Source organism: Camelus dromedarius, chromosome 19, assembly GCF_036321535.1.
Source record: "Camelus dromedarius isolate mCamDro1 chromosome 19, mCamDro1.pat, whole genome shotgun sequence".
Classification (NCBI taxonomy): domain Eukaryota; kingdom Metazoa; phylum Chordata; class Mammalia; order Artiodactyla; family Camelidae; genus Camelus; species Camelus dromedarius.
In genome coordinates this window covers 33,327,906-33,399,994 of record NC_087454.1, presented here as the reverse complement: position 1 = coordinate 33,399,994, position 72,089 = coordinate 33,327,906, and the positions used below count along the sequence as shown (strand labels likewise).

General features: G+C 42.4%; 1 protein-coding gene across 1 annotated transcript; it reads right to left on the bottom strand.

Annotated features, from left to right (window-relative positions):
- Positions 1–12,025: 12,025 nt before the first annotated feature.
- Positions 12,026–61,947, bottom strand: TFAP2D (transcription factor AP-2 delta). Its single transcript, XM_064476091.1, has 8 exons — positions 61,397–61,947; positions 59,859–60,356; positions 56,302–56,362; positions 47,057–47,222; positions 46,792–46,910; positions 35,524–35,665; positions 30,214–30,327; positions 12,026–12,418 (listed from the first exon to the last, which is right to left on the bottom strand). Exons 1-8 carry the CDS (start codon positions 61,433–61,435, stop codon positions 12,199–12,201), a joined length of 1,359 nt encoding a protein of 452 aa, XP_064332161.1. The 5' UTR covers positions 61,436–61,947; the 3' UTR covers positions 12,026–12,198.
- Positions 61,948–72,089: the final 10,142 nt, after the last annotated feature.

The following is a 72,089-nucleotide window of genomic DNA, read 5'->3' as shown; positions in this document are numbered from 1 at the left end:
ATTATTTCTGTAAGTTTTATTTCTAAGTTTAAGAATTTAATAATCAGTTAGAAAGGTTTCTTTAATCATTTGTTTGTATTCCAGTCTGAATACAGTTCTCATATTTTCCAAGATTTTTTTATTTAACAAACTTTTTGAATCAATTGATCAGTATTTACTGAGTAATGACTTGAGGCCAGGCTAGATCCTAAGGAACAAAGCAAAATGTGCTCAATGCTTTGTTCGTGCTGACAATCCAACTTTGAGTTGGACACGCATGTCTGTTCCCTGCCCAAGGATGGGAATAACATTGCTGAGCCAGTTTTCCAGCCCAGACACGACCCCAGTGAGTCACGATGCTTCATTCGGACGTAGAAGTGAGTGTCACCAGTTCCTGGCCAGGGAGGATACAGCAGGTTCCTCAACCAGGATCGATTAAATTTTTAAGCCATTATATTTCACATCAACCTTCTGGAAACTTTCAGTGAAATCTATGGTGCAAATGAATTGTGAGATTAAATATAACAACCATATTTTAAGAAAATAGACACACAAACGCAACACAGTTTATCTGTCACACTCACTGTGCGCTTGTAATGTTGGGCTGAAAACTTTGAAGGTGGGGTGATCTAAGGCACAAAGCCATGCAACGATTTGTTAAGTGTTGTATGAAGCGCTTTCGTGGACTTCATATACGTGAACAGAGACACGTAACAAAGAATTACGATGTTGTGATTACGTCTTCTTTATCCACCCTTTTATTCTTCGTTTATTTCTTTGACAACAATTTTCCAGTTTCTCGCCTAGATCTTTCCCCTCTCCTGAGCAGCTTCAGTTTATCAGTTATCCGTACAATTGGTTAGAATCATCTCCTTTCACACTGCGCAGTTGTCAAATGGCTGTCGTTCTAAAACTGTTACCCTAGTTTTATTTTGCAGGTTTATATAAGTTTGACTTAGTGCTGAAAATAGATCTAATATAGTTTGAGAACAAAAATACTCAGTCTTGTCTCTGAATAATAGTAGTCTCTCTAACCATCTATCATCTGTCTATCCATCCATCCATCCATTCATCTAACGTCTCTCTGCTTCTGTGTCCATCATCTGTGTTAGATGATACATTAGCTGGCAGGTGGTAACTAGCTGTGGAGGGAATCACTGAGCGCCCCCATCTCTGCTCCAAAAGTCCGGTTGATGGTGATAACTCCATCCGCCAGCAGAGGGCAGTAGAATACGCTCTCTTGCTTATCAAGGCCTCGGGAGCGCCCGCTGATACTTTGAAAGGGAGTGTATACTTTTGAAGAGAGAATCATGTGAAAAAAAAGACTTGGAGGGAAAGTGAGGGTTACATTAATTCCTGTTACAAGAATGAAAAACAGTTATTATTTTTTTTGAAATGTTTGCACGACTTCATTAGCCAGGCACACCTCCAATATTGCAAAATTTATTGACTCTAACAAGATTTTTACAAGCTGAGCCTCTCTGTCAAAAGACAAAGTAGCCTCGTTTAGTGGCAGTGTTTGCTAGACCTGCTGCTTTGACCCTCGGTTATTAGAGCAGGCACAGAAGAGAGGTAGCTCAAAGACTGTTATAAGTAGCATTAAACTTCATAAAATTAAGCTCTCTTCCTCCCAGCCAGAAAATAGCTTTCTAGTTCCCAGACACGAGGATTGTGTGAAGCCAACTCTGCCTTTTATTTTTCATTGTAACTTTGTTCTTCTTCAGGGAATGGTAATTGGTGCGTGACTCAGAAGCATTCATCACCACACAACCCGGTACTTTCCCTGTGTCTTTTGCTAATGAGCTTCTATGTTTAAATAATATTTCATCCCCTTTTGTAGTTCCTTGTGAAATGGAGTATAGGGGATATAAACATAAAAATAACCCCCGTGGTTACTAGTTTATTTAGTAAGGTAAATCTATGCCTTATAGCCGTTAAAATATTTAGTCATATGATAAACTTGTGCCCTGTAATTATGCACTTACTTACTAGTTATTCAAGAAATATTTAAAAGGTAACTTAAACGTGTTTGGGGGCAGACATCCTTGTCCAGAGCCCCACCACTATATATGATTTTATCCCCAAACTTGTGGGTTCATGACACTCTGGTAAGTGTGTGAGGATTCGCAGGAAGTTCCTTCAGCCCTCATCCTTTGAGATCACTTCCTGTCTGATCACATTTTCATCCCGTGTCACTCTCACGGACGCACCTCTACGAGCCACAAACATCCACACCCACTAATCTCTTCGGCCACTGTGGTCATCACTGTCGGTACCAGTTTTTGATTAGGAAGACAAAACACAGGGAGTAAGAAACTGCAAATGTCCCCCAGATCATTACTCCGAGGCGTCCTGGTGCTGGAGACACTCAGCTGCTCCTTAGCCATGATGAAGGGGAAGCTAGAATTTAGGCATTCTTTTTTTTTTTTTTTAACTTTTTTTTTTTTTTTTTTTTTTGGTGGGCAGCAGATAGGTTTACTTATTTATTTTTAGAGGAGGTACTGGGGATTGAACCCAGGACCCTGTGCTTGCTAAGCATGCACTCTGCCACCTGAGCTGTACCCTCCCCTTGTACATTCTTTATGAGGGTTACCTCACTCTGCCAGCGCTTCTAAGTGATTTTCAATCATCTAAATAATCTTTTAATTATTACACTTCTTCAATAAATATTTTTGTTGAATGAATAAATAGATGAATGAATTTAATTAGTCTCCATTCTGACAATGACCGTGAGAGGATTTATAGAAAAAATTTCTGGATTCAAAAAAGTGTTTGCTATTAAATATGATTTTTTACTGACCATTTGAATTTTAGCTTGACCAATCTGTAAAGAAATCTGGAATTTCAAAAATTACCATCATGTGTTCTAGGAATACTACATCCCTATAGTAGTTAAATACATGCTTTCACGGGTAGCCAGGCAGTGGCTTTTTCCTCTGTGTTCCAAGGAAGTCACAGGCCATCTCCTCCAAAACCCTTTCAACAAAACCATTATAACAGTCTTCTGTCTCACAGTCATTATAATAGCTTTATAACCTCTAGGATAAAAGACTATACTTTTCAGGGGAACTCTGTCATTCATTAAGAAAACAAAACTTATCCACTATAAAATGGAAGTTAACTAATTAGAGAAAACATTTAAAGAAGCCAGAAAGGAAAGGCAGCTTTTCCATACCCTCTCCATTACCCCAAGAAAAAAGGAAATGTCTCAACTGCTAGTAAGTAGGCTGTAAGTAGATAATTAGGATAATTAGGAACAATAAGCATTCATACACACTTCAGCGCCGTTTGACGATACAACAATTTGTACCAAGAATGCTTTGCTGTCGATGAGACAATAAGTTGGCAGTTTTATTTCCCGTTACTCTTTTATTTTAAATGTTGGTTTTAGCAGTGTGCTTGCAGGGTCTACACATTGGAGGCTGAATGTGATATTGACTTTCTGTGTTCATGCATGAAATATTTCGCACTTACCACTTTTGGTTCTGGCACTGTGGATCTGAAAACACTTCTGGGCTCCCAGCAATTTATGATTGTCCCTTTCCTTAGAGAGGACCTTACTTTTTTTTTTTTTTTTTTTTTTTTTTTGCTGCAGACCTTGGATGAGTCCTTGAATTACACGTTCATTCATTTGTCCACCATTCACATCCTACCGACCATAAACCAGGTAAGCACTGGGCTAGTAGCTGGGAGTACAAAGGTAGACAAGATACACGGATTCCCTCTTCAAAACCTAATGACATTTTATACTAACAATTCCAATATTTGCGATAATATTAACAGCTAACATCATTTGGGCCCTTCCTGTGTCTCAGGCACTGTTACTGTTTTACATGGAAAAATTCATTTAATCCTGATAACAATCTAATGACGTAAATGCTAAAACCTCCTTTTACAATTTTGGAAACTGGGGATTGTCTGTCTGATAGGAAAGATCATTAAGCAAATGTATGTTAAAAAGTCTTTAATCAGTGACGTAACAGGGATAAATGATGACATGGGGGCACACAGGAGACAAAAGCAACCTGGTTCAGGGAATCTGAGAAGCCCTCGTGGTAGGATGAATTTTAAAAAATAAACTCCCAGGATTTCCCACCCTAACCTCTGGAACTCTGATGTCACATGCATCAGTGTATTACCTTGGTGATCAAGGAATTTTACAGAAGTGATTAATGTCACTAAGCAGTTGACTTTGAGTTAATCAAAAGAGAGGTCACCTGGGTGGGTACCATCTAACCACATGAGCCCTTTAAAAGCAGAGATTTTTCTCCAGCTGGTAGCAAAGGAGACAGTTAGAGAGAAACTTGTGATTTGATGCACTGACACTGGCTTTGAACGTGGAGGGGGCTGTGTGGTAAAGACCTGAGAGCAGATTCTGGGAGCTCTTAGTGACCCCTGGCTGACCCTCAAAGAAATGGGGACCTTAGTTCTATAACCACAAGGAAATGAACTTAGCCAGCCACCTGCCTGAGCTTGGAGGTGGATTCCTCCCTAGAGGGTCCAGACAAGGGCCCAGCCTGGCTGATTTCTTAAGTTCAGCCTTACGGGAGTCTCAGCGGAGAATCCAGTTTTGCCGGGCTGGACTTACGATCTATAGAAATGTGCACAAATAAATGGATGTTGACTTAAGCCACTAAGTTTGTGGCAATATGTTACATAGCGATAGCAAACTCATAGAGCTGCACCACAGCAGTGACTCCTGAGCTGATACCTGAAAGAGAAACAGGAGCTGGCTTGGTGAAGGAGGTTGGGTAGAACGTAATGTCTCAGGCTAATAGGAGTAATAAGCAAAGTCTTAGATCGCGGACAGTTTCAGGAATTCAAAGAAGCTGGGCCATGTGTCCAGCTGGAGTTATGTGGCTGGACCATGGAGTGGGAGTGTGGCTGGGGGGGGGGGAGGGACTGTGACAGGGGAAACAGAGATACGTGAGAGATAAAGCTGGAGGAGGCTGGAGAAGAGAACAAAGGCCAGGTCAGAAGGACACTGTAAGTCCTCTAGAAGAGTCTGACTTTATGGTAAGGACAACAGTCAACCATGAAGTTTTATTGGGGATGTGCAAATCAGATTTACTTTTTTAGAATGATTCTCTGCAGTGTGGAGAACGGAATAAGGAAGAGTGGGACCAGAGGCTGGAAAACCAGTTAAGAGATGGATTTGGACTTAATCAGTATTAGGTTAGGCTAGGCTAACAAACAGACCCTCCTGCCCTCTCCCCCACCCCCAGGTTCAGTGGTTTACCTCGTAGACGCTTGGGCTGGAGTAATGCGAGCTTCTCTTCCATGCGGCCATTCAGGGATCCAGGTACTTTCTATGTTGTGTTTCTGGCATCTCGAAGACAGTGGTTCTTAACCAGGAGACATTTGGGAATGTCTGGAGACAATTTTTGTTGTCGCAATTAGGAGAGATGCTACTGGCATCCAGTACATAAAAGCCAAGAATCTATCTGCTCAACATCCTACAACACACAGGACAGCCCCTCGGAAAGGCCAAATTGTCAATAGTGCCAAGGTTGAGAATTCTTGCCCTCTGGCCTCATAGTCACCTCATGCAGCTGGTAGGAAAGGACATCACAAGAAGGAAACTGCAGGGCTGGTTTGTCTTTGTAAAACTTAGAAGTGGCAAATATCATTTCTGTTCCTCCACTGGAGAGAATTTAATCACATAGCTACAAACAGCAAGAAATGCTGAGAACTTTAATCTAGGTCAGAGGTCAGCAAATGACAAGAACGCGTGCACCCATCCAGCCCAATACCTATTTTTTTTTTTTGGTAAATAAAGATTTATTGGAGTAGCCGTGGCCATTTGTTTACATATTGTCTATGGTACTTCCCTGCTACAAAGACAGCTGAGTCATTGCAACAGAGATTGCATGGCCTGTATCACCTAAAATATTTGCTATCTGGCCCCTGACAGAGAAAGTTTGCCAACCCCTGGAACAGGTATACACCCAGGACACAGGTACAATGGACTTTATTTGATGGCCACTGGTCTTTGCCACAAGAAAACACATTAAATGATAATTAAAATGATAGAAGATGACACTGCCCACGGAGAGTGTGTCTGGTGAGAAGATAAAAGATCCTAAGATTTCTGCACACAGTTAGCTTTTATTGACTGCAAGAACGCCATGACTGAACTTGCAAGAAAGACTAAACATAAACTTAAATGCCATCTTAGTGCTGTTTCTCCAAATAGCTTTTAACACGAAAGAAATAATTAAGGAAATACAACGGGAAAGAAAGAATAGCTTTGAAGACTTCCATTAGACTTTAACTGGGAAAAACTCATGGGTCCATTTAAAAAATTTTTTTCTGCCTTCTGTGGCCTTTCGTGGGGAGTGGGTTATTGAGCTCTTCCACGTTTTCTTAAGTGTGTTGGTCTTTTGAATCCTCTGCCGTGCAGATGGGAAGCAGCTGAAATACAGTTTTTAAAGGTAGTAGGTATGAACGCCTCCGTGTCAATTTGGATGTACGAGCAATGCCCCTTTGTTTTCTGTAACGTGACGTAATTTTTATATTTGAGCCTTCATTTTAAATGTGGAGAAATTTGATCGTAGTCCATTCAGGGCCCTCTTGGTTTGCATCTGTGTTCCGGAATTGGGCGGGGAGGGCTTTTGTATAACCAAGTTGTTTGGGGGAACACGTGGCCTGGATCACCATCTGTGGATGCTGGTATCTGCAAAGATGCCCACCCTTCTGCATTGTGTGATGCTGGAGCCGGAAGTCTGCAAGCTATTTTCCTCAAAGCCCTCAGCCAGCAAGCTTCTAATTAGGTTCTGACAATGGGAGAGACTGGTGGGAATTCGAACGAAGTGGAAGGGGAGAGATGTTCGATATATTTCCAATTCCTGTCCCCATCTCTTAAGCAGAAGAGGGCGGTTATGGCTTCAGCCTCCAGCTTCTTTGCAATCCCAGCTTTAGCCATGCTGTACCCCCTCAGCGGTACCATCAGCATTAATTTCAGATATTCAAGCAACAACCACGAGGAGGAGGATGCCCTCCTCCCAGCTCCCAGATTCAGGTAACCTCACCCCTTTCCTGTTGTTCTCCCATCTATAAAGGGTGCTCACTAGTTTTTCAGATTAGCAATATTTGGGTAGTTCAGATTCAGTAATGCCTCATTTTTTTTTGCTCTTTCAAACTTTCTAATGCTTGTTCAACCTGTTTCCTTTATTAAATCCTCTCTCTCTTTGAAATCCCTGGAGAAGTTTCTGTTCTTCGGACTGGACTCCAAGTGGTACACCTGACTTCCTATCTGGTCTTTGATTGACACTTGTTGCAACTTTCTCCTGTGTGTACGTGGGTTCACCCTGCGAACACCCTGCATGCTTGCCAGCTAGTGGGCTGCTCCTGGGTGCACCTGAATCCTCCATTGTGGATGCGTCCCTCTGGCTTGCAGGAATAACTGCTTGTTTATTTCTCACTGGCATTCACATCCCCCTGGTCCCTCCAGGCCATGTTAGAGAGACTGCCTGGGAGAAGCCTCGTAAGGCTGAGAACCACCTGCCTCGTCACACCCACAGGGGCGGCGCCTCTGCTTCTGCATATGCTGGACGTTCTTCCTCCCTGGGCCCTTCTCTGGGGTGAGGACCTAGTTGCTTCTGTCCCCACCTGCACCCCCAGGACATGGCCCGCTTCATGCAGAGAGGCAATGATGGCTACGCTTTCTTCTTTTATCCTCTCCTCCTTTCCCCAGCCTGGGGACTGTTGTTTGGGCTCCACTGTGTGTGAGCCTGGCTGTGTCTTGGTGTGTCTCTGTGTGTTTCTGTGTGTGTGTGTCTGCGTGTGTCTTTGTGTATGTATCTGTGTGTGTCTGTGTCTGTGGGGAAGAAGGAAAAAGGTCCTGACTGATACACTTTTAAATCTGAAGTCCTTCTTAGGGTCTAGGATTTTGAAACTGAAAACTTGTGTAAAAGTTCAACTCCTTTGTTGCCTGCGTTCCCTTGGGTCACCTTCCGCCCCGAGGTGGTACAAAATCTTAGGTGCCCAGAAATGGAGGTGGCGGGGTGGTGTAGGAATAACCAGAAATGCAAAGGGCATCGGTGAGTTTTCAAAATCACATCCAGCCCCGATGTCTTTAATTCACCCAGAACCATAAAGTCCCTTTGCTCCTGGGCTCCACCTTTTCCTTCCCTCCATCCTACAACCCCTTTCGGTGACTTCCCCCCACCCCTCCCCTCCTCTGTAATTCCGTGGACCCAGGTCTCCTTCGTGGTGGGGTAACTTGTGCACACTTCCATCGGGGCATTTACCATAGTCTAATAGCTGGGATCCTCACAGGAAACTTCAAGAAACTCACAAGGAAAACACTTCATTCCACTCTGCATCTTCAATCTCCAAGACAGAGCCTGACATATAGAAAGGAGTCAATAAACTAAGGAGAAACTGATATCTAGATTAAAAACATATGGTTTGTCCCAACTCTAAGCATTAGTGACAATGGCTAACAACTCACAGAGCACTAACCATGCCCCTGTTCTGCTCTGGGCAGTTTAGATACATTAATTCTTTGATTCTGACAGTAATTCTGTGAGTAGGTATCTATTACTATCCTTATTTTACAGATGAAGGAAGTGGAGACACAGAGAGGTTCAGCAACTTGTCCAAGGTCACACAGTAGCAAGTGACAGAGCCATGATTTGAACCAAGGTAATTTGCATTCAAAGTCTATGCTTTTGCAGGGAGACAGCATATTCATAGTGTAAAGGATGCTGATACATTAAAAAAGTTGCACTGGTCTAAAATGCCCCCAAAGAAGCCCGAAAGGGAGAAAATATCGGGTAATGGAATTACACTGTTTTACTCATTTTGACAAGGATAATTTATTGACACATTTACTTTAAAAGCTCAAAAGGTCCAATTCTTATCACTGTCACACTAGGGTCAGGATGCTCATAGGTGCTCAAGGGTCACGTTCTGTCTTAGACATTGAAGAGAATATGTCCTCAAAGAAGGGAAAGGGAAAAGGAACTGCAAAGCCAGGAAGAATGTCACCGATTTTTAAAGCACCTGAAAAGAAGGGTGCAGAAGGATAGACTAGACATCTTTTCAGGACTCTGATCTTCCCAGAGAAGAAAATATAGACTAATTCAGAGTTTTCATTTATTTTTTGAGAACCACCAAACTTAAGTCAAAGGGTAATTCTAGTGAAATAGCCATGAAAGTGGCATTTACATGGGTTATGGAAACAGCCTTAAAACAAACATTTCTTTTTATAGGCATTTGACTCAATCTTTCATAAGTTTAAGTACAAAAACTTTACATTAATTGTCATTATTAATTTTGAGTAAGTAGGAGAGGTTTGGACACACTTTCTGGGCCAGTCATAACCTGGAAAGCTCTGTTATTGTTTTATTACTTATTATACCACTGAAAGTCACGTAGATCTTGGGGAGCTACACTCCTTTACTATAAACTTGATATTGATAATGATTATAACTTTACTCTTGTTGAAATTCTGATACCTACCTAGTTTTTTTTATTGTTTTATATTAAATGCATCTACTTGTAACTAATGCGATGGAGTGGAAATATTGCCTTATTCAAATAAAAAGTGTTTTCTATAAACTACCATAGAAGAAGCCAGCCAGAATGAAGCAATGAGCATCGAAAGAAAAAAAAAAAAAAAGAAAATCAAAAGTAAAAGGTCCTTTGGCCCATTTTGGACAAAGAACACACACACATTCATTTATTCATTTATTTAAAAAGTGTTGAGTACCTATTATATACAAGGCAAAATTCGGCAGGTTAACAATGTCTATTAAATATGATAATAAATTATTACTCTAAACATGACCAGTCCATTCATTCATTTATGTCCCAATGGCTGGTTAAGTTAAGTGATGGGTGTGGTCCATTTAAGGCTCTGAAGACACCCGAAATCCTGGTAAATAATATGCACTGTAGTTGGAGTTATACTTCTGTTTCCAAAGCTAGTAAATAATAACACCCCATTGAGGTGATAAGAACCCCAACTAGTCATAACTAAGGGTGGAGAAGGAAGCTGGAGAATAAGCCAGATGTAATTTTAACCTGTAGGGGTGAACATTTGACATGGTAATATAACTACATTAAGTGCCTAGCAGATATGCATATCCAAATGCCATAGTAAGTACATATGCATTATTAATAATAAAAAGGAATAAAAGTCAGTGTGGAAATTTCATTAAGGAAATATTAGTAGCCAACATTATCTGTATATAGCTTTCTTACTACTTATTAAACTGAAATATTCATCACTTTTGTTTCACGTGTATATTTTACAATACGGGAATTTTCGTGTAAAATGGAGTACAATTTATTTGGCGATGAAATTTGGAACTGCAGCAGAATCTCAGCTTTATTCTATTTTATTTCCAAAAAACATTTAAAGCCATGAATAATGGTAAATTTTTAAAAATGGAACTAGATAAACACATGAAATCACAATTATTAATATTATTATCACAATTATTTTAAACTCTTCTACTGTGTAACTAGAAAACCCCTTTCTTATAGAATTCCTTACTAGTGTCTTTTGTTAATTGAATTCAGTCTAGAAAATTTAGATACTCACTAGGTATGCTCAAATCTTTTCTGTACAAGATTGAAGATAAAAGTCAAATGGTTTTAAGAATTATGGTTCGGTAAAAATATTTTTTGTGTGTGATCTCCACATGAAAACTCTTGAGCGATTTCCTCTCAATTAAAAAAATAATATCTTCCGTGGGGTTATTATGTAGCAGAGATTTTTTTGAAAGGAGTTGATGTATGTTAATAAGAAGAGAATATTTTCACGCTAATCAGTGTCAGGAGTCCACATATTAAAATGATTTCTTTTTCATGGATGATGATCTTTATTTACCTAGATGTTTGAAAATTGTTAACAGTAGAAAGGTTAGTACTATGTGGTACCAACCAAGGGTCTTGATACATTCAGGTTTTAATGGACAGAACTGTCATTCAGTTAGCCCCTGGCCTCAGCAGCCAGGAACCTCTTGTTTTCAGTGTCTTAACTAAACGACAGTAAAGCTCTAAGAACAAGCTATGAAAAAAGGAAGCATCTTAAAAGCCAAAGTCTTCTCTGATCATTCTGGTTTTGTTTCCTTTATTGAACACAGACCTGAATGCTTCTGTGCCTCTGAAGGTTTAGAACACAGCCATCGGGCAGGTACAAGAGTCACAAAGGTAGATGAAGAACGGCTGTCGCTTTAACCACACAATCGTTGGCCACCAACACCTCGAGAGACCTCCGCGAGTTCCCTGGGCTCCTCCTCTGTCTCTGAGGGGCAGAGCTTCCTGGGACGATGGCTGTTCCTATCCCCACACGTTTCCAGGCAAGACAATATCACTGCTTTCCATCAGGAGCCCAAGAGTGACAAAGGTACCCTGTCCCATATCCTGCCTGCCCTGACCCACTATGTAAGTCTGCTTCCTTGAACTGTTGGGTTGGGGACTGGAGGAGACTGGTGAGAAGAGGTCATCTCTCATCTCTTCAATATTCTGCTGAGTCTCTTCTTAAAAAAAAAAAAATGGACTCAGGGTGGGGTGGGAAGACTTGTACATAAAGGGGACAGAGTCATCTGGAATTTTTAAAGACCGCCAAGGCATTGGTAGTTAAGCGGGCTAGCAGTGACCAAAATTTTAAAACTGCTGTCAACTCACAGGACAAAGATTCATGACTGCCCTTTTCAGTTCCCAGAGCGTTTATTGACGGGTTGATTGCCAGTTTGGTCTATTTAATGGAAAGAGGCACTCTTGTTCTCAGGAATTAAGTCGAGAAGGACCGGGGCTATGAGCACTGGTGGTGGGTCCCTGTTTGGTCATGCTTTCTGATCCCTACCTACAGAGCTGGATAAGAAAGTGCATCAGTTAGATGTGAAAAAAGCATGTGCTGCCTCTTCAGAGTCCGGAAGTGCTTAAAAACGGTGATGTATATAATTCGGAACAATAAATTACGTGCACAAAAGGAGTTTTATCATAACATAAAATTAAAAAGTGACAATTTCATCACACGGTTACACTGCTGTTTTCCTGGGGGGGGTTGTCTTTTTTTTTTTTTTTTTTTTGGTTTTGTCCTTTTTTGTTTTCATTTTTCATTTCCATTTTTGTTTTTTTATGGAGGGTTAGTGGGGGAGGATAGAGATTTGGTCCACTGAAGATTAATCACCCTCAATGACATATATATTAGCAAAAATATCAGCAGCAAGACTCTCTGGAAATAGATTCTGTTTGATGTAGCTAGTCTGTCTTTTCCGTTTTGCCCTCTTTCACGGCAGCCTCTGAAGTTTTCCGCAGGGGGGCTTTCTCCGAGGTGCCATGTCCTTGGCCAGAATCCGCCGCTCCACCGTTTTTGTGAGTCGTGTGTTTTTCCAAGTAGTTCAGCATTTCACTGAGGACTGTTTGGAAAGTGCTTAGAGCTGCACATATTGCCGGGGTCCCAAAGCCATGAGTGATCAAACTGGAAATGAGAAACGGTAGGAAAAAGCGATGAGCAGTTTGCAGTATGATACGGGACAACACCGCCCCCAACCCCCATTTCATCCAGAATCTTCCATGAAACAGGCATTTGCTGTGTCCCTCGACAGTGCCAAGCATTGCAGAAGGCAGCTGCAAGTCAATGGACTGCTCTGAACCGTAAGAAATTCAGGGCCCCTCTGGAAGAAGACTTGGTAGGTAGACTTGGAAGAAGACGTCACTGGTAGACTTGACAGGCACTAATGATTAGTGAGCCTGAGTGTTTTACACATGACTTAACTCTGAGTTGCTGCCCCTCAAGAAAGCCAGAAAATATAACTTTCTATGGGTGAGAATCATCTCATTTTTAAGAACAGCACATACGCTTGTACAGGCATAGATCACACAGGAAGAGATCAAAACTGGCCGAGTGTGCCTCATGGTTACCTGCTCCTCTAACTTCAATCTTCTCTTCTTCAGAGTCTGGAGACTGACCTGGGCACAGGGACATCCCACTGGAGACTACAGTCCCAAGCTTCCCTTGCAGCTAAGTTGGGATGTGGGACTAACCCTTCCACAACAGACCACAAGAGGAATGATGCGTGCCGCTCCCACCTGCTTAAAAGGAAAGGGATCCCTTCTCTTTCCCCTCAAAATAGCTCTGCAGTTGCGCAGATGAGGGCAGGGGCCTTGGTGGTGGGGACAGAACAGGACGGCAGGAACCTACTCACCTCCAGTCTCCCAAGTGAGAGAAAAATCAAATTCTACCCAATGGAAGCCACTCTTTTCTGGGTTTCAGCAGCTAACTAATTCACTAATAATCATAACTCCTGAGCCAGTGTAGGGAGTGCTGTGGCCACCTCAGCATAGGCGAGCCTCCCAAACATAACACATAGCATCTCTAGTTGAACAAATGACTAAGCGTAGATCCAACTCTTCCTGTGAACTGAACCCACCCTGGTTGTTCATTTGTGTCAACTGTTTCGGAAGTGACACTCCCAGGTTGCTCCCCATCACTCCTATTTTGCAAAATATGGAAAAGTATACTTGACATATATCCTGCATACATTACTATATCTATCTATCCATCCATCCATCCATCCATCTTGTCTATCTATCTGTCCATCTACCTATCTATCCATCCATCCATCCATCCATCCTGTATATCTATCTATCTATCTATCTATCTATCTATCTATCTATAAAGAACATGGCATATAAATTGTATATTCAATAAATGATGCAATCAACTGCTTACAAGCCCTAGGTTGTCACAGTTGTTGTGACACTAGCAGTTTTAAAATCAGACAGTACCATTCACAGTATGTTAACTCGCTAGTTATCCCTCTTAGGGCATGTTATCTTCAGGGGCAAAAATTACAAGTTTTTTAAAAAATTCAAACAAGGGATTTAGGCTCTAAGGCAGCCTACTGATAAGCCTCTGTGGTGATAATGATAAAATCCAGCACATGGAATTGTTGTTTCTCTTAATACATGCACAGGACTCAGGATGATCAGGCTTTTAGGAAGTGTTCCAGTAAGCGGCAGACATCGTTGGCTGTGGGCTGCTCACGGTGAGAGTAAAATCTTGCACGTGTCCATTATACTCTGTGGGTTGCCACCACCTTTCACCCAAACATTTTACAAACCCTTCCCCATGCTTAAGTCATAATCAACATACATTAAAAAGAGAAAAAAAAAAGACTTCAGTCTACAGTCATTTAGAAAACAAGAATGGTCAGTGCCTGGGCAGCTAAGGACACCAAAACTCGTAATATAAGGCATCTTTGTAGTTCAAGCTTATGCACATCTCGCATTGCTGAGCAGGAAAACTGACTTCGATTCCGTTTCTACGATGATATAACTAGCAGGGAATCAAATGTTTTAGGATCTACCAGGAAGACAGGACACCAATGGAACTGACTGCAGTGGGCGATGAAAGCATCATGGCAGCACCCACGAAAAGAACTAAATGAAGCCATCGATTAATGTCCAAATGCTTGGCTCTGGGCACAAACTGCCTCTTTTCTCATGCTTGCTTCCTGTTCAGGGCTCCTTGCACCATTAGGTGAATTTTATTTTCCTCTATAATGCCATGTCCTCTCCGTTAGGACTCCCCTTTTTGCCTGGGTTGAATATACAGAATTTAGTTTCACTAGGGTAGATATTAAAGTTAAGAGTCAATATTTGAGTTCTGACCCTATGCCAGTCTCAGCTCTAAGTGCTTTATTCTGTATCCCCTTGTATAATCCTGGCAACAACACAATGAAAGAAATATTACTTCTTCCATTTTACAGATGAAGGAACTGATACCCAGAAAAGGTAAGTCATTTGTCTGAGAGATCTGATATTCTGAACCACCTCCATGGCTCATGTTCCTCTCAGGCTGTGGGCATGTTTTACGCGTTCACCTTGAGAAATCACATTCTGTGGGCAGTTATAACTCAGCTTCTCCAACTTAACTTTGTTCTGGGGGCAGACTTGTAGGCCTGGGAGATAATTTCCCTATTTAAGACAAGAGCTCTAAAAGGTTGAGACCAAAGTAGACGGGTCTACGTAAATGCTTTACTTCTCCAGGTTGACAGGAGTAGTTCCCTAATGGAAGAGTCTCAGGCTGGCATACCCTCTCGGCTGGCGGCCTTCCTTGCTTCTAAAATAGGTATCTGGTCTTTAGTAGGAGGATTGTGAACCAGGTGTACAGAGTCTCACACCGGCTTCAACCTTAGGCATTTCTGTGATTTGCAGGAAGTTATTCAGCCTTGTAAACAGTCTGACTAGAACAGCTGCAAGGCTCTTTCCAGCTCTAAGCTTCAATTCACTGGTTTAATGCTTATGGTGCACTTTTTAAAACCAAGGACGTGGACAGAAGGTTATGAAAGTTGAAAAACCACTTAGCTCAACAGAGAAGTCAAAAAATGTGACATACACAACCTAAGAAAACTAATGACTTGGAGTGTTATCTGTCTTTCTTTTTTTTCCCCATTAAGTGCAGGCACTGGGGATTGAACCCAGGACCTCATGCACGCCAGGCACACACTCTACCTCTGAGCTGTACACCCCACCCCCACCTCCACCTTGAAGTGTTATCTTTCAACATAAATAACATCATGCAAATGTTGTTAATTTCCTTGATTTAACATTATCTGCATCTCAAAAAATATGCACGGTACACCACGGAAGCTGATGCTAAATGCAAGGTATAGCGTCTGTTCTAGCAGCTTTCAGTGAGGTTTATGAACCCAAGTAATTAAAGTCATCTAATATTGTATGAGCATAACACAGAAGAAAGTGTGAAATCACAGGCGGATTAAAAGAATTTCTGGGAACATGTTTTCCTGTTAGTCCCATCCATTCCAGAAAAATAGGTGTATATCTCATTCACAGCAATATACAAAAGGAGAAAAGGGACAATGTAGAGTTTACAAAGACATCAGAGAAAACCAGAAAAATGAAGCTGGCTTTCAGTCCTAGACAGAAAATAAATTAAAGCAATCTGTCAGGTAACACACTAGAGTCAAATCTCCAAAATCTTTGATAAGGGTGATCTTTTTTTGCCCTCAGAAAATATTTTTTAGCCACAGGTTTCACTTTAAGTTCTCTTTGCATACATTTCCATCAGGTTAATATCAGAGAGCATTTCACAAGCAAATATTACCTGGGCTAAGTAGCAGTCATGATGGTTTGAAGAAGGCTGTCAAAATAGAGAAGTAAGTCCTTCTAAGTTCAATTTATCTAAAAGTTTGTCCTCAAGCAGACAAGTGAGAGGGGGCAACGAGCATCGTGCTAGGTGTATCCTCCTCCTGCCACATGTACAACATTTTGCTGAACAGTAGCAGACAATACGAATGTTGAATCATATTTCTTAATGTATTGGCACGTTCCAGCTCACCTTCCTTCACCTTTTGTAACCAAATGTTCTATCACTTTATTTTTGAAAGATTTACCTTTTCAACCCTCCAACCAATGATGGTCATTCCTATTGTATACTTTTGTGTGTCCTCCCTCTTCTTTTTTTCAGCCAATCTAAAGTCCAATCACCCTTCAGAGCTCCTTGGATGATACTGAGAAAAAGGTGTTAGCTTCCTGGTCCCTTGATTACAATATTGAAAAGTCTGTGCTCCTGCCAAAGGGTAGAAACTTGCCCCAGTGACGATGGAGCTTAAATAGAATTCTGAGGAGAAAGGAGCAACATCCCCCCCCCCAACAAAAAATGTAAACCTCAAGCCCAGACAAGACAGGGGGCAGGATCTCAGGCATCAAAGTGGGAGCCAAACGAAGCCATGTGACTTAGCGCATAAGTGACCATCAGAGTGCACTAGATTTTACGGTAAGTGGCAAAGAAGATGTTCTAGGTCTCCCCGACAGTTTGTGGCTTGAGCTCTTAGCATAAATTGGTCATCAAAAGTTAGGGTGTAATCTTAAAAAAGAAATACAAAGGGTTGTTAAAACCAAACCAAACCACAAGCCCACAGAATCAGCAACTAAAATAAGCAGGACTGAGATGGGGCACGAATATTGTCAACCTACAGCCTACCTGACCTTGTCTGCTGCCAGCACCTGGGCGCCGGGTGCCTCCGGGAGGCAGCAGCCCTGGTGGAGAAGACTCCCATGTATGCAATAATTGAGCGAACAAAGGCTAAAGGGTCTGAGTTTCACCTGGGAGCCTCCGATGCCAGGCCTGTAGGATGTAAAGTTACGTTCCAAGAATAAAGAAGAGGAACAATACAGAGGTAGGCTTGGGGGAGACAGTGCTACGTTAGCAAAGTGAAAGATTAAATGGTAATTAAGATACTTTGCTTTATTTTCAAAGAGTTTAATCTTTAAAACTGACAATGGTATTAATGGAATTGCAACTTTTTTTTTAAGCTGTTACTTCAACAACTTGTTCAGTTTTTCTATTTGTTCCTACGGTAGTTTCAGTAGTTTTTTGTCTTCTTTTTTTTTTTTTTTGGCGGGAGGAGGTAATTAGGTTTACCTATTTATTTTTAGAGGAAGTGCCGGGGATCGAACCCAGGACCTCAGGCATGCTAGGCAAGCGCTCTACCACTGAGCTATACCCTCCCCCCACAACATTTTTTTAAGTATAGGAAACTCCTATTTCAGGAGAAAGAAAACACAAGAAACTGCTTCTGAGACTCTGGAGTTGTTAGGTAATTGTTGAAAAATCATGGGAAGTGGTAGAGGAAGTAATGAAATGGAACAGAGTAAATAACTTAATCATCAAAGCAGGGGGAAAAGGGACATTAAGGTTGTTGAATTACATTTAACTAATCCTTTAACAAATTTCTTGTAATGGCTTATTTTAAAAAATCAGGTATATCGAGTTTGAATTTCCAGATGGTAATACTAATCCTTTTTAAGCATACAGCTCGTTGAATTTTGACAAACCCATGCGGTTGTATAATGACCACCGCCACCCAAAACATTTTCCCCGAACCCTTTCCCAGCCCCAGGTATTGGGAATCAGTGCTCTAACTTCTATCTCTATAGTTCTTACTTTTTCCCCAAATGTCCTATAAACTGAATTGTAAACTCTATAAACTTTTATGACTGGCTCTTTTCATCTTGCATAATTTTGAGATGCATCCATGGTGTTTATCGGTAGATTATTTCTCTTTACAGTTAATAAAGGATTCCACTGAATGGATTAACTGCAACTTGTTCATGTCGTGGGTTATTACAAATCTAAACTGCTAATCAAAAAAACAGAAGTGATCACGGAAGTGGTGTGTGGGTTCAGTAATCAAAACTGAGTGAACAAAGGCTGAAGCTTCCTGAGTTTGCAGGGGAGTGTTGCAGGACCTTCGCATAATCCCATTCTGGCCCCACCTCTTAACTGACAGGGTGATTGACAGTGTCGTGGATTTGTAACTTAGTGGCTGGCATTAAAACTGAGAGGGAAATTCCTGCATCGGAGAGCAGAACCAAAGTTCTGAAATACCTTAACATGGTCAAAAGCTTAGCTGGTGGGCTAGACCAACGATGTGAAATTTAAGGGAGATTAAGGAAAACATACCCACTTGCAGTATCTTGAGAGAGGAAGAGAGAGCTGACTCAAGAGCAGTTCTTAGGGAGAAAGCTCACCGAATCAGTAAATCTAAGCTAAAAAGCGAGGGTCAAGATGTGACGTTTGTATCTGCTCATACACCACAAACTAACACAACATGGTCAATCAACTGCACCTCAATTAAAAAAAAAAAAATGTGAGGCTTGAATCATAGCTACTCAGGCTTAGAAGCCATATTTACCTTGAACTATTTTCTGTCTAACTAGATTCCAGCTCACTGATTTCATTTTCCTATCACTAATTTCACACTGAGGAGTAGGAAGGTTTTGACGGTCACCTGCTGAGAAAATACAGACTGTTGCAGTTGACGGCACCTGGTGTTCAAGAAAATGTAACTTATATTTAACAGTCATCTTAATTTTATTCATGGTTTTAAAAACTCCTGTTTTGCTAGACCTCCTGATTAACACTTTTTTAGCACATCTTTCTGCAACATAAACTATCTCTTCAAACTGGCTCAGTTCGGGAAGGTAGTTACTGTTTGCTGGATTCAGGGGTGCAGCTCGACTTTTGATTTTCCCCCTTAGTGTTAAAGTGTGTTCACATTTCAGCAATTGGAGGGATACCACAGGGCAGAACCACCCTTTCTAGGGAGATTGTGTGTGTGTGCGTGTCTGTGCACAGCTATGGACTTACGACCATGTTTCTCTTTTTATAACGTAGCATCTCTTCTTGGCCAATGGACTTGGCCTGAATAAATTCTATGGATACAGACTTTAATTTTTTAAAGGAAAATATGTTGTAACAGTGCAAAATGTATTCTCTCTCAGTGGGATTAAAAGTGAAAAACTGAGACAGAAATGAAAGCGGTAACAGAAGATAATAGAGATTGTTATTTGAAAAAGAAGAAATTATAATTTCTTCTTTTTCCCTGTGATATTTCGCTAAAGATGTTATTAACAACCCATCTTTAATTCAAACAGTGTTTATACTTATAAACTACTTGACATGAATGATGAGGACCTATATCAGGAGACTGCCATGTGATAGAAATTTCACCAACTTCTCTTCTTAACCTTGTGATCTCTGGTTAAATAACTTTTTTTCTTTTTTGCTTGTGGCCAAGGCCTTACATGTTTAAAATCTTGAAAGCATCATTGCTTACTTGGAATATAAGTTAATAAAGGATTCTGAATGAACACCTACCAGAGGAACAAGAGCTATTTAACTTTCCTTAATCTGAGTTAATATGGTTTACCTTTCACTGGCTTTGCTGGATGTAGGAGAAATGTCACAAAGCTGTTTCCATATTGCTCTCATTGTCCTTCAATATGAAATGCTTTATCATTACTTTAATTGATTTGCCTAAACTAATTTAAATTAAACCACTAAGGCAATTTTCTAAAACATAGCCTACAGCAAACTCCTATGGAATCTTCCCCTGAATCCTTCCTATCTTGGCAAGAGCTGGGCCTGGCACAAGAAAAGATGCTCAACATTGCTGATTATTAGAGAAATGCACATCAAAACAATGAGACATCACCTCGCATCTGTCAGGATGGCGGCCATCAAAAAGTCTACAAATAACAAATGTTGGTGAGGATGTGGAGACAAGGAAACCCTTGTACACTGCTGGTGTGAGTGTAAGTTGATGGAAAAGAATATGGAGGTTTTTCCAGAAACCAAACACAGAGCTACCAATTGATACAGCAATTCCCCTCCTGGATAGATATCCAGGAAAAAAACAAAAATAATGCAAAGAGATACATGTACCCCAATGTTCATAGCAGCACTAGTTACAATAGCCAACATATGGAAGCAACCCAAGTGTCTATGCACAGACAAATGGATAAAGAAGACACAGTATGTATTATTCAGCCACATACAAAAACCGAAATTCTGCCTTTTGCAGCAATGTGGATGGGCCTAGAGAATACTATGCTTAGTGAAACAAGTCAGACAGGCAAATACCATATGATACCACTTCTATGTGGCGTCTAAACAAATAATACAAATGAATTCATGTGACAAAACAGAAACAGACTGACGCATGGAAAACAAACTAGTAGTTACTAGAGAGCAGAGGGAAGAGGTGGGGGCAGGTTGGGGGTCTGGGGTTAACATATGTATGACACAGAGAAGCAACAAGGATACACTGTCTAGCACAGGGAGTTACAGCCATTATCTTGTAATAAGATTTAATAAAGTATAATCCATAAAAAATACTGAGTCACTGTGCTGTACACCTGAAACCAATATAATATTGTAAGTCAATTATACTTCAATTAAAAAGAAAAAGTTGGGCCTGGGAATCCAACACATCCTTTCCACCTACCAAGCAAAGACTGATTTAACGGTACAGAAAATCGCATTAGTATTTGCCACTGAAGACTGCCTCACTCAGCTGCATCTGACGACCATAGGCGGATTTTTCTAGCTTTCTTGCAAGATGCAAAAAGCTGGAAGTAGTAGGTACTACTCTGGTACGAACTAGAAGACTGAAAATCGAGAGAAAAATACCCCGCTGTTGTCGTTTAGATCATCAGAGTAAACGCTAATTTTATTTTGTCAAATTTTAACTTTCTGCCTGGAAAATCTTTGACAAGTGAACTTCTCTTCCCCCACTTCCCTTGGTGTACGTGAAGGCTGAGATAGTTTGGGCTATTTTTCCTGTTATTTTGTTAGGCTGCATCACTCCCATGGATGTTTGCGCTCACGTATCTTTGATTTCCTGAACAGCACATAGATGCCACTGTCACCAACCTCAGTTCTGCTTTTTGGCCCCCAGGAGGCATGCAGGTGGCAAGATTTAAAGGGAAGACAAGCCCCCTTTTCCTTCTCTCCTGGATTATTCAGCGGCTGCAGGTTTAGGTCCAACTCTAGCCTGAGGCTTCGTCTGTACTCCCCGCGACAGTTGTAGGTGGCAGCCAGAAAAACGCTTTCTTGCACTCGGGAGGCTGGGAAACAGACCCTGGAGAACGCCCGCAAAGGATCGTGGGGCTTCTCTGCAGAACCTTAGTTCTTTTCCGAGCTATGCGTCTCTCTGAAACAGCACGACCCCTGAATCTAGACCATGGAGAGGGACCTCAGCTGGGGCTTCTGCTCCCAGAACTTGGTGGCATCTGTCCTTTGTAGCCTAATTAGTTGAGGAAGTAGAGACAAGGGACAATGGCTAATTCTCTACCTAGGTTAGATTATCCCATTGCCCCTGGGGCTTTTAAAATGGAGTTTCATCAAGGTGCTTAATTAAGGTATAGAGCTCTCTGGTGGTGGGGACTCCTTGCAATCCACTCATTAGCAAGTCCCTGTCAGCACTCACCAATGTTCTGTGGTTCCTTCAGCAGGTGGTTCTCAACCCTATCTGCAGGCAAGAATCACCCAGGGAGCCTATTTAAAAACACAAGCCAACATGTGGGTCCCACCCCAGAGATCCTGATTTAATGGGCTTGGCATAGGTCCAAAACATCAATATTTTTAATACTGTTTAAAGGTAGCTAGGGAGTTGGGCGTGTTCCCTTAGAGCCAAGAAATGACACCTAAAATACCAGGTCGGTGACCCTCCCTGGGGGAGAGAAAATGATGCACTTCTGCATTTCCCCCAAGAACTTCTGCAGGACCTTAGTTCCATGGACTGTCAGTAGGTACCCTGAGACAAAAAACAGTCTCTGGGATCGAGTTTTGGAGACAGGAGGTTAAGCATCCTTCCATTCAGAAACAGTTCTGGGAGTTTGTTGTTTGTTTGGTTGGTTGGTTTTTTGTTTTGTTTTGTTTTGTTTTTTAAGTTCTTGGTTTTTGCTTGTTTGTTTTTGGGAGAGACCAAAATCAATCACATCCAACTTAACTTTTCAAAGGTCGAGACTTTTTTTTGACATCTACACCCTATTTTTTTACACATGGGGATAGAGCTTTTAGAGATATATTAACCATCTCTGTATATTTCTCCCTATCAGACAATTCGTATTTTTCGTTTAGAACAGGGGACTGAAAATGCTCAGCTGAGGATGCTTGTGCTTTCTTAGATGAATTTTTTTCAACTGTTAACTTTGGGGGGAATTTTTTTTAATTGATGTAACATTGGTTTATAACCTTATGGAAGTTTCAAGTGTACATTATATTTCTACTTCTGTATACACAGCAGTGTCCTCACCACCACAAGTTGAGTTTCCATCAACTGTTGACTTTTTTAAATGACCTGTTGCTAAACCATAAAGAGAAGGAATGAGATCACATGGAAACACAGCATAAATGATGATTTAGCAATAAATGGAGAATGGAGTAAATTATCATTGCTTTAGAAGGAGCCTCAGAGATCATCCAGATTAACTGTCAATTTATAGATAAGCCTGCAGAGGCCAGACTGGTAAATGTCTACTCTGAATCCCCACTCCCAGCTGGTAACCAAGATATTGCGTGAGACCCCCTGACATCCATCCTGAGGGCTCCCCACGACCCCACAGACTCTCCCTCCATCCACAGGTCAACAAAGATAGAGATCATCTAAATACAAATTTACCAAATTACTCACACCTATAGTTGCTTCGGGACAATGTCTGCAAATTGTTAATTGGAAACAGTTGCCTCTGGTTTCCCTTGTTTGAACTACCAGCCTCCCATGTGCTGAATCTAAAATTCCATTTAAAATGTCATCAAGTGATCTGCAATAGATGCTTTTTAATGTAGGTATCTCCTGTGCAGTATTTGGTTTGGGGCCACACACCTTGTGAAGTACAGTAAACACTGGCCACTGATTTAACTCTTTAATTTCCTGCTTCATGTTAAACAAACACAAGTAACAATGTAGATTCAGACGAGAAGGGCATTGTGGTTCCATCTGTCTGCTAAGGAACTGAAAACTGTTACCTGCTTTATTTTCTGGTCTACGCTTTTGCTATTGAAAATTTTATTTCAAGGGAAACTGATTTTTAACTCTTTTGTAAATACAGACGTCATTCTAAGTGAAGTAAGCCCGAAAGAGAAAGAAAAATACCATAGGATATCACTCATATATGGAATCTCAGAAAAGGAAAAAAAGAAGACACTAATGAACTCATCTACAAAACAGAAACAGATATGGTTACTGGGGGGAAGGGGGTGGGAAGGGATAAATTTGGGAGTTCGAGATTTGCAAATATTAACCACTATATATAAAAATAGACAAAAAAAATTCTTCTGTAGAGCACAGGGAACCACATTCAATATCTTGTAATAACCTTTAATGAAAAAGAAAATGAAAACAAATATATGCATGCATATACATAACTGGGACACTGCTGTACACCAGAAACAGACACATTGTAACCGACCATATGTACTTCCATTGGAAAAGAACCAGACATACACTGTCATTTTTTATTTAACTAGTGAGTAAGACCTGACCACTTACACGTATGTTTTTCTTTGCAGTTGGGAATGCAAGTGCACTTTTGGAGTTTAAGTTAAAGTTTAATTTCAACCTTACATGGGAGCTTAAGTCTGGGAAACATAGGATTTTCTTGTTCCTTCACAATTCAGGCCTATTATTTCCAATATTCTTAAATAAAATGGTCTTAAAAGTCCCCTTGAGCTGGCGGAACAGTCGTGGAACGCTTAATGATTCCATTTCCTAACTGCTAAGCCTCGTAATGTCATTTATTTTATGATGTTTTCCTTTGGGATTAGAGATTTAATCGAAATTCCTTCATATCTCTTCTGTCACATTCTGAAGTGTTCAAAAATGCTTTCACAGAATTAATAAAATCATCCACTCTTGATTACCTGTCCCACCATGCTCCCATGCTAAGAAAAGGGAGAAAAAAAGAAAAAGAAAAAGAAAAAACGATACAGATCTTCGGCGCCCTGGAGAAGAAGCCCAAAGGTGTTCCCATTTAAGTGGAGACACGCATCCTGTGTTCAGCGTGTTGCCGAGCACAGGGCACTCAGAAGACCCTTGATGAGATGACTGGGGTGCCTGCCATACGTGGAACGCAAAGAAAAGGGGGACGGACAGCCCAGGAAGAGAAAACTCAAAGACCCGAGAGCTGCCTTTAGAAACTTGGAAGGAAACAGGATTCAGCTGACTCGGTAAGGCCCCCAAGGAGTGGGACGTTAGGGAGACAGATGTTGCCTCAGCGGAAGGAAGGCATTCCTGATAGAGTTGTCAGAGGGACAAGAGATGCCGAGGCCAGAAGAGAGTGGTCTATCATGGAAAGTTTCCAAGCCTGGAGTGGGTGACACCTTGACAGGGATGTTGAAGGGATAATCTCAAGGCTGAAGGAGAGGGGGAAATGCAAGGGGCCTTCCAACACGGAGAACCAGTGATGGGAGTTAATCACCAGCAAACACAGGTATCTGGGACAGCCTGTGTGCTTCTTATTTCCAAAGTGTTACGGGAGTCTTAGGAGGGTCTATTTCTAGGAAGATGTGGTGTCGGTAGACTTTTGGGCTCAAATAGAAGAATGCAAGCACATTGATCCATTCACTTCTGCAGCCTGTGGTCCAATTAAAACACCATGGCCCTGGGAATGAGCCAGAAGAAAATATAGCCAAGGTCTAATAGAGTTAGTATCACAAGCCACGTTTAGTAACAGGTACTAAGTACTGTGGGTAGAAAGATGAAAGCATTTCCTAATTTCCCCAGATGATCACCTGTACTCAGCTCAATCCTTTACTATAAAATCTCTCTCTTATATTTTAAATCTGTGTATGTAACTGTCCTCCACACTAGACATTCTTAACGAGAGGGACAATCCTTTAGTCACCCTTGCACTACCTGCCACTGGCACAGTAAAAGAGAAGAGAAAATAAAATTTCACTCTCCCAAGGTGGGTGTTGAGAAGAAAACTTCCTCATTTTTCTCATAGGCTGTTTTCTCTGAACTGAGCAATAAAAACAGTCTAACTTCCTCCCCTCATTTATGTTGTTAGATGTGCTCTGGCTTGATTTCAGAGTCAAGGATGTTATGAGAACCAAAGAGGCGAAGAAGGGAAAAGTTGTTAAGATTTCTCAAGATCTCAACAGAAAGAATCCCTGCCATTGCAGAAATCGAGGGCTCTGGTTTCTGTCTGAGCTGAGTCTGTTCTGCCCACGGAGCCCCGGGCTACCTCGGTTGAAATGCCATCACCATGCCTGGGAACCGTGGCCGTGGAATCTTCTGCAGATTCCAATCAACTGTCTTCCCCTTTCCAGGAGATGATGTGGTGTCTGCTACGTTCTCTAAAGCAATACACACTTTGGATGGTACTCAGTAAATTGTAAATAATGAAGAAACCTGCCTCCTGTCATTCTGATGGAAATGAGCAGCTTTCCAGGCTGTGAATCAGTCGTGAGAATGGTCACTGTTATGCACACAGGTTCCCAGAGCACGCTGATATGTCAGCTACCACGGAAAACTGCAGGGAGTCATCCGGGCTTTGCGAGGGCCAGATCATTCCCTAGCTCTACCTGGACACATGCAATCTGCTGAAAGTTAGCCACAGTTCTCCAGGTACCAAACCAGCCACCCTTGAAGGTGCCATTCGAGTGGTTTGCATTGGGAAGGAGATTTTGACCAAATAAAAGAGCACTGCAAGCTGACGTTACTAATGAGAGTTCTCTCCACGTCTAGCAATCGTCCTCTCTCCCAGCCAGCACTCAGCAAAAACAGGGGGAAATCAGACTCTGCCAGTGGACTGTTTTCAATGTCAGATGTGATTTGCTTCCTTTGTAGCTGATTTTTCTCCTGAGCTTATGCTTCTGTCAAAATTAAAGTTACCACTGTCAGTGGGAAATTATGAAAGATACACCCTCTATGCTAACACATTGTTACCCAGATTATTAGCAGAATAATAGATGTAGAATCTTTTTAATTCGTTAGTGTCCAAGACAGAACATTACATAATTCTCAGTGTCACTTTAAAAACAAATCAGAATTGTTTTTCTTCAAAGGGGAAAAATAGCAAATACTCTAGAAACATGCTAGTTCTTAAAGTGGTCTAACTAGCAGAATCAACTTCAGATTTTGCAAATAATACAGACACCTGAGACCAACCCCAGACCTGACCCATCAACTCAGATCTTTAAAAGTGTACTCTAGTCCTCAAGATTTTTAAAAAGCTTCATGGGAGATTCCACTGTGAAGCCAGGTTTAAAGGTTATACTTGTAAAGATAAAGTGAGTTTTTCAAGGTCAGGTAACAAGCTGACTTTTACAGTCCTATTAAGATATTTTATTGAGGCCATTTTTTAATAAATGCACAGTAAAACCCAAAATACACACATTTAAATTCGGTCTACATTAGGAGACTTTAATTTGAGTTTTAATGGGAAATGTCAGGCATGTTTAAACCTTTTGTTTTAAAGAATATAGTTTAAGACATGCAAAAAAAACAAAGTTGGACATTTATGTTATACCATATACAAAAATTAACTCTAGATGGATCTAAGACCTAAACACAAGACCTGAAACTATAAAACTCTTAGAAGAAAACACAGTAGGGGGAAAAGTTCATGACACTGGATATGATAAGGATTTCCTGGATATGACACAAAAAACAGGGAACAAAAGTCAACATAGGCAAACTGAACTATGCCAAAAACTTCTGTGCATTGAAGAACACAATCGACAAAATAAAAAGGCAACCTACAGATGGGAGAAAATATTTACAAACCACATGTCTCATACGGGGAGTATAATATCCAGAATATATAAAGAACTCCTACAACTCAACAGCAAGAAGCAAATAACCAGATGTTTTAAATGGCAAAGGATGTGAATAGACAGCCCTCCAAAGATAAAATAGAAATGGCCATCAAACATATTAAAAGGTGCTTAACATTATGATCATTAAGGAAATGCAAATCAAAACTACAATGAGATATCACCTCACACTCACAGGATAAAAAAAAATCACAACAGTTTATAACAAGCGGTGACAAGGAGGTGGGGGTGTTAGAACCCTTGTGCACTGTTGGTGGGAATGTGAAAGGGTGCAGCCACACGGGAAAACAATATGACAGTTTCTCAAAAATTAAAAACAGAACTACATAAAAAAATATGACATTGTGATTCTACTTCTGAGTAGACATTGAAAAAAACTGAGAGTAGGATCTCCAAAAGATATTTGCACACCCACGTTCAGAGTTGCACTATTCACAATGGCCAGAGGTGGAAGCGATCCAAGCACACACTACTGGATGAATGGGTAAGCAAAATGTGGGATATGCATACAACAGAATATCACTCAGTCCTGAAGGAAAGGAAATATAATATGTACTACCACGTAGATGAACTTTGAGGAAATTATGCTAAGCGAATTAAACCAGTTACAAAAAAAAAAAAACTGTATGAGCCTACTTCTGTGAAGTATCTAAAGTCGTCAAATTCATAGGGACAGAAAGTAGAATGGTGGTTGCCAAGGGCTAGGGGGAAGTGGAAATTTATTGTCGAATGACTACAGAGTTTCAGATTTGCAAAGCGAAAAAAATCCTGGAGATTGATTGCCCAACAATGTGAATATACTTGACGCTACTGAACTGTACATTTAGAAATGGTTAAGATGATAAATTTTATGTTATGTGTTTCTTTTTAATCACAATTTTAGAAAGATAAAATTTAGGAAGTTTGCTATAAAGTGAATTTTGGTTAAATGATTTCTATCATCATAACACCTTCCATTATGAAATCCAGATTTCATCTACATAAACAATCTCTACTGTAGCTAGAGCAAAATTAAATGAAAAAAAGTGGCAAATATTAAAAAGCACAATAAACTACTCAACATTTTAACTACTCAACATATAAATAATACTACCAAAATTTTATACATGATACTTTTATAAGTAGATACACCATGTAGTGTTCAATGTCTTAAGGTATAGCTGTATTTTCCAAATTGTTGTGGCTGAGAATCTGAAGCCATATATGATCTTGAGAGTTTTATACTCAAAGTATAATCTCTCTTGATTTACCAACAATGGACAGGGACAATTTACCATATATTTAGCTATTCTCTGGGAAACAGTAGACTAGCTTCTCTGGGTAATTCCAGACTAGCCTGGTACCATAGTCTACATGAGGAGGTACCTAAGAGCATATGAAGCAAACGTAGGGAACATTCAGCTCAAGTTTAGAAATGGAAGTTTTCTCTAAAGAGTTCTATGGCATTCAGTTGGCCAGTGACTAAAGTATCAGCCAATCAGCAGATGGCTCCTACACAGAGCAAACAATGGTTTGCCTATGTATTTGACACTGTAGTTAATAACCAATTCACATACTGATGCTGTACTCTGCTTTGAGCCTGGCAAAGGAGAGCTCACTGTCCAATAAAGGTTAGTTCATCTGTGATTACAACGTCCCAGTAGACATGACACAGTCCCAGTTCTCTTTATTTGAACAGTAATTTCTTTCTTAGAGTAAATTTGTAACTCAACAAACTTCCTCAAATCCAGAATTGAGCCTGTATAAAAATTACTAAGTTCTGAATTGAACTTCTGTAAAAATTATAAATCTCTTTAGTGTGTTTAGAAATAAAAATATGGAAAATACTTGTACAGATGTGATCGTGGAACCACCCACACTTTTAAAACTTGGATCGGTGATGCAGTAAACAATGCATCACTTATTGACTGCTTACTCTGTATTCATTGTTCTCATTTTAGCTCACTACCACTGAGTAATAAACGGGTTCCTATTCCATTTAAAGCTGGGAAACAGAAGCTTAACAAGAATGCATACATTACCAGCAAACAACCCAGCTCAGTTGTTTAAAGGGTCTGGATTTGAAGACGGTTCTCCAAAGCCCTTTGCTTTTAACTTCTGGGCACTAAGTTTTCTCCCAGTCTTAATACACTCACCTTCCCTAACCCAGTTGGAGGAAAGTCCTGGAAACACCTCCTACATTTGGTACATTTTGAGAAAACAAATCCTAAGCTTAGTATTCAGAGCTGTGTCTCTCACACCCTGAGGAGAACTGTGACATTATGAAAAATTAAATATTCTGTTTAAAAGTCTCTGATGTTGCAGATAAAGCTCCAATTTCCTTAAATACCCATTATTTTATATAAGGGAATGCCCTCCTCAAAAGCACTATAAACATTGAGAGGTACTGAAAACAACTTAAAATTTAATGTACATTAGTCTTTCCTTAGCATTGTTTTTTAAACTAAATGATAATAGTAAAAAGAGAATAAATATTTTTATTGATGAGAAACATCATGTAGGTGTTAGAATTCTAGAGTTTTAAAACTGGAAGGCACCTGAAAATTATTGTGTTCTTTTCCACATTGCATCCAGGGCATAAATTAACCAGGGAAGCTAGTCTATCCTTTCCTAGAGCATCTCAGAAAAAGAAATTTAAGATATGTTTTCAATAATACTTCCTGAGTTCTTTAAAATATGCTTCTGTGATCCAGCTTAAGAACCATGTGCAGTTTCTAACTGCACAGAAATTAACATACTCCTGGAAAATCAGTCTATGATAGCCCATTAATTTCTATCCTATTATCTATCCATTCAACAATTTACCCAATCAAGATAAAGAACTGCTGAAAGGATTTCAGAATCCCGGTCTAAAAGTGCTATTACTTGAAAGAAGAGCACTCACTTTAAGTCACAAATTCTCGATCATTACACAAAGATATTAAATTTTCTGGTCCAGAGTGCTTCATGCATTAGTTATTTTTTTCACAATCGATCTTAAATGCCTGGCGGTCACCATACAAACATAAATGTGTTATCTCTAAATGGAACTGCGATGAGAATATAAAAATGTCCAAATTGGCAAAGGCAGTTTCCACAATTTAAAAGAGAGTCCGAACAAATTGGAAAAGCGGTCTTACCTGAAATGTGTTAAGTGTCTCTGGATGTCAAGGTCCAGGATCGGAGTGGGTCTGGAGGAGCCCAGAGGCGATCTATCTTGGCTCAAGAGGTCTTGGAATTCCTTACAAATTTGTCTAAAATAAAAGATCCAAGATTAAAGCCGAGCTCTTGAAACAGGGCTTTAGTTTCATCGAAGGATATTTTACCACAGGCTTGTTTCCTCTTTTAAAAGAGGACTAGATAAAATTTCATAAAGCAACCTGCAAAGTTCCGTCTGCAACGTACAGGTGACGTTCACGGTGGCAGCTTTGCTCTCGAGTACCACAGGACGACCGTGAAATGTTTCAAGGGGATAACAGTCCGTCAGCATTGACAAAACCAGTGTGCATTTTTAAGGTGAATATTCACAGATTAACCTGAGTATAAGGGAAAATCTATATGAGAGGATCACAACTAACAATTCCTTTTGAAAAAAATTAAAATGTGACTTTTTTGGGGGGGATATATCATATTTGTACACAAGTTTTAGTCAAGTTACAGGCTTATTTCAGAACCATGATTCAAGTAGCCTTTGGGAAATCCCTTTTCCCAATATTTCATTATAATTCAGACTAAATTTGACCTTTAGTATTTGAGGTAGATAACCACTTACCCACAATTTAATCACCTCAAAAATGACTCTGCTCCATGTAAAAGAGTTTATTGCAAAAAAAAAAAAAAAAAAAAAAGTACCACTGAGTTAGACTCAGTTGGCTGACTTTCAGGCGTGTTCCTATGTTTAATTAAAGAGCAGCAACTTAAACTAAACGTTGATGCCATTTGGTGACATCAAATGGTATTTGGTGGGGCATCGTAATCCATTGCAGTTAACACTATTCAATAGAGTTAGACATTCTGCTATCTTTGTTTTTAGAAAAATGTCTTACTAGATTGTAAAATGCAGGCTCTTGCTTTCAGTTTTCAGATTAGCAAGGTGAATTACTATGTGGTGGTCGTCAATATGATTACAATTCAGTCATCAGTATGAATACAATATTATTACAAAGAAATACTGGAGGTGTTTAAAGACTAGTCTTTTGATTTTCTATCAGATTAAAATGTATTAGTTAGTATCTGCAAATCTCGAACTCCCAATTTATCCCTTCCTACCCTCTTCCCCACCTGGGTAACCATAAGTTTGTTTTCTATGTCTGTGAGTCTGTTTCTGTTCTGTAAATTAGTTTGTTTGTTTGTTTTTTTAAGATTCCACATATAAGTGATATCATATGGTATTTTTCTTTCTCTTTTTGGCTTACTTCACTTAGAATGACGATCTCCAGGTTCACAGATACTGACTAATATATATAAAATAGATAAACAACAAGTTTTTACTGTATAGCCTAGGGAACTATATTCAATATCTTGTAGTAACCTATGGTGAAGAAAAATATGAGAACAAATGTAGGTATGTTCCTGTGTGACTGAAGTATTGTGCTGTACACCAGAAATTGATACAGCATTGTAAACTGTACTTCAGTAAAAATATATTAAAGTGATAAAATAAAGTAACAAAAATAAATTAATAGACTACATTAAAATTAAAATGAAAGTTGAAGCATTGCTTTACTTCTTGCACTGTGATACAGGAATTATTCAGATAATTGAACAAACGAATCTGCGCGTTGGCAAATCAACTTGCTTCCTGTACAAACAAAAGAGCAAGTTACAAGAGACTTAAAGTTGAGGAAGAAATGAGGACAAGGCAAAGTGTGGAAAAATTTCATTTAAACGAAGCAATTCAACACACCACACAGGGCTGGGAGAAGTTGCAGAATTTTCAACCTTTGATATTTGATTCTTCTGCGTAACTCACTGACTTAGGACAGGCTCCAGACTTAAAAACAGATGACAATTCCGTCGATTTCCCTTAGGCAGTCATCAGCATCACCTCATTATGGCAGATACGGAGTTGTTATCTTCATGCTCACTTTCCTTCTTATTTAAATTTTTATTTTCGAAGCTACCATGAGAAACACTCTTTATTTCTCCACACAAAATGTCACATTATGAATTATGTAACACAAGGTGATCTTTGATGAATCATAGACTCTAACTTTATCACTTACGTCATTGTCCTTGGGGACAATTTTTTAGCTGATGTCTGAATCTAAAGTTCTATTTCTCCCTCTGACAATGAATGTTACGGTAATAATTAAAACTCGTTGACTATTCTGTTTTACCCTCGTGTAGATCAAACGTTAATTACATTTAGTTCCAACTTCAAGGAAGAAGTTTAAATGTGTTTTTCGTAAATCAAATAAATGTTTTGTCTGGTACATTTTTAGATTTCAAAAACTGACTCAGTTTGTATCCCTCTTCAAAGAACTGTCTCATTACACCAAAATATTTGGTTAATCAACAAAGGACTCAAGTTAAAGAGCAATTAGGAGGCTACAAGTCCTTAATCAATGAGCCCTTCATATAGTTGTATACTTGATAATAAAATTCAACTGAATCTATTGTTCATAGAGATAAAAAAGATATATGTTAAGGCAATCTGCCAATGCAGGTCAGCATCTGGGTCTCTCATCCAAAGACTTTTGGATTTCCTATATATTTTTGATACAATTGTCACAGTCTTAAGAACAAAAGTGAGCTGATTAGAATGTTATGAATATCCATATAGGCTACTTGATTTCAACTCTGAGCATTTTAATTGAAAATTGCCAATGCTTTACCATTGGAAAAATTAGAAATTATTCAGAATCCGTGTTGGATTCATTAATATGTTGCAGAAAGTTATGTTATTCCCACACACCCCTTAATTTATCTACCTATATTGATGACCGTGTGTATGGAGTATGTTTGCCATGACTGCATAGCGTCTGATTCCTCAATTCTGGTTGTCTACTGTAAAGATGGGGTGGATATATACAACCACAAAGACAAAACATTTCGTCTTTCCCAATTTCTGTATGTTTATGGCCTATTTACTCATATATAAAATAAGGTAATTGGAATTAGTGAATTCTTGTTTGACATTTAATGATCTGCAAATATCCATCTCGGGACAGCAGGACCAAAGATAATAACATGTTCTGGAAATATTTTATGAAGTGAAAGTTCAGAATATCACCTAAAATAATAAGCATTCCTGAGGTCCCAGGTAAAAGGGAAATACCACTCCCCAGTTGAATCCACTGCTACAAAATAGACGTCTCAGGATGACTCTGACCAACGTGGAAGTACTTCTCTTACTTCCCCCGAGTTCTTCTATGAAAACAAAATCTCTCCATCAGCATGAATGCACGGACTCCCAAACAGGGATGGAAGCTCCCCTCACCCCCAAAATGGGGACTTATATCTGGAACGTGAATGGTGGCACTGCAGTGGGTGATGGCGGTGAAGAGTCGCACAGCCATCCCTGGAGGAGGGAGGACAAGGAGGAGGTCCGTTCTCTGGAGCAGGAGGTGAAAGTCTTAGAACATGCATAATGAGACCTCAGCCAAGTAATCTGGAGGCAGAGGACATGAAGGGGTATTCTCCTGGATCATTTGTATTTGGGGGTAACAGTGTCATTCAGAGGCACCGCATGGGTGTGCCTATTGGGCAATCGTATGATCCTGCAGGCTCGAATGATACTTTGGGATCACCGGGGAGATTCTACCTAACCCCAGCCCTGTGCTTGTCTCTCAGTCTATAACAAGTCCTTCTAGTCTCCTGAGATTATGTTAAGGATACAAACTAACGAACTGCGTGAACTCTAAGTTCCTTCTGGAAAAACTGAAATATGGCGGGCAAAGACTGTTCTGGGTCAAAAGCTACTTGGAAGAGGGAAAAAGGAGAAGCAACGTAGAAGTGCAGATCCCCCCTCCCCCGACCCCAGGGGAGAGAGTGCGCAAAACATTCAGGTTTAAATCTTTCCACTAGCAAATCCCCAGCACCTTTCCCAGCATAAAGTTCATCTCAGAATTTTAAATTCAAGTGTTATCTCTGCCTTATTGTGCTCTTTCTTGGTCTTAATTCTCTCTGCTATTCCTTCCCCTTGATCTCCTTATTTTGTCTTTCTCTTCTCGTTTTGCCACCACCTTTTGCTTTCCTTCTGTTTAGGGGCAAGATGAAAGAATTGTCTATTACTCTCAGAAGGGCAACATATAAATATATCCAAAACCCAAACAGTGACAGCCGCAGGCAGCACAAACCCCAAGTAAGGGACTCACGTGCCTCCTGGGTGGCAGATGTTCCATATAAAACCTTAAACTTGTAAAGGTAAAAAAAACCTCTGTTACATTAGACATGGTAGAAAAGAGGAATATTTACTTTTGGTTTTATGCATTTTGAGACGATTTACACTTCAGCCAACACACAGTAAGGTCATTTTTTTTTCACCAGTTTCTAAGAAGCAATGTTTCTAACACTCTCTACCTTGTACTTTCTCTTTCAAAAGTTTATCTCAAATAAGAAATTAATGTATAAATGACAATTTAATCACCTAGGACTATGAGCTCCAAAAATCTGAATATAGAGTTAGGAAATTCAACAGGGTTATTAATGGTCTATGTGTAGCAATAACTAATTTTGGTAAAGAGAGCAAGAATTAGCTACCCCTGAAAGGTTTTCATCTAAAGCTTTGAGCGTGACTTGCAGCAGTACTTCCGGTCCTGCTGGGTTTTCACACAGTATATGGTAGCTCTTCCAGAATTATCAAAGGACTTCCAAGTCGGAGGGGCTCTGAAGGCCTCTGATGCAAGCTTCCCCTTCCCGGCATCATTTCCCTCATTATTTTAATTCACATTTTCATGGAACTTCTTACAATTTTCAAAAGCTTTCTCATACATTCTACCTTTTTCTTTTTGACAATATCACCACAGGGCATGGGGCAGCCCAGGGCTTCTTTGCTTATTTCTATACAAGAAAAAATGGTAGCACCGATGACAATCCTTGATCCCAGAGGTCTCCTTCTTACCTCTCATGCATCTGGGGCCGTCAGTTTTTGCCACATTCCCCCAAACACTCACAGTATTTTAAGATCTTTACCCTGGCTTAGACCAAATTACACAGAAGCCAACCAGCCTATTTGCCTAGAATCTACATCTCCCAGGAGTTCCTGCTATTCTGAACAGGTTTTCTAAGAACTTTCCTCAATGTCCATGGTAGCTCCACCACTAACACAGTTTGCAGATCTTGCTGCGGCCCAGTGTTGAGGGTGATCCTTGTTTAACACAGCTAGCTGCCAGGGTGTGAGACCGCTTGCTTTAAAGAAAGGATGCTTTCAAGACTATTTCCCTCATTCAAAGAAAATGGAAGACCTGAAGGACGAAGGCACAGAGAGGCTTCCCCATTCTGCTTACTTGGTTGCTAGGATCATCTTTTTTCTTGCTGTCTGTTCTTTCTGTTCCATGTGTTGTCTGGCAAGATGTTCTCCTACTGCTTTGGCTGGAAACTCTGTTTCACAAGTGTAGCCAAAATCCCGAGCCAAGTGTAGCGCCTCCCCTGTTGACAGACAATGAAAGTCAGTCTCTCACGAATGTCCAGACTCAACAAGAGGAACATCTTCTACTTCCTCCAGCCTCATTCCTGGTTGTGGTTAGATGGGTCATTTTTCCTATTCATTCTAAACAATTCAAGCAAAGGAAAGGAGCTTTGGGGGTAGGGAAGGGTGGAGTGGGGTGGTATGAAGAAATATGCAGAAACAGAAGCTACTTACCAGGCAGGGAGGGTGTGGAAAACTGAGAGGGAAAAACCAGAACCACAGGCTACAAGTTTTGACTCCCCTCGTGGCTCTGACCGTGAGACCAGACTGACACCTGAGATCCTACACATAGATGCCCTGGGGAGACAGCTCCGTGGGCAGGTCATTGTGTTTGTCAACCTACAACCTATTCTCCGTGTATCTCAAATAGTCAGGTAGCTTTTCCACGAGACCTATCAAAACAGTGGCAAAAGGTATGTATACCAAATACTTTTTCAAAGCCTTTGGAATCCTTTGGAATGGGAGATAATTGACTGGTATCAATTTCACAATGTTATGTTGCCAAAGAGACTACAGTACAGAATCATAGTGCCAGCATTATCTGCCGTTATGGTGGGTGTCCACCTTCAGCACCACGTACAATGCTTCTCGGGTTCATTATTAAAAAACGCAATGCTTCTTACGTTCTCTGAGATGATAGATAACTTTTGCTCTTTTACAAAATCTGAAACCCGAGTAAACTTTTAAGAAAGGGGGTAAAAATGACCTGTTGGCAAAGTAAGATTTGGCCATGGACTTCAGTTTGGAAAACAACAGTGTTTTTAAAGCTCAATCAAGCCAAATCTTACTTGACCATTAAAACTTTGAGAAAGTAAGTTCTCACTAGATGTATTTTGAGCACAGGCTGTGTTCGAGGTGCAGAGCTGGGTAGGAGTAAAGGGGGCTGTGAAAGGACACCAAGAATCGTCCTTGTTTCTAGGAAGATGACAACCATCTCAGTAATGGTAGCAACAAGAGCAACGAACCCAGAAACACCTTAGGAGCACTTTATAGTTTATACTGTATCCATGTAAGTATTATCTACAATCTGTACATGTTCATTGACATTATATTAATATTACATAATACAAGGTCTTGTATAACAAGTATCAAATGAATGTTAGAGATAAAATGTTTCACACAGGTTCCAAGGAGGAAAAGGTGGTACTCGTGGAGAAGGGATCCAACAGTGCCATGGTCAGTCAGATTTTGCCATGAAGAAGTTTAAAAACTAGGAGTGATGACCAAACCATAGGACACTTGTTTGGTGATGGCCAAAGTAATGGATTTAATCTGGCTTTATACTCACAGAAAAACAGAGTAGTCAATGAATTAATACCAGTAAGATATAAAAATGGTTACTGTTACTCTGGAGAAGGAGGAAAAGTTTATAGATAAATATATAAAATAGGCTCGTTATTATCAATGAAACGTTCCTTAGTTCCTTAGTTTCCTTTTTTCGCTAGAAACAAAAATTAATCATTCAGATCGGGAAAGTCATATTTATTAAAAAAAAAAAAAATGCCCCCAAATTACCAACCATAGAATACAGGATAACATTTTAAGATGGTACAGAGTTGAAAAAACAAAAATTCTGAGAGTAATTTTGCTTTAAATTTTTCTTGAATACCTTGTCTTTCTTACAACTAAAAATTCTAAGGAAAACATGTAAATAATGGGGGTTCAATATTTGTTTATACTTTCCTTTTCCTAAAAGCTTTTATTTTCAAAGTTCTCCTTAATATGTATTAAGGATCAAAACTAAGACTTTTTAATTATGATTTATTTATGGGATTTATGCTCGCTGAGCTATAGGAACTGGTGGGGTTTTCACCCTTGTTCAGAAAGGCACACTGAGGCTACGGAAATCTCCTCTGTGACTATGCCGATATTAGTTAATAACCTGATGTGATGTTCCAATATGTACGAATACTAACCAAGCATCAAAATTAGACTTGCATCTACACCAGTCAGTGTGTTTCATTTTTATTTATGTTACTAGGAGACACTAACGTTGTAACTCATCTTTTTTTTTTTCCCATCCATTTCCTGAGTCTTTTTTTTTTTAAAGTCTTTAACAACATTTTTCATTCCCAAAATGTGAGAAGCCCTGTTCTAGGCCTTGGAAGGGTCTAGTTTAATATAAAAATATTACAATGACAAAACTGGGTGAAAAGGGTCTCTATTCATCAGTCTGGGTAGTGCTAGCTGTTGGAGGGTCACAGTTTTGGATAAAGCTGCAACGTCCAAGCAATATTTTTTAAGTGCTTATTACCAGCAGTTTACTGCCCTAAACAATTAGGAAAGAAAATGTGTGCTTATCTGGCAGAAGCAATGGCACCAAGATTTTTTTTAAGGCACATTGTAACATACTAGGACGGTCACTTCTGCTACAAAAATGACAGAAGGGAGAGAATTCAAGAAATTTCAAATTCGAGGTAAAAAGTCTTAAAGCTTAACCCATCAAAGAGTGGCTACAGTCCCTGACCAGAGGATAAACACATGTGACCTTAGGGTTCAGAAATATCTTGCGACTAACACAATAACACTGTTCATAATGTCATCTTTGTACAGCAAGTCGAGTTATGTATACTTGTATATCTTTCTATTGCAATATTATTCATGCAGAAATAGATATTTAAGTAAAATTTTAAGAGACTATTAATATGATACACACACACATATGTATGTACATATATATTGCTTTTCCTCACTGTTTGCACAAGAGTAGAAGGATGGCAGCATGCCTCTTAAATTTTGTGCTAAAACCTGATCCTTGAGGATCTGGCCCATTTTATGCAAAGCTCTCACCGTGGGGTAGTTTTAAAAACAGTTTGAATGGAACAGCTGCTATTTACACTTACACTGACAGCCAGATCCTTCCTTCCCTTCGCTCTGTTTACTGCTTTCTCCTGCTTGCGATGTAACATTGTTACTGGATGTATAGCGATGCTACATCAAAAGAAGTGGCAAGTGAAGACACTCTGATATGTAGTTAAAATGTGTATACTGGGCCACAAAAGCATCCTGTGTGAGGACCCAAGAATGAATGAACAAATGGAGTCATGAATTCAAAGAACACACGGTATTCAGGAACAACGACAAATCTACAGTTAAATCTGGGACAGCAGATATCTTAGCATCAACAGGTTTAAGAAAAATAGGAATTTTTGGATCAGAACACGTGTGAATCAGACTCTCTGGGATTTGACTGATTTTTGAAAATAAAGACCTACGCGCTTCTCTGTCTCTGTTGGGGGCGGGGAGCCAAGTGCCCACGTGAACAGCAGCAGGTGCAGTAGCCTGTGATGATGGATGAGTGACCCAGGAAGGGCTGGACCACGTCTGGCAAACATGGCTGCTGTCCCCTCCCTTCTGCCCACAATGAGGTAGGATGCCCTGGGCTGGTGGTTGTTTTCCAGGATAGATTTAAGCTCTTCCTTTATTTCAATGCATTGTGCCACCTGACAAACCAGTACCACCCCTCCCTCGCTTTTTTAGACAACACGCTAACTTTGGCAAGTCCGTCCATTGTATTTCATATCATTTCTGGAATTAATATTTTAGAAGTAGATTCATGGATGCTCGGGGGACAGTGTGAGTGCTTGGACAGAGAATTCTAAGTGCAAGGCTTCAGGCTCCCTCGGCCAAGTGGTGCCGCCCACACCCCCGCCCCCTTCCAAAGAAGGGCAAACCACTAAGGGATGTTCCGATTTTCCACAGTAACAGCAGCAGTTGCCTCATACTGAGTAACCCTCTCAAAAAGTCGGCACAAGCAAATACCGACACTCTGTTCTTCAAGGCGATCATTTTGTCCCCCACTCCATACCCTGTACTTTGTACAACACCTGATTCGTAACAGGTACTCAGAAAACATTTGTTAAATGGAAATGCTTTAGAATATGTTATTGGCTGATTATAACAATAGTCTTGGGAGGCACCCCTTCCAGAGAGTATAGTGAAAAACTAGAACAAATGAGAATCACTAGAAAGAATGAACTATGTAGAAAACCCATAGAGTATATCATTAGATTAATGGAGCCATTTAATAAAATAGGTTATACTTGAAGGCAGTGTTTCTCAATGCCTTGCTCTTCCCATAATCTGGGAGATACACACACACACACACACACACATCAGGGTTTCATCCCGTGTCAATTAATCTCTGGCATTTTTTGAAAGCGCCAGAAGTAACCTCAAGTTGGGGTTGAGAACCACTGTCTTAAGGCGAAGGGAGAGCAGTAAGTGGGGATGAATCACGCATCTTCTCCCCAGACAAGGACTCTGTGGCTCTGCAAAGGCAAGCAGCCACTAAGACTTAAGACGCAACTGCAAAGACCTCTGCCTGTCTGGGTTCTTGTGTAATGAGTTCTGCCTTGTTTGGCTGAAACAGTGTACACTCGAGAAAAAACAATGGCTATGTGGTGGTGGAAGAAGGGACAGCATTGTTAGGGAATAGTCATCAGTCTATTAAAAAAATATATTTGACAACAAGGTCCTACTGTATAGCACAGGGGACTATATTCTATAATTCAATACCTTGCAATGGCCTATAATGAAAAAGAATCTGAAAAGGAATATATATATGTATAATTGAATCACTATGCTGTACACCAGAAACTAACACAACATTGTAAATTGACTACACATCAATTAAAAAATTTTTTAGAAAGTATATTTCTATAAGGAGATTTAGAGTAAGATGCAATTTGCTTTTTATACTAGTAGGGGAAAATGGATTAACAATAAAAGTTCTTGGGACAACTGGCTGGTCATCCAAAAAAAAAATAAATAAACAATAAAATTGGATCTATACCATACATCCAACAACAAAAATTGTCCAGATGGGGCAAAGAGTTAAACATAAAATATAGATCCACAAAGTAATTAGAAGACAACATGGGAGAAATATTTCATAATCTTGGAATAAAAACAGAACTTTTAAAGTATTAGAATAAAAATCTAAAAACCATGAAATAAAATATACCAGAAACATGATTATATCAATGTGGAAAAGTTCTACATGACATAGATCTGAACAAATAAGAAACCAAACAAAAAACTCACAATAGCAAACAGACAAACCAAAGCCAGGGGTGGAGAGGCTTTGCAACTCAGACCAGAGACATACAACCTGTTTTCCTTATATACAATGAGCACTTACCAATCAATGAGAAAAATGTCAAAAATTACCCCATCAGTACAAAGTAGTGAAGAGACAGAAGAGCTCGTAGAATTTTCCTAAGAATATACTCAACTCCTTCATAATAGAGATAGTCTTTTTTTTTTCCCAATCAAATTAGCAAAGATCAAAAAAGTTGATAGCACCCTGGCTTGGGCTAGAGCATAGGGAAGTACTCTCATATTAAACCCCGCTACTGATAGAATCAAACATTTACAACCATTACGGAGAACAATTTCCAAATGTCTTTTGACCCTGTAACGCTTTCTTAGGAGTGTATTGAATGGATGTACCTGCATATCTGCAGAATTATCTGTGTACGTGTGCAGTTGCTCATTGTAGCTCTATTTGTAACTGCCAAAGATTAAAAACTCCTATACAATATTTAGGAGGGCACTGGTTAAATGAATTATGATGCACTCAAACAATGGAATACTGTGAGCATTTGAAAGGGTGAGCAGGGGGAGGGTAGAGCACATGCTTAGCATGCACCAGGTCCTGGGTTCAATCCCCAGTACCTCCCTTAAAATAAATAAGTAAGTAAATAAATAAACCTAATTACCTACTCCCTGCAAATAAATAAATAAATAAATAAATAAATAAATAAATAATAAACAACTTGTAAGAACTGAAAATAAAAAAGAACGCTAAGATAAGGTGTGAAAAAAGCCTGTAGAAGAATGTGTGCAGTACGCTATAACTTTTAAATGAAAACAAAAACTATGCACCCAAATATGTACCCTTGGAAGGAACCAGAGGACCCGGTAACATTTGTTTCTTCCAAGAGGGGAACTGAGTGGGAAGTAAAGTGGAAAGGAGGCATTTCACTGTATACCCTTTTGTAACTTCTGAATTTCTACCGTCTATATAGATTATTTAAAATTATATTAATTAAAAAGCAAAACTACTCTCTGACCCAGTTCTCAGGAAGATTCTATTCTAAACTCAAATATTTGCTGTAAATTAAAATCTGGGGGATTCCCAAACTTCCACGGCTATTCAGTAGGGGTTAGACATCACTAGGATTGACTACAGTCTACAGTTTTATTAGAATACCGATGAATTTTGACAAATGTAAACCATGGAAAAAAGCAGAAATTGAGTGTTTGAAAAGCCCATGAGTTGGCATGAACTTGCCATGATAGAAAGAGAGCATGATAGAAAAAAAGAAAAAACCCAGGAAAGTCATGCAGAGACATGCTTTCAAGGGAGCAACGAGATTTGCGAGAGTGAGTAACGGGCTGGATCAAAGGGGCAAGGGCCAGGCTGAGCCAAACGGGCTTGGGTACACCGGCCTTTTGGGGCCAGAATAGGTGCAGGAATGTAAGGCTGCCACCAGCACACAGTCAGACACTAAGGCATGTGAGCCAGAGCCCGCCTCCTCCACCACTCTAAGCAAACACCTTTCCGCCTGGACATGAAAGAAATCACAAGATGCAGGTCAGAGGAGGACTAGTAGGAGGTAAGCAAATGATTTAATACGATGTCCTCTGAGATGGTGTCTACTTGTCCAGAATATTGTAAGATACAACCTCAGGTTCACTGAGACCAATTATTGAAAATTCTGATAAACATTCATTCTCAGATATTAGACAAGAATATTAAATCATTATCTAATGATCAATGATCAAAGCAGTCTCTCAGATAGAAACTATTCCATGTCTTAGAATGAGAAATTTACAGATAAGACAAGACCTATGAGTCCGTAAAAAAAAAAAAAAGCTATTTTCCAAAAGAGACCTTGTAGTGACTGACTGACACGGACTGCACTAGCATTTGCTTACGGAGTCCGATTGCACTGCAGCTCTGAGATGCAAACTGTGCCTGAGAAGACATTGTCAGTGCTGGAGTGTCTGTGTGCAAAAGGGAACCCCAGGGTCCCCGAGTAATCGGCCTCTTCCAGGTGATCGAGTGAGCACCAATTAGAACTATTATGACAAGTGGTCAATTTATGACCCTTTTTATATCATACAGGTTCAGAAGGAAGTTGGAAATCTTTATCCCAAAGGAGGGACTAATGTGGAAATGGGATGTCTGGAATGGCCAGTGGAGGAGTGATGCTGGGATGATGCCATGAGTCCCTGGAGGTTAACCTTAAGCTCCCCTTGCCCACAGAAACCCAGTGTGGTACCTGTGTGAAGACAGTGGGAATATCAGCTTTGTCCTAAATTCCGTGAGAAGAGCAAATAAGGCAGAGCACGTCCTGGGCGTGTAACATCACTGACACTTGGCAAAAGGATTTTGGTGTTTGAATCCTACAATCCTCAAGCGGTGAACAACCCCTCTTCCTAAATGAAAAAGCCATGGACTGATCACATCCTGGAAACTTGCTCCCCATATCTCATGTATAGGAAGGAGTTCGCTGTCAAGCTGCTTGATCTTTTCCCTTGTTCCCTGAAAATGCAATCATGTAGGCTCAGAACTAAAGACAAACGGGAAACAGTATCAGGGGAGAGCATTCCTTTCTCCTACCTTTGGTTGGTTTGGCTGAAGTGGAAAGAAATGGCTGTAGGAGAGTCTTACAACTAACTAACTAACTAACCAACTAACTAACTAACATGGCATCTTTTTGAAAGTACTAGAAACACTACCGATAGTTATTGCACACCAAAAAAAAAAAAACAAAAAAAAAAAGAAAGAACCAAGATTTAATGTCATCTTAACTTTGGGGGATTAAGTGACAGCAGAGGTGTATCAGGATGTTAATAACCTTGTACTAAAGGATGCAAAAAAGTTCAACAAACTTTCCCAGGATTCCAAGCAGCAAGAATACGCAATCCATGGTGAAAAGCAGCAGTATTGGTCACTTCCTTCTATTCCTCAGTTATCTTGTTATAACTATAACCCTGAATATATAGTTAAATTCAGAAACAGTTTCAATGCAACTGCTCATGGTCCAAGCCACTAACATAACTCAGAGTGGAAAATACACAGTGGTGCTGCAAACCAGAGGACCTGGCTTCTCCTCCTTGCTGCTCCCAATTTTATGACCCTGTGCAAAATGGTTAATCTCACTGCACCTTAGTTTTCTCATTTGAGATTCATGATAACTAAAATCTATTGACATCAACTTTTGTGTCGGGCATCCCATTAAGTGCTTTACAGACATTCTGATTTAACTCCCACAACAACCTTACTAGGAGGGTACTATTATTAACACTCCTTCATAGAGAAGGACGCTGATGCTCAGAGAGGTTGTGCATCCTTCCCTACAGCACACGGCCAGCAAGTGATGGAAGACGGTTCAAACAAGACAATCTGACTCCAGAATCACCCTCTTCTATGTGCGTTATGACCTAGTGCCTTAGACGACTCAGTCTTCCACTGCCCTCCAGGGAAATGAAGTAATTACTCAGTAATTCTGAGTAAATTCTGCTATTAAGTAACACTTGTTTAGGGAGAAAGAAACTAGAGGACAGATACTAATTTTTATTAAGTGCATCTGTGCCACATGGTGCCAAGTGCTTAATTGAGAGCATGTATTTAGTTCTGTGTCTTTTGCAGAATTTCAGTTTTTCAGAATTTAGGTGAGATATGCAGGAGAGAATCTGGGAGCTAACATTAAAAAAAAAAAAAACTAGAAAAGGAAGCAATAGTGGCAAAGGATTTAGACTTGAAGAGAGTGAACAGAGATCTACACAATATGGGTGAATGGTCCCCTTTCTTTTGCTAAGGTTTATTTCCACCCTTCAGTGCCCCACACTGTTTTTTAAATATACGTATAAACAGAGTTTGACCTCCGGTCATGACAAACTAAAAGCCGAGGCATTCATGTTTAAGGACTTAAACTGTGCTTTTAGAACGCCTGGTGTTGCCTGAGAATGCTATCAGAGCTTTTGCAAATTCAGCAGAATGGTCTCAGGAAAGCCCCCGACCTAAGTGAACTAAACTTCCCTCTGGCTATACCCTGCAGCTTTGGCCATCTTGGAAAACCTCAAGTGAGGTGGGAGGGATAAGCAAGAATGACTACAGACTTGACTTCTCATATTTGTTTTAACAGTCACCAACTCTGCAAAGATTGTTCTGGAGTAAAATAGAGGGGAGGTAGCTAACTGGTGTCTTGTAAATAATAAATACGTAGCAATAGTATGAGGACCAGAACCATCATATTGGCCAGATTCTTGGACGTTTTTCCAGAGAGGGAATTTGTCCCACTCTAGAAGCTTCTGGGATTATCCCAAGATTTCAGGAAGGTCAGTGGGATGGGCTAAGCAATTCCAATCTACTGAGATTTCCAGAGAATGACAGCTCTCTGATATTACAGATACCAGAGTGGGCAAAGGAGAAGTCGTAGCAATGTGGTTAACAAGGGGAAATAAAAAGAACTCCAGGCTTATGAAAAAGTGGGTACAAGCAGATGTACTAACCATTAGGCACATATTTAAACCCCATTAAATGAAGACATATGGGTAAAAGGGGGATATGACCTAATACTACATTCAGGGAAATCTGGATTCAAATAACATATTTTATATATATATATATAAATATATATATATATATACATAAATAATAAATTCAATATTGCATTCTAGGTCAAATATATCTGTGCTAAGTGGACCAAAAGAATCCCCAATCTAAATGTGTACCTTACTAAAATATTCACTTTTCTAACAACTTTGTCAGATGGAAAGAAGTTATGCAGCCTTGAGTTTTTCATTCCATTGGTTTCTCGGTGCAATGACATTTGTAACAGAAATGCTGTGAATCATTTAAACATATTATAAATTTGCAAGATATAGCCCTCTCTTATAAATTCCTAAAAAAAAATCCCTGAAATAGTAACTCAAATATGTTGACTTGAGAATGACGTTGTGGTAAAGCAATTAGCAGAGTGACTCCACTTAAAAGAAATACAAGGAGAAATGATTATAAAATAATCAAAAACAAAATAATTGAAAACCCAAGCCTAGCAAGGCCCCCACACGCTACTGTTTGAGATTTTGTGTCAAAATAGGGACAATGGCAAGGCTGTATTCAAATCATCCCCAGAAAGCGGCAGAGACAAGTACTGTAAAGTCCTAGAAGGTTGACTTTCATGAAATTTACTTCCAAGTGTGGTCAGTGAGGAATACAGCCAATCAGATATTTTTTATCTTGTTCTCGAGCACTGCACCAAAATGGGGAAGGGGGTGTGGCTGAACCCCAGCAGTGTACTGGGCCATCAGGAAAATAAAAACATTTTTAAATAGTGAAAAAAAAATAGTATTTTTTCTCACAAAACCATAGGTTTATAAGAAAGTGGATGGACCACTTTTGACGATTAGAAATCTAGTTTTAGTATTTCTGGGGAAAAGTCAATCTAAAATGTCACTGAATCTTACTAAAAAAAAGTTTGCTGGAGAGGCAAAAATACTACCCAAAGTCAGGCTTGATTCGAGATCTATGAACACAAATTGGCAATTATGATAAAGTTTTAGTTTACCATTAAAATTGTACAAGCAAAATAAAATAACTGAATCAAACCCATGTTAGCACAAAAAGGACCAAGGTCACGGAAGTGCCAAAGAGAAGCATCACCTGTTTTAATCTCCCAAGAAGGTGATAAGGCAGAGTTGGGCTATTATTCAGTTGTGTGCAGAATAATATCTGTATGCAGCCAGCATCATCCAAGGAGCCTATAGCAATACATGGCATCTTGCTGGCTGGAAAGGAGTCATCCATTGTTGCCACCAACCCACATGAAGTGTGGGAATAAAAATAAATATTCCACTACTGCCCAGATTAAGTGATAGTTTATGAAGCAATACTTAAGCCTTATATTATGTCTAATGTAATCGTCATCGTCATGATCGACTGGGAAGTTCACCTGTAACTAACTGCCTTAGCAGTAGAGACAAAAATGACATGGCGTAATCTAACAAAGCCAAATTTCAAAGACTAGCTAACCTTCCATCATTACTTTGCGGAGCTGAAAAGTCTTACCTTCGACTAGTGACGTGAGGAGGGTCACGTTGGCTGCTTTCCGTCTTCCCGCGGGCAAGTTCAGGCCCAGCCTATCCAGCTTCTCCCTCAGGCAGCGGCCCCCATTCTTCGACTTTGCTCTGTCCAAAAACAAGCAAAAGCTCGGTTCTGAAAGTTCACATTCTAAGGAAGACGATGGGGGCAGAAGACACAGGGCTGAGGGCGGAGGGTCGTGGCAGCAGGGCAGTGAGAGGACCCACTGTGCCGGGAAACACCTTCATCTTACCTTCTCAGTATGCCTCCCAGGAGCGACGCGTTGAGGCATTCCGGTGGCGAGAGGCGCCTCTTCACCTCAGCGATGGTCACCTTGTATTTGGAAGTAGAACTGAGGAGGGACAAACGACCGGGGACAGAGCAAAACAAGTCTGTGGGGTTGACCACACAGGTGCCACCTTTGGAGGGAAAAGTATTTTATTATGTGTCAGTGACCGAAGAGATGCTAACTTCATGAAACGCAGTTACTATTGTGACATGTCTCAGGACTGGGAAACACGTTGTGCGATGGTCCTTACACATACATCACCCGGATCACCTCGGAGAGCTGCTCTGAGGATATCCTTTCAAATAACACCCAAGGTTTTGTCTTTCAGATATCGTACAGAAAATTCTTAGGAGGGGATGATTTTAATTTTAGTGAAAATTAGCATCTGATGGAGTGTTGGCTGACCCACCAGTGTTCACTTTGACATCATCTACACCAAGAAACACTTCAATTAGGTAAAAACCTCAAATTCTATCAGTTAACCCCACAAAGGGTAGGTATTATTCATCCACAGCTCTGTGTGTGTGTGTGTGCATGCATGCACAGATACGCAATGAGTAGATATTTTTTATCTACAACTTACTATATAGACAGAAGTTTTGAAAGCTCTTTTCTAAAGTGTTTGAGAACTGCCATCTCCTTTCTCTCATCCATCTACCAAGTCTAGGCACCAGAGTCATTCAGTCCCCAGGTACCATTAAAAATCATGTGCTCGTGGCCAGAAACTTCCAACCCGTGTGGATGGTTAAGAGATCAAATCTCTCTCCATGTCAACCCTCCTCGTGTACTGAGAAGTCTGTGGGCGGAGAGAGGTTCAGTGGCACGTTCAAATTCAGTGTGCTTTTCTGAGCATACATTTGATCTGTTCAGTTATGGGCAATCTTATGACCCACCTCCAAAAGAGGGTAAAGTTCTATGAGGGAAATGGAAAAAAAAAAGAAAAAGAAGGTAGGTGGAGGAATGAAAACAGGCAGGAGAATGTTGTCTTTTTTTCTTTCTTTTTTTTTTTTACACTCAAAGGGTGGTTCTCAACTGGCAGCATTGGCATCTCCTGGGAGCCTGTTAGAAATGCAGAATCTCAGGCCCAACTTCAGACCTTCTGAGTCAGAAATCTGCATTTTAACAGGTGGTTCATGTGTTCATTAAATTCTGAGATGCCCTGGTTTGGGACTCACTGCTCACCTCCCACGTAGCTCCTCCCCTTCTTTTACTAAGTAGCTTAGATGCGATGTTATTACGTCTGGGAAGTCTCTGGCATTCAGATTCATGTGTATTTTCTGGACACAGTGGCTAAGAAATCTGGGAGGAGGTGTAAAAAGGCAAAGGGGCCCTGGATCTGGGTGAAGAGAACAGGCTAACCTTGTCCCCTCTCAAAGCATCTCTACCCCTGTGCCGCCTGGAATTCATCCTGCTGGCCTGCGGTTATCCCAGAGTCTCTGCAAACTGCTGGACCAAGATCTTTCTCCCTCGGCATTCTGAGGCTGAAGATTGCCCTACATGCCCCCGACAAAAAACATCTGAGGAGCCAGGTCCTGTACACTCGGCCGAATTCCCCCAGGCACAGCCAGGAAACTTGCCCTCCCTTCAAACTCTGAGCGGTCATGGTCTCAATTATCAAATTGAAATTTTTTTCTTGGCAGTTAAACTCGTAGCCAACATAGTAAAGAAACATAAATGCCTGTCCCAGGAGGCAGAATCACAAATTCAACTGGGCTTCCCCACATGACATCCTCAGAGAGAACTTTAAAACAAATAATAATAACAACAACAACAAAATAATAATTTCTCCAGATTTCTGGTTTCAAAACTACCATCATACTTTCACCAATGCTCTCACTTTGTACCTGTAGATGCAAAATGTATTTTAAAAATCACCTCAATGGACATTTCAGAAGTGGAGATGAACAAGGAGAATAAACTAGATACCAATAAATCTGGGTTTCACTGTGTTGTGAGAATCGCGCCCTGGAGAGCTTTAGGATTTAGTCATAGTGAGGTCATCCAAAGCCAAAATATTAAGAAAATAAATTGTAATGTTTTTATTCAAAATTCACACAGCCCTCTCCTGAAAACGGCCCTTCACCCACAGTCACTATGAATCATAAGCAAGTTTATATTCTTCCATAAATCCCCTTCCCTTGCATGACAGCCAGTACACAATGGAAGACGCAACGAATCTCACCCAGCCCCTCTCCAGTTTACCACGAGTGGGAGGGGCCTTTGTGCGTGTGTTGTCTTCCAGGAAAGGGAAGACCACAATTTTGGAACTTTCCTATCTTTACTAATCTAATGTAGATTAGAAATCAAATTTAGGGAGATGTAGAAGATTATAATTTTTGTAAAAGAAGCAGTTAAATTGGGTTTTCTCCAGTTAGAAAACTGCCCCCTTTTGGCAAAGTCAACCCCCTGTGCGGAAAGCCAGCTGCTTTCAGGGAAGTCACTGGGTCTGCTACCTGGCCAAGGGCCAACTCCCTGGGCCCTGGGACTTCTCTCCTGCATCCAGGTTGGCCTCTGGCTCATGCTCAAATAAGCATTTATTAGGTAAGTTACTCAGGCTGCATATTAAGAATATGCTTTATGCACACACAAATTGCCTGGAGGATTTATTTTGTATTCAGGATTAGCCATCAACTCTTAGAGTCTTTTATTTTTTATGTCACAGCATCTTAAAAGGGAATTTCTGTTGCTTTGATACTTGGCATTGCTGCAGCCTTGGGGAACTCTCTTGTCCTGGCTAAAGGTTTGGCAACTTGTAGAGTTTACAGTCGCGTGGGGAACCTGCTATCTTTCTTCCCCGTGGTTAATTTTTTAAGGAGGAAGAAAAGAGTAATAGGTCAACAGAACCAGAGTTTTGCATTTGGAATGAAGGTTTTGAGAAGGTGCGACCTCTCCAAGGGGATCCAGACTGCAGATGGCAAGGATGAGATTTCAAAGAAGGAAATCCTTGAAAGGGTCAACTATGCCAAGCCATTTACAGTGTTCCTCCCCAGTGTCACTAGCTGAAGTTCCTCATGGTGTCTGTGCTGCCTGTCAGCTCTTATTGGAATCATGCAATATTCATTCTAGATCCAGCACTCTGGTTGTGGGGTGGGGGTGGTCTCTGGTGCCACATCCAGGGTCCTCAGACTGAACTTCTCCAGAGTACATCTCTTCCATTCATAGTGCACAGAGTTCCATGGAGGTCACTATTTTTAAAATTGAAATTTGGAGAGAGAACTTCCTACTTCTAGTGATACTGCAAACTCAGATGGTAGCTACAGTAACAGCATAAGAAATCATCGACTTAAGGTCACTGGTCTAGGACACGGCTAACGTAAAAGGGATAACTTTGCCATAGCTACCTTGAAAAGTCAACCAAAGGCAGTGTAGAGGACAAAACCAGCCCAAAATACAAAGATGCAGATCCCAGGCTGCTGAAAGAAGCACGAGGATGGAGCTGCGCCCTCTGCGCGTGGCTGCAAACGGTGTGGAAAATGGAAAGAGTACTGCAAGGAAGAGGCCGGCCAACTAGTAGTTCTGGGCCTCAGTCTGTCCATCTGAAAAATGGGGATGCTCACACCTACTTATTTCCGCAGCTTGTGAGGAGGTAAAACTAGAAATGGGCACAGGCGAGCTCAGCAACACGAGTTAAGGCCGCTCAAGGTGAGCACTGTGTTGAGTCGCTAAACCGCGACGTCGGATGCAGGGTGCGGAGCGCGACGAGACCCCGCCTACTTTTTTGCGCAGCCACGGAATCGGAAAGCCAGGCGCCGAGGCCTGGGCGCGCTTTGCCTCTTCTCCTCCCAGGCAATTAGGGCAGAGGAAACAGCACGGACTCTCTCCCAGGAACTGCGGCTCCCCTGGCGCCCCAAAAGCTGCCTCCAAAGCTATTCGCTCCGTCTGGGTGCCCTCCCCTCCCGGAACAGAGCGCGTAATGGCTGGAGGCCCCGCGCGCTCCGCGGGTGCGATCGATACTCCCCGGCGGGCTTCCGGGCGCGGGCCCGTGCGCGCAGCCTCTCCAAAGCCGCAGCGCCGCCCCGCTCGCCGCCGCTCCGGTGTTGACATAATTAGACCAAATCTTGAGAGCAAAATAAATGTTCTGTTCGCCTTACAGCCAAACAGATGTTTACAATTTAAATGAAAGAAATACAGACGGCAGGGATTTTTTTTTTCCTCCCCTTCTTCATCTCCAGTGATCGCTTTTTTTTTTTCTGACACATTAAAAATGTGTAAGCGATTACAGGATTTTCCTGTCCCCGTTTGTTCTACGGCTGCATTTCTGCGAGGTGCGCGTGTAAACAGAGTAGGATCATTCTCGGCAGCTTCCTCTCTAACCTCTCGGCCTTCTCAATCCCAGTCCAAGTCATCCCCCACATCCTTAAAGCAGGTGTGAATCGTAATGAAACAGTAACGGAAGGGATGAGGGCTTAACTGCGATCAAGCAGGCCTCAGATGCTATAGCCGCAGCGAGTTGCTCCGTTTGGGGGATATGTCGTTACAGGTATGACTGGCTTATCAGGTCCGAATGCGCTTCTCTGGGTGCAGATTCCAAGCACTACGAAAGAAAGGGAGGTCTGCACAGGGAGACCTCCTGGTTTAAGCTGGCTGTGGATATGTAATAGTGTATGGGGGTTGAAGTGAATCCCCATTTCCCGGTGCAGAGTGTGCTTTGGCTTTTGGCGATGTTTAAAGCAATTAAGAAGTAGAGAGCAGGCAGTAGGCTATGGAAAAGTAGCTCCCCCTCCCCCGAAAAAAAAAGATTTCTAACCAGCCGTGCCTCTAGATCCTTGGGCACGTGAATTTTAAACTTCATATAAAGGAGATTGAATTCTGGATCTGCAGCATCTGTATTGGGGGACTAACGAGGCAGGCGACGCTCCAGGTGTATTTCTGACAATATTTTCGCAATGCATGAGCCACCGAGACGCGTCTTGGCGGTTGAAGGAAAGAGGAACAAGGCTTCTCACCGCGCTTCAGTCTTACTCCTTCCAGGAGCTGCTGAAAGAGCCAAATGCTCTCTCTAACTCCGGTTCCAAAGCTCTCGGCTCTCGCGAAACCCAAAAAAAGCACAGGAGAGCTCACCCTCCTGCCCGAGCTGCCTGTGGGCAGCCGTGAGGGCTGCAGAGGAAGAGGTCCGTCCACCCTGTTATTGGCAGACCGGGCGACTGATGCTAAGCTTCATTTCACGGGAGCTTTTTTTTTTTTTTTTTTTTTTTTTTTTGAAATTAAATCAGATCTGACAATGTTTGTACCGCAGCATAAATGCCTTCGCTGGCGTGCCAGTCACCTCTAAGCGATCTGACAAACTCCAGCTCGCTTAAAACGTGCAGAGTTCAGATCATATTAATTCCCCAAAAATGTTTTGATTCAAAGTAGTTTGTATTTTGTGTAGCCACGGGCAATCCGGTAAGTACTCCTGCCTGCCCGTGGCCGGGTCCGCTCCCTCTCCGCGTGGCCCAGAGGCTATGGCGGTATTTAAGCTTCTGAAATTAGCCTGGGGCTGCAAGGCAGAGTGATCACAAAGCGAAACAAGGGCGCTTCCCCTCTTCACTTTTTACATTTTTTTCTTTCTTCCTTTTTTTTTTTTTTTTTTTTTGAGTTTGCCATCCCGATTTCACAAAGAAAAAAAAAAAAAAAAAAGACCAGGGCCAAAATGTCACTTTCCACCCAAATATGGAAGAGCTGGGTCTTCTCATGTCATCTCCACCCTCTTCTGAAGGCCACGGGCCCCTACCCAATTGAACCCCTACCCCTGCGGTTCCAATCTGGATTCACCCATTATTAGCTTCATTATCGTCATCGTCATCAACATTGTTCTCCTACTATTAAATTCTCAGAGCAAGAAATGAAAGGGACCAGCATCTGACAAAGGGGAGGGGGCCATGAGGGAGCCTCAGAAGATTCATGGGAAAAAGAAGAGTGAGTTTTCCTTTCTTTCTTTTTTTTTTTTTTAATGATTAAAAACACAGACGACTCCTGTAAATAGAAGCCTCATTTCTTCAAGAGATGCCTTTTGAAACCCAGTATCTGAATATTCAACGAAGGCAAAACTCCACTCTGTACGTACAACATTAATATGATCTCTGCAGAATTTGTTACTCAGAAATATTAACATATCAAAGCCGATGCCGGAGGCGAGAGAAGCTATCGATACGCAAGCACAGGGTAAAGTAAAGATTATTGGTTCTGATGGTTGGAGTGGCGGAGCTGCGGGCAAAATCGCGCACACCATTAACCGGGAGTGAGCGCGCGGGGAGCTGCACCTCCGAGGCGGTGGCAAATATTTTATCTAGGTGGTAATTACCTCGCCTCTGCCCCTCTTCCTCTGTCTTTGGCTACCGGGCTTCATTATAGGCAAAAACAATGTAACTGCCACTTACCAAATTGAGTCAGGGAAATGGTATTTTGTTCTTTGCAAACAGAAATGCCCAAATTTAATGAACTGAGGCCTCCCCCCAGCACCCACCCCGCCCCAGCCCCAACACACAAACACCACTACAAATAGGATAGCCTCTCCCTAGTGAACTCGGGTAGGGCACTTAGGGGTCTGTCTTCCTTCTAGAAAAGCATTCAGCAGTCTTTGGAAGTGAAATCTATTGTTTCCCTCCCACAGTCAATTCTGGAAATCATTAGAAATGTAAGTTTATCTGAGAGCTCAGCAGGAGAGAAAAATGGCGAAAGGTTTTGCCTTTCAAGAAATCACATTTCATATGGAGAGTCACTTGTAAAGCCTGAATGAGAAGAGAAACAGACCTCCCCGTCTGAACACAATTCGGCGGTATGGAAGAGAGCTTGAGTTAAAGTCCTCTCAATTTTTGATGAACAAAGGTGACTTGAGCTATTGATATGACTGAAAGTCCTGTGAGCTACCGCGACAATAGAGAGAGGGGGCTTCCTTAGCGTTTCTTCGAAAACGAGGAGTCCTGAGGCGAGGGAGCAGGGTGGGCTGCTAGGATATAGACCACCTTTTAAGGCAAGACTTCCTTGCTATCCATTTGGAAATTGTCATGAACATTGATCGTTTCAGAGTAAACAGACACACACCCTGGTCTCTGGGGCTCAACCAAGTTAATTGGCCTTTCTCTAAGACACGTGGAAATGAAATAACCTCAGCAGCTAAACTCTGAATTCCTTCGCAGAGGAGAGGGGAAGGATTAGGGTTTAGTCAAACAACACAAACGTAAATCTCAAGTTACCTTCCCTCTCTCCTTGGAGCCTCGCCGTTCTTCTAAAAGATCAATATTTAGTTTAAAATAAATTCGGCTCGATTTTTAGGTGAAAGGAAGTGGCACCGAATTCCCTGAGCAATCAAACACCACCTAAGGAAGACCATTTCCGTGACTCGGAGAGCATAGAAACGCAGTTCCCATCTTGTAGTCACCGGAGAGTTTTGGCCTTTCTCCGGAGGCTGTCCCCTAAATCTCTTTTCGGAAATTCAGCTGATTTGCACAGCAGCCTCCCTTCCAGCTCCCGCCCTCGGCCTCGAATAATTCTCACCTCCGCCCCCGGCAGCTATTGTACGATATGATGCAGTTTCCAAGCATTTGAGAAGGTGGTCTTGGGGCAAGTGCGGAACTGAACGCAAAGAGCGCAGTAGCGCAAGCCGGGCTCTGGAAGCAGCCGGCTCCGGGCGCTACTTAGTGGCGCTGTCCTTCAGCACCACAGACATCTCCGTGCGCCCTGAGCGCATGGCCTCACCTTAGGTGTGACCGCCCCAGTAGACTGGGATCAGCAAATCTCACCTGGTCCCTCTTTCACTGTGTATTTTAAACCCTCTCCCCAACAAAATGTATATTTTATTTCAGTTTTCACTAGTGTCGGGCCCATTTCATGTCATTTCATTATGGCTGTGCATTGGCCTGGCTGACAAGCTTAATACGGCTCATTGTAAAAATTTTTTGTCGAGCAACAGTAACAGTTAAAAATAAATTGTTTTTTCAAATCATCATGGGTTGAAACTACAGGGCTGAATAGTCATTCTATATTTAATGGAGTTTCCAAATACTGACTTAGACAATATATGGTTTCCCAAAGGAGAACATTCTGTTTTCCTCCCGTCTCAATTCAAACGGAGTTTAAATTGGACATCAGGTTGTAAAGCCTGCAGTTTAAACATGAAAGAATCCACTGCTTTCTATCGATGCATTTCTTTCTTTGGAAAAGCATTGAAATCTATCAACAAACCTTGAAAGGGATGAGGAGAAACTGAAGGACCTTTATTTGGTGCCATACGAAGTGACTCAGTTTCAGTGGTTCAGTTACTAGAGACAACTGCGGCCCTGGAGCTGGAATTAGTCCTGGTGAATAGGCCACATCTTATTAATTCGTATGAAGTTGGGATAACAGCTGGTCCCCCTTGCCTTGTGTGCTCCTCGGGTTACTCAGCTTGCTAGGAAAATAAGCTTCAGAGGCTCTGGGTACAGTTAAATGGGGAGGCCAGCAAAATCGGCACTGCCTTGAGGCCCTGAAAATGTCATAGTTCAAAACCTTTTGTCAAAAATGGAGCATTTGAGATGCAGCCCCCTTCAGTGTCTGAGCTGAAATCAACAGCTCGCCATTCTGGCCTTCCCCCCACCTTCCAGTTCCATGGGTAGCTCTGGATTCAGATGTTTTCCTCAACAGATGGGAACAAGAAAGCTTTATCCAGTACAGTTAACACCGCCTCCTCCTCCCAACATCCCTTAAAGAAAGAAATGTTCTGGACACTTGGAAATATAAGGGCCGCTGCGGTATTGGTGTTTCATTAGCTTTCCCTGAAGCCCAGTGAATTTAGCCTTTCACAGAATCCTTCAAAGCCTCAAGCTAACACCATCACCTCAAACACCCAGGCTGTGGCTGGCACATTTAGGGCTAAAAGAAACTAGAAATTCTGCTCGAGGATGTGGTGATGGGGGAAGGGGGTGTGAGAAGGGTTTTTTTGTTTTGGTTTGGTTTGGTTTTTTATCTTTTTCCTTTTCTTTTTTGCCTCTAACTTTGATTGTGTCACTGTTCTATTGAGGAACAGCAAATCTTTTCTGTCACAGTCTTTTGGACACAATCTGTGTTCAAGCCTCAGTGGAAGAAGGGAGGTTTTTAATGTGGGTATGCCTGTGTGGGACAAGAGTAATTGATCAAGAAATTGTTTTCTTTATCATCAGATGGGGGAATGTGATGTTTAAAAACATCACCAGACCTTCAAAACAAGGTAACAGGTGAGAGAAGAACGTTTAGCTTTAACATGTTTTACTTACCTCTTCTTATCACTCCACCTTGGCCATTGAGAACAAGCCCACACTGGGCTTCCACTGAGCCCTTAAGAAAAGAGAAAGAAATAAAATCACTCATATAGATACTAACAGGTGTGACAACAGTCTTAACCTGCCCCAACCCTGAACCCTATATCCTCATAACCCCACAGTAGACATTTAAATGCAACCATTGAGCTGGAGCTAGTTTGGTAGCACGCACAATTTTAAGGGAAAAAAATTGCCAGAAAAACCACAATCTAAAAGTTGTATAAATCTTAAGGTATGCATTTTACAGCACCATACAATATTACACTTCAAAGAGCCTGAGTGCCTTTTATCTTGGCATAAGAGAATGAGAAGCCCTTTGAGTCCCCATCAAGGCACATAGCATATATATAGACAGTTTCCACGGCACTTTCTGCGTGGAGCAAATTACACCAGAAGTGTCAAGTCTGGCACTGTGGGTTTCTTGGGAGCTCAGAGGAGCTATTTCAAGTGCAGAATTCAAGATATCTTATGAGGGTTCTGTTTTACCCCAGATGTAGGTGCATCCTATAATGCTCTCCAAAATGTGTCTTATAGAGGCAGCACCTTCAGCATCACTCACAGTAGATCTTCAGGCTCTTAATGGCTGGAGGGATCATTTGAGCTGGGAAGGAGGAAAAGGTCTACTGATTTTTGATTAAGAAAAAATAAAAATTTCTCTCTCTGTGTCTTTTTTTTCCCTGAGTCGAAATGTGTTAAAGGCTCATTTTCCTTTACAAACAAACGAGGTATTGGACATGAAAGAGGCCTTGAAGGGTGTTAACCTATCCAACAGCCCGTGAAGAGTTAAGTAAATGCGGAGAGAGTCGGTGCATAATAAAAACCCACTTTACAAAACAACCTTTACAGCCCAGGCTTCCTTTCGCTTCCCCATTTTCACCATATTGAGGCAGGCCTGTAAGACCCCCCTTTTCAACCTACTCACGGGCTCTTTCTTATTTTAAATGTTCTGCCTTAAAGTGATTATCAAATCAATATGAAAAAAAAAAACTTGGAGACTGGGCATAAATTAAAGCAGTGATGGGAAAAGGTGTGACAGTTTCCTTTGTTGGCCATAGCAAATCTTTTTAGGGGACTCAAAGATGGAACTGAAGCCACAAGACTGTTTGCATCTGTTAGGCAGACTTAGACCGCCCTCCAAACCATTGGACTTTCACTTAAAATTCTGTGCAGGGAAAAGTATATTTACATTTGTTGCATTTGAAATGAGGCAGATGCTGATGAATGTTTTAAAAAGGAAGAAATAAAAGGAGAGACGGGTTGCTCCCACACATCCCCTCCCCATTTCTCTTTTTAAAAGTCTCTATGACTTTTTTTCTTTTTCTTTTCCCTTCTGACAACTAAGTCCAGGAGGAGTGGAAGAAAATAACTTGCCAGACTTCCAACTTGCTTCATTTATCTATATCTGTGGGTACATGTATATACTCACACACATCTCTAGACATAGATACATGAATATATCATACACCATTCTCCTCTGTTTCTCCTAGTTTCTTGGAGTGTTGCTCCCAGTATGAACATTCTCTCAGTATGAGTAATAAACGGGGAAAGGAGATTAAGACTATCGAAAAGACAGAGGGTGAAAATAAAGGCTTCAAAATATCTGAAATGGAGAAGGTAAAAGGCCCGGAAGCTCTCCAAGGGAGGGAACCACTTTCCCTCCCAGCCTCTGGCGCACCGTTTAAGATGTTTATTTTCTTGGAAGAAACGAATCTTGGTCTCTTCACTTAACAAACTTCTCCCCCTCCTAAGTAAAACATGTTGTTTGGTCGGATGACATTGCATAAATGACCAGTTGAATGGCACTAAGTCGAAAATTGGATAAACTACGGTGTTCTTTTGCACGGGATTCGCTCTTTGTCTGGTGCTTGCAAATGTTCTAATCCCCTCTTTTGAAAAATACCCGGCTTTGTGCCTAGCACAGAAAAAAAATTTGTACAGATACAAAAAAATCAGCAGCAGACGTGGCTATTAAAAGGAGTAAATAGGTTTTAGTTGAGCTAAGCATTGAATGTCAGATTTTTTTTCCTCTTGAGACATAAGGGGATCCTTGTGAAAAATGTAAAACTTGCCTTGAGCGTATAAAATCATTTCGTGCATATGAATGTAGAAAGTCAAGGTTTAGAGAGCCAAATCTTTTTTCTTGTGAGCCGATCGTGTGGCTGTGGCTCTTTGTTGGCACTGTGAGGGCTCTCACTTTAATTTTAAAATAATCCCTTGCTCAGAGGTAAATGAGGGGGAAAGATTTTCTGTGCGCAACAAGGGACCTCGTATGTCTCCAACTTGTGTTCTTCCAGCAACTCCCCTTTGGTTTTGGAGCCGGTGGAGGAGATGGCCAGCTTTGTGGGGACTCGCAGGGAGAGCCGCACTTTCAGCTGAAGGAAGACACAAATTCATGTCTTCTGGGCTCAGTTTGGGACATCTGTGGACTTATGTGTTTGAAATGTGGCTATGACAGTATGTCTGCATGATTTTAAATTCTATTGTTGGCAAACAATGTACAAAAATACATGAAGAGAGAGAGTGGGAGAGAGATATCTGTCTGATTGAATGATGGCCTTCACAGTATGTGAATTCCTTCCTTCTTCCTTCCATCCTTCCATTTCTCTCCTTCTCCCTTTATTTTTCTCTCTCCCTCTCCCCCCTTTCTCCTTTCTTCCTCCCTATTTCTTTTCTCTCCCCCCTCCCTTTCTTTATTTCTTCATTTCCTTCTTTTTAAAAATTTCCTTCTTTTTAAAGAGTTGCATATGACGTTACTGGCTTGGAGAGAAAAACTAAAGTTGTGAATCGTCCAGCTGGGTGACAGGACTGGGCACTCCTCAGGCAGTGACAGTTAAGCACAAACCCACACCCTGGCCAAGTGCATTGTGTGGATCCTTTTCTTGGGGTAAATTTATGAGACTTTTTTTTGCGATTCTTTACTTTCCACTGCAATCTAGGATATTCGGTGAAACTTTTGCAAGAGCTCAGGGTCCCCTAAGTGTTCCGAGAACAAACAACCCCGCTGCCAAATCACAGTAAGTTCCCCACAAGCTCAGTCCGGGACAAACGCCTGGGACACGCGGGTAGACTCAGCAAAGCGCGTAGACTGAGGGTGCGATTGGTCATCAACTTATCGGGTCTTACTCTGAGTCCCGTTGGCTCAACTCCAGCCCCCTTGATCTCCCTCACTGCATCCCCTCAGGGACAGAAACCTGGGTTCACAAAAGACCTCAGTACAAACCAGCCGAAAGTAGAGGACCCGCAGCTAGCCGGACCCCTGAGCGTCCAGGTGAAAGGCCCTATCCAATGAGAGGGACAGCGTGGCACACGCCTCCTCTAATTGTTTTGATAACTTTCCATAAGTGGGGTGTGTGTGTGTGTGCGTGTGTGTGTGTGTGTGTGTGAGAGAGAGAGAGAGAGAGAAGGAGAGAGAGGGAGAAAGAGGAGACGGCTAGCAGTCGGAGTAGTAACGGCGCGGGAGGGGGAGGGCGAAGGGGGGAGGGCGCAGACAAATTCGCTGCATGCTTATTTACCTGCAAGTCGTCGGCTCCCGCGGCGGCCAGCCCCAGGCTGGGCCCTGGCAGGAGTCTTTGATCTGGGTGCATTCCATACTGAGAGCCATGGCTCATGAGGGACAGGTCGTGGCGGCGGTAGGCATCGAGGCAGCCCAGCTCCCGCCTCTGCTCGTCCAGGCAGGACGACTTGAGCGCCCGCGCATTGTGCAGGTTAATAAAGTCGGTGGGCTCCCCGTGGTGGATCTGCTGGTAGTACTGTTGCGAGTGGTGGAGCGAGTTCAGAGAGTAGGCGTCGGGAGTGACGGCCGGGTGGCTGTGCTGAAACTCGTAATGGAAGGACTGGTGGTGGAGCGGGGTGTACTGGTGGTTAGTGGAGAAGTAGGGGGATGCAAACTCGGTGCCGGTGGTGGAGTAAGTTAAAGGGGAGGAGGAGGAATAGGCGACAGTGGAATTGGCTACGGACTCCAGACAGCCAAGCTGCATCAAACGGTAGCTGTTTGATCCGTCGTGACGTATCTGGAAGGAAGAGGGGGAAAAGGGAGAGCAGAAAAACTTGAGGTTTGTCATTTTGCCACCGAGGCGCGGCTCTCGCGGAGCCAGGAGCGTCCTCCGGCTCTCCAAGGGGCGCGAGCGCGCAGGGCTCGGGCCGAGCCGCAGCCGGGCTCCGCGCCTTCGCCGGGGAGCCTCTGCGAGCAGGCAGGCGGGGGGTGGGCGGCCTCGTCCTCACAGTCGAGAGCGCGGAAAAAAAATCCCCCACCCTATATAGGTGCGGGTGACACACACACACACATACACACATACACGCGCGCGCACACACACACACGCACACACAGCCCCTGCCCAACTTGCGCAGGGAGCCGGGCGCCGGGAGCCAGGTTTGCCACTGACTCCGGGGCTGCGGGGAGCAGAAGCAGACAGTCCACACGCGCAGCGCGCGGGCCCGCTGCTGGCCACTCCAACCCGCTGCCGACACCGAGATGCCGCGGCCGTCCACGCCGGGATGCTCCGCCAGAGCTGCTCAAAATTATCATCCAAATATTAAAAAAAAAATCCAGTCTGTGCAAATAGTCCAACTCGCTCATTTTCTTAACCATTTGGGGCAAAGAATCCCCCCCCCCGCCCTTTTCTCCTTCAATTTCCTAGAATAAGCCCATTTCAAAAGGGGTGCATGTTCCCAACCCGCCCCCCCCCCTTGTCCACCTACCGCTCCCCCACTATCAATCTCTTTACTTTGCCTTTCCGAGTATCTTTTTTCCATCTCAATCTCTTTCTCCTCACCCCCTCCTCCCTTTCTTTATTATTAGGATTATGTTTTCCCCCTCATTATGGCAAATGTTTCTTAACGTGGCAGAGAGTTGCCCTTCCTGGCGACAGATGTCATAACGAACTTTCTCCCCTTTCCTTCCTTAACTTCCCCCGAAAGCCAGATTATAATTAAACCTAACGGTCCAATATAGATTAGAGACGGAGGAAGCTGCCACGCCGCCGCCACCGCCGCCGCCGCCGCCACACACACACACGCGCGCGCTCAAAAAAAAAAAAAAAAAAAGGAATACCTCGGCATCGTGGACTAGTCCCGGAAAGGTAGTTGACATGTTGGGTTTCTCCGAAAGCTTACGATGCAATTTCCCCCTCCAAAAAAAGAATCGGGAAAAAAATCCAAACTTCTTGTATTTTCCAATTTTTTTTAAGGAAAAAAAAATGTTCTATAGATAGAGATCTAAATTGTAATGGCTTTGCCCGGATCAGATAGCTCCTTGCCTCGTACCCACTTAAAAACCTGTAGGAACAAAATTTTCCCTCTGCACAAAAGCAGCTCCCTGGAACAGATTTTGTACTTGCTGAGTATTTCTTTGGCTGATGTCGTAGGTCCCTTGGTAATATAGAAGTTTTGAAAATTAAGCATCAGCACTGAGAACTGGGAGGACAATAGGCAGAAGAGATTTATCCCAGGAGACAAGGAATAAATATTGTATCTTCGCCTAATAAGGAACTGGAGGTTCTTTCAACATTTTTATCCATTTTTTCCAACCTTTATCATGCTTTTCTATACCGACTGAGGTGAGGACTCATCTCTGCAGAGAGCATTTGCACACATTTTTATTGTGAAGATAAAGCTCTAGCCCCGATGAGTGTGTATTAGAGATAGAAATATATATTAATTAAAGCTTCCTTTTACACAAGTGTTCATTCCTATTGGTTCCACTCCTTGGATGCTGAAAGCTGCTTTTTCCAACGAGCACCCAAATCAATTTCACCCAGATTGGGGTGTCTGCCTTTGCCCAAGTGGGAACAATACTCCTCTCTCCATATTTACATGAATTTGGGTTCTTTCCCCCTTTTTGAAAGGCAACACCCGGCAGTCGCTTACACTTTCAGCAGCTTTTAAAACAAATAACCATGATGGACAGCCCCAAGTTTCCATCATAAAGAAATGGAGTAACTGGCAATATATTTAAGAAAAATACAAGAAAATAAAGACATGTGGCAAGATTCTACATTTAGGTAAAATGTTGTCTTCCACTCCTCAAGCCAACCCATTTTTCCCCTCTTTTGTGTTTTCCTTCTTCCTTTTCGGAAACAGTGCTGAATGGGGGGTGGGAGGTGGGGACCATTTAGCAGTGGCACCAGGTATTTGAACACCATTACCTCGGAATAACCCTTAAATGTTTGAAAGTAACATTTCACAAAGAGAGGGCAGGAAGGAGGCAGTGCACACCGATGTCTGCCTCTTCGGTGGGTTTCTTGACTTGCAGTGTTTGAGCTGTACTTCGCTGGAACCTAGGCTTCCCACACCAAGCTGTCTAGCGCCTGGAGCGGGTAGCTGTGGCTATGGGCTCGCAATACTGAGGCTCAGCCAGGTCCGCTCTCCAGCCCTGCCCATCTCCTAACAACTGACTGGTCCCATAGACTCATCTCAGAGATAGAAAGGGTAATTTAGTCTTAATTGCCATTTCATTTGGTTAGCTTTTAAGGGTTTAAGCTGAGAAGGTGTCTTAATAATAAGCCGCAGGCAAACAGGCATGTGGCTTTTTTTTTTTTTTTAGGTCGGGGTTTAGGAGGGTTTATTAGGATCTGCTCATGCAGTCTAACTGGGGCTGTCACTCAGCGCTCTTTGCTTTATATAAATGGACAAAGGCACACGACCAGAATTGAAATGCACTGTCTGAAATGGAGCTCCATGATGCTTCAGTCCTGCACGAGGGTCAGCAGCCAACACTTGCTCCCCTTTTCAAGGTGCGCAAGGGTCCCGTCCCCCCCCCCCCCCACCGCTTCTTGAAATTCCCTATGTTGGTCTAATGAAGTCAGTAGTCTGAGAGCCCAAAGGAGATGAAAAGGAAGAACGCCCAAACTGATCTTAAAGTAGGAGGGGTAAGATGAGTGCCTTTGACACTGAGGGGCTGACTCCCCAAATGCTCGCAGTGGGGTCTTTTGTTTGCCAGAACTCAGGGAGGTTTCTATATTCCACCCACAGATGAAACATGCGTCCGTGGGAGTGGGGGCCTGCCCCCACGACCTTACCCCAAGGGCCCCCAACTCCTGCAAAGGTGCAAACCTCCCCCTAGAAGAATGGTTATCTGGGGAATGGCCAGACCCTCTTTTCCTGGTGGCTGATGTGTGTTTCCCAGTAAGTCCCAACTCAAAAGAGGAAGCACGGTCCATCCTCAGACAGGCTGCAAACCCCTCCCCCAACTCCCCTACTGTCAGATACATCTTCATTGAAGGCGAAGGGACCTTCGTCCCCCGGCTTAGGTCCAGGCAGCAGACACAAAACCCTCTCCCTCGGGAACAACCAGGAGGCTCAGGACGTCGTGGCCGCCTGCTCTGCCTGCTGTCCCGGCTCGTTTGGCCCCTGTGTGTGGCCCTTTTGGGGAGAAGGGCCACACACAGCCCCTGCACTTCTGACGCTCTCGGTAGTGAGCTCTGGCCTCGAGCTGAGTGCATCCACAGAATGACCTCTGGTTGTCTCGGCCTTCTGAATCCTTCAGGACAGCACTGAAGAACTGGCAGATGGACTCCTTCTTTCCGCTCCCTAACCCCACCCGGTTTTCCCGAGTGACTTCGAGGTACCCAGACAAAAGGCGTCCAGAGCTTCATCTACTGAGCTTCTTGGCCGCCGCTGCCCCGCCCCCGTGGTGCTAAAGGAAACTGAAGATCACGCAAGATGAGCAAAAACTTGTGTTCAAAGGAGATGAAGCGGGAAGGGTAAAGTGTATCTCTTTCAGCTTAGGGGTCTCCTTTGGAAAGTGTTCCTCCCACCCCAGTGCCCAGCTTCCCACACCAGCGTCTAAACTGTAGGGAAACCCCCATTTGGCCAACTGCTCCCTCTCGCCTCATCCCAACATAAAAAAAAAAAAAAAAAAAGCTGTTTGTCCCTGAAAGAGAAGTTTGGGAAATCATCCGCGCCATATGCACATACTGGTCAGCAGCTCCCTTCCATCTGCTCTGGGGTTGGAAAAGGCGCGCCCCTTTTCTAAAGAAACTCATCGAGGCAGGTGTGTGGTGTGCTTGGTGTCTGTGCGTGTGTGATATGCGCCCGCGCGATTTGTTTCTGTCAGACAGTCCCCCCCACCACCGTCCTCCCTTCCCATCCAATTAATAGTCTTGAGCAATTAATAAGTGCCATCCTGCTTGACCCAAAGGCTGGGCGTTTCAGCAAAGCTAATTTCTCTTTCTCCGCTTTGGCCCTTTCCGGGAGAGCGATTGGCCACACATTTTCCAGCGGGCGGTGTAATTGAATTAACTGGCCACAGCGAGTTGGAGACACAGCGACAATCGCCTGAGGCTCCTTCCCTCGGGAAACCGGTAGTGAGCATCCCAGCCTGAGCCCGAGGCCCGCCTGGCTCCCGCCCACTCGAGACAGCTCATAAAAGCACCACGGAGCAACTCTGCCAGCCCGGACCCCTAGAAGCTGGAGAGGGTGTCTCTTAGCACCCAGCTCTTCTGTTCTGCCTTCTGATTCCAGGCTCCACACCCCAGGAGGGATTGTTCCATCGCAGTTGCTTTAAGAATCTTCAGAGAAGTCTTTATTTTATCGTGATTGTTTTGGTTAAGATCCAGAGCTAGAGAAGAGAATTTCTGAATTTGTTCTTTCCTATAGTTCAGACTCTGGTGTGGGAAGCTCAGGTCCCTTCCTGGGTTTCTAGGCTGGTACCATTCCAAATCACCCCAGTTTTCTTCCAATCCCAAGCATCTCCACTGAAAGGGTCTTGCCACCCACTGCGTGTGTTTGAGGTTGGTGGACAATTAGCAGCAAGCAACTGCCTATCCCTAGTTTATTAAGCACGTATTTCTTCCTCCTTCTTATTCCTACTTGGGATTTCCTTTGCTTCTCCACATGAACTTTATTTGTTTTTTTTTTATTCTGTTTTCCTGTTACCTGAACAGACTTTTCCTACCAAATTGCTTGCATAATACTTAGTGAAGTAGAGTAGTTAAGGACTGTAATTATTTGGGCATTTTCAACCAAAACATATTTCCTTGGATGCACACGTGAATCAACCAGAGTATCTTCCTCTCTCTGTTTTTCCACCTTTCTCTTCTTCCTTCCCCCCTCTTTAAGGAAAGGTAGAGATGAGACTGAATCCGTTAAACTTATGCCTTAAAAGAGCACGTGTGGACATTGTCTAAGAATGAAACTTTGTGGGTTCTTGTCCAACGGGGCATGCAGTCCCATAACCCAGAGAGTTTGCACGATGGGAGAGAATTTTCATGATCACAGAGACCCTGGCTTTGGAAGGGTACTTGTACAGGAAAACGGTGGGACCCGGAAGATCCAATATGTTCTTTCCACAAAGTGAACAAGAGGTGTTGATCTGTTCATCAGGACCGCTTCTAACCCTTCCAGGCCTCAAAGTGCCTTTCCTTTCACTTTTATTTTGGATGTACAGAAACAGCTGAGGTGCCTTTGGGGAATTAAAAAAAAAGAAAAGCTAAGGACTGCTGTGCCCTGTTAGTGGTGTTCTGGTACTATCTGCCCTCACGTCTTTGTGGATCTCCTGCATTCTAAGCATTTCCACCCTGGAAAGTCTTCCAAGACAAGCTCAGCCTGGGCTCTCCAAGAGTCAACCTCTCAGGCCCCGAGTTTCACAGTCACTCAGGATTTTAGGGACCTGGAAACATCTTCTTATCCAAAGACCTGTTCTCCTAACATCTCCCACTAGAAACTGTGGGTGAGCGGATGGTTGGGGGCAAACCATCAGTGGGTGGAAAGGCAAACATGTTGGGCCTACCAGGCAGCATCCTAACCCCTGGTTCATTGAGTTTTCCTGATGAGGCAAGGTGAAGAGAGAACAGTGCTCCAAATACCAGGAAAATTCTGGGCGGGAGCCAGGAATCTAAAACTTGACCCAGTTTCAGGACCAGATATTTGGGGAGAAGAGGCATGGTGGCAGCCTGGGTATTGGTGAGCCACCCCCCCCCCCCCAACTCCATGCCCTACCCCCAACCCCCAGCCAAAAATAAATTACTTGCCTGTTAGCCTGAGCTGACGCCGACTCTCGGTCTTTCTAAAGGTCCCTCCCCTCTCCTTCGCAGTTAGGATTTGATAACTCTTCTTCCTCCTCTTGTTAGTCCATACCCTTACCCCATTCCCTTTTCAACAACTGAAGGGCCAGTTTTTGGAAAACGTACCTTAATTGCAAACTGCATTTTAAATAAGAACTGTGGGATATTTGGGGGAAATTAACACTTCTGCCAAGCTCTCCAGTCATTTCAATTTAAGGGTTGTCGTTGACTTTTTTAAACTCCGGGTTTTTTTCTTTTCCTTCTCTTTAGTAAAACTTCCTCCTGCAGGACCCCTACAACCCCGCGCTCTGAGCTGTCTGTCAAAAGCCTAAAGCGGATCTGTCTTCCGCCTTAGCCTTGCAGCCGACAGGCAACACGGTTCCACAATCGTACAGAGGAAAAATGCATTTGCCAGCAATTAAAAACCCTGGCGAACGCATTAGTCGAAAATTAAACTCTGAAGTCTTCTCTTTGATAAAAGTGAAACTTGGGGCTGAGTCCCTCCTCTGAGAGGGCGGACTCCTAGCCCTTCTGCGGCAGCTGCCGAGGGGGACCCGGGCGGGCCACCCACCCTCTCCCCGCAGCGCCTGCGTCGCCAGTCCCGCGGCGTCGGGGGGCGCTCACCCCCAGGCAGCCGGGCGAGCCCGGGAGGGCGCGGCGCCTGCAGGCCCCGGGGGCTGGCTGCGCTCTTTGTGGCAGGAAGCTGAGGCCTTGCTCTCCCAAGGGACACTTGACTCTTGCAGCTGAGAAATGCATGAGCTCGGAGCGGACCGCGCTGCGCCCTCGCTCCCCGGCTGCGCTGTTGAACCTTGCAGAGCAATAGCGGTTTCGGAAAGTCCGCCGGCCAGCATTCCCGTCTACGGAGATTTCCTTTACTAAGCACTTTTACAGGTGTTGAGTCATCGGATCCTGAGAACACGCCCTCTCTCCATTACTGTCTTTTTATGGAGCAAAGAATAACAGAACAGTAACAGCAAACACTGACCACTTAAAGGTGTCAGGCCCGTTCTGAGCCCTTTACAAGCACTGTATCCTCACAACACCCCTGTGAGTTAAGTATTCTGAGGTAGGTAGAGTGTGTATTAGGATCAGTATGAGGTGGGTGTGGGTGCAGAAGAGGACCCTGAAGCCCTCGGAGGTGGCTCAAGACCCTCCCTTCCCCCAGCACGCAGGCCAGCGGTGGAAGTGAGGCTCAGAGAGGTATCAGTAATCGCCAAGGTCACACGGGGCTTTGAACTAGGATTTTGGCATCAAATATAGATTTTTTTTTTCTACATCGTCTGGCTTCTACTGCTGCATCTAAACTTTTCGAGGTTTTGAATTTCCAACCTTTACTCCACGTCTCCATTCCTTTCTAAAATGCCTAAAAGAACATACCCACTTTGAGGCCCGGTCCAGGTTTCTTTTGCAGTAAAGCAGGGTCATCTTGACGCCTGTGGCGCAAATCCAGCCTCTCTGTTCTCGCCCCTCCCTTTTCTGCTGACGGACTGGATGCGGGGCTTCCAGAGCCCGTCCCCTACCCTGGCAGGTCGAGCTCTGTCTCCATCCCCGGGAAGGCAGTGGCTCTCGATGCCCGGCTTGCTCTGAGGCTGCGGTGCGCGCCCACCCTGAGCCAGGCCGCAGGGGCGGCGGGTTGTACCCGCCAGGCTCCTCTTACACCCGCTCCCCAGTCCCGCTGTGGCTGCGGCTTTGTGGATCCACCGCGGGCCTCCAGGATCCCCTCGTAACCGAGATAGCTGATTGTGCGGCAGTAGGAGGGCTGGGTCTGGAACCACGGGACCTGGTCTTCAATCCTTGATTCTACTTCTACTTGAGCAAGTTACTTAATTTTCTCACTTGTAAAATGGAAAACAAAACAAAACAAAACAAAACAAAAAAACAAAAAAACTGACACTTAGCTAGTCTGGCTATTGTGAGGTTTAAGTGAAAAAATTATCTATCTATCCATCCTTTTGACCAGCCTAGGCAGAGGGATGTATTTAATAAATCCTGGGTATTATTTGGAAGGAGGGGATTATTAAGAAGGCAAGGAAAGAGAGGCTTTATTAGAAGGGCATCTTTGCTTCCCTAGGGTCCATTTCTGCGGCCCTTTAACAGATGGCACTAAAGAAAATCCTGCTGGGAGGGATTGCAGAGGCCACAAGATCCTACCCTTTGCTGAAGTATAAAGTCACACAACTAAGCAAGCAGCAAAGCCTGTTCTGGGGCCAGAGCCGGAAGTCAGATGCTTGCATCCACTCAGCCCAAAGCCTCCCATTCAGGATCCAGGGAATGGATAGCTCAGCCCCACCCCCACCCCCACCCCCACCTTCTTTTATGGCTAATATTTCCTCCTGACCTAACGTTTTGGTCTTTACAAAATTTGAATTTCATTTCTTCTCTCTCTGTCTTCTCACCTGCTGTCTCCTCACTTCTCCATCCTCCTCTTCCTCCTCCTTCCCCCCCCCCACCCGCCCCCATTTTTGCCCGAGTCCCCATATGTCTTCCTGGGATTCTGCTGATTTAGCTCCCTCCCTTCTAATCTCCAAAGGTTTCTGTCTCACCTTTGGCTCAGTATCCTGGGTATCATCTCAATGACATGATCTGGGGTGAGGGGGGTGAGCTGGGCCGGGAGGGTGGGGAGGGTGTGTGTTTCTCCATCTGCCATACTTCAAGTTCTGGTCACCCTAGTACCAATCTCATCCCCTATCTTCTAACCAACCCCTGTGGATCTGTCTGGTTGCTGACCCCAAGCCCCTGCCTCTGCCTCTTCTCCCTTCTACTAACTAGCCTGGCCTTGGGGAGCTTTGAGGCAACCAAGATCTCACTCTCTCTCTCTCTCTCTCTCTTTTTTTTTTTTTTTAACTAAAAGAGCTTTGTCTGCCTCTTCTGTCAATTACCCCAGCAGCCTCTCAGAGGCCCCGTTTATTTTTTCCATTGACCTTTTCTTCCTTATGTGCTGGAACAATGCCTTATTATTTTATTTATCTTAATCTCTGGTGCAATCGCCCTTTTATTCTTCAACTTGGCTGTGCTAGTGTTTGCCTTTACACTTCCTTGACTTCATTATGTAATCTTGCCGAATCGCATGCTGTTTAGACCTCACGTCTGTCTTTTACTTACCCTTGAATAGTTTTGTTTTGAAACTCCTGGTCCATCCATATTTACCTTATTCCTTTGTTTCCTACTCTCTGTCTGCTGTCTGGAATGCCCAGGAATAGTGTCCAGAAATTTGTACCACGTCTGCTTTATTGCACATCTTAGCCAACAGGACATCCCATTAAAAGAGAATTTTTTTTTTTTTTTTTACTTTTGGCCCTGACACTTTTTGGTGGCTTGTAGTAATGCCCCATCCTTCCAAGTCATTTCTGGTTATAGGCTTCATGTGCTCCTTAGACAATTGCTAAGATAAAATTTTCTCTTTCGATTTCCTTTTGAGCAAGTGGAGGATGATGAGGAAGGCATGGATTCTGTTACGGACTGGCTCTGTCACACAAGTTACTGAAGTGCTCTGCTCTCACTCACAGCTAGGTTACACTAACTAGGGGTAAATATAGATGAAACAACGTTGTAATGGGTAATGTGCTTTCAAACAATTAGGTCTGATTTATTTCTGCAAACCTCCTTCTTGCTGCAGACCAACTCTCCTTCTTGGGTTTCTATCAACCCTACTAGTGGTGAGGAGTATTATTTCTCTTCCACAACTCATCCTTTCCAACACAAAATTCTGGTTTGTCTGTCTTTATAGAAATGGCTGCATTTCTACTAATTTTCATGTCAGAGAACTGTGTTCTAGAAGTCTAGAATCAGAAGGGGATACTTTTTGCTCAGGTGTCTGCTCCATTGTGGAATCATAAAAAAAAAACCTTGAGGGAACCTACAGGCATCTTCCTAAATCCTGCACCCCCTCCCCACCCACCTCCATCTCTTAATGTTCTTTGCAAAGATTGGAGATAGCAGACCCAGAACCAGCCTCTGCTGCCCTTTGGTAATACTCTATCCATCAGTTTCCTCTCCTTACTCTCAACCACTCACTTCCTTTCTCTTTCTTGTCTTCAGATAAAGAGTCTTGACTGAAGAAATTACCATGGAAGAGAAGACAACCCGCTCCATTGATTCTTGGGGCTTCTTCCCCTCAGAAGCACCCTGCCACTCTGGCTGGGAGTACAGCATGTCGTGCAATGTCCTTTTTAAGAAGTTCAGTGAAGTGGGGCAGTAGGGGTTAATGTTTTGCCATCTTCACATGTGAAGATGACACCTCTCACGCCCTCCCTTTTGGAGGAATTAGAGATTAAACCTAGCACTGAGATTTCTCTCTGGTACAAGACGCTAGAAACACGTATAGACTGTGATGTATTAAATATGTACTATATATTAGAACTGTCTGTAATGAATGCAGACATTCTGATAAATAATACAGTGTAAGGTTCCTTGTATGATTGAACACTATCTACTTCTCATATATTTATGTGCCAGCAGTTAAAGAGAACAGGTTTCTTTCCCTAGTTAAATACGTTGAAACAGCATTAGTCTTTCAGGAGTGTGTTCCAATTTGAATGCTAAGATTTAGATGGTGACAAAGCTAAGCACATGGAGGTGCCCTGCCCTGCAACATTCAGTTTTGAACCAGAGAAGGAAGCTCTTCCCATTCATTATCTGGACTCTGGTGGTGGAGGAAGCACAGTAATGCAGAATTTTAGAGAGACATCATTTTAACGTACTTTTCATTGACAAGGTCAAGTGCGTCTCAGATACAGTTGGCAGAAAAGTTCAAAATCCTTGGGAGGTAGAAATCATATGCCTGGACAATGTGCCTGTTTGCCATCATTGTATAGTTTATGGTGGCCAAAAGAACCCAGGCTTCAAAGAGGTCTAGGATTTCTAATTGTTCACACTAACATTTTTTTCCCTCCCTTTACAAAATCAGCAAAAAAAAGATAACCCCTCCAAAATCTGTGTTTTTTTCAGAGAATGTGTAACCTAACTCACATATCCACAGATAAATAAGGCTGCTGGCTTAGAAGAAAGTAAGTGTAGAAAGTTCAGCCTGTCTCTTCCCAAGATGGTACAGCCAACGTGAGACCGAGGCTATGTTATGACTCTTACTTGGTTGGGAAGAATGTCAGTAGTGTGACTTGGGATGATGGAGTCAGAGTCTTATGACACCATAAAATCTATTTTTACGAAGTGATTCATTGACTCGGCATCAAGAAATGCTAAAAAGTAGGGAGATGTTTCACGCATTTTATTTAACTGCTGATGCAACTCTACACCAATGCAGAAAACTGGGCCATTTTCACATCTAATTTCAGAACTTTTTGCCATGAAGTCAGCCCATTACATCATAGGAAAGAAAGATAATGGAGAAGAAAGACCAAAGAAAATCCAGAGCTCCATTATGAGCAGTGGCATTTGCAAAAATCCTTTTGATTTTCCTAGGAAATATCTCCAGTCAGCGTGAGTCTCTAGCAAACAGACACAATCAATTTCAGATTGTCTGAAATGACTGTGCTGTCTCGGGCAGTGACGACTAGTCACATGTGGCTATTGAGCACTGTTACGGACTGAGTTGTGTCCCCTTCAAAATTTTTATATTGAAGCCCTTTTCCCCAATGTGACTATATTTAAAGAGAGGGCCTTTAAGGAGGAAATTAAGGAAATAATGAGGGCATAAGAATGGAGCCCTAATCCAATATGACTCAGGTCCTTATCAGAAGAGGGAGAGGCACTAGAAAGATAAGAATACAGCCATCTGCACTGCAC

Excerpts from the sequence above, each read along its gene's own strand:
- TFAP2D (XM_064476091.1), bottom strand. The coding sequence starts at position 61,435 with ATGTCAACTACCTTTCCGGGACTAGTCCACGATGCCGAG. Across the intron at positions 56,363-59,858 it reads CGGGAGCCGACGACTTGCAG|GGCTCAGTGGAAGCCCAGTG; the intron begins GTAAATAAGCAT and ends TCTTTTCTTAAG. Across the intron at positions 47,223-56,301 it reads AGGTGGAGTGATAAGAAGAG|GTGGCACCTGTGTGGTCAAC; the intron begins GTAAGTAAAACA and ends TTCCCTCCAAAG.